This window comes from Nycticebus coucang, chromosome 6 (genome assembly GCF_027406575.1).
Source record: "Nycticebus coucang isolate mNycCou1 chromosome 6, mNycCou1.pri, whole genome shotgun sequence".
NCBI classification, from domain to species: Eukaryota; Metazoa; Chordata; class Mammalia; order Primates; family Lorisidae; genus Nycticebus; species Nycticebus coucang.
Genome location: NC_069785.1, coordinates 112,474,378 through 112,531,063, shown reverse-complemented (window position 1 = coordinate 112,531,063; position 56,686 = coordinate 112,474,378). Strand labels below are relative to the sequence as shown.

General features: G+C 40.1%; 1 protein-coding gene and 1 pseudogene across 1 annotated transcript; one reads left to right on the top strand and one right to left on the bottom strand.

The window, feature by feature from the left end:
* Nucleotides 1-6,640: 6,640 nt before the first annotated feature.
* On the bottom strand, nucleotides 6,641-20,352 carry LOC128588842 (ras-related protein Rab-21-like). The gene is made up of 2 exons (XM_053595610.1): nucleotides 20,153-20,352; nucleotides 6,641-7,935 (listed from the first exon to the last, which is right to left on the bottom strand). Exons 1-2 carry the CDS (start codon nucleotides 20,350-20,352, stop codon nucleotides 7,410-7,412), a joined length of 726 nt encoding a protein of 241 aa, XP_053451585.1. The 3' UTR covers nucleotides 6,641-7,409.
* Nucleotides 20,353-39,878: 19,526 nt separating this feature from the next.
* Nucleotides 39,879-56,065, top strand: LOC128588841 (single-pass membrane and coiled-coil domain-containing protein 1-like; annotated as a pseudogene).
* Nucleotides 56,066-56,686: the final 621 nt, after the last annotated feature.

Below are 56,686 nucleotides of genomic sequence, written 5' to 3'. Positions count from 1 at the left end.
TAAACCTAATGGTGTATAAACCATCTTAAACCATAAACCATGGAACAAAAATATGGAAAAACTTCTGGGAGAAAACCCAAAGGCAGTAACTATGTCAGAAACCCTGGCAGCCACTTAGTTGGACATTGTATTCTGTAGCTCCTTGTAACTGTCAAACTGTAAATCACTCTCTCAATTGCCAAACTATGAACATCAGAAAAAAAATGATTTATGACTAATATTTTCTGGCTGACTGCAATCTAAGAGGCAGGGCTACAGGGAAACATTTCAGAACAGAGGTGCCATGCTTTGATCAATGCTGGTAACAGCATTTGAGTAATTGAAAAAGGACCATTTTGTGGTGGTCTTTTCCTGCCAGGGTCCCACTCTAGGGGCAGGGTTCGTTAAGACCTGTGCATCTGGCAGCAACCAACTGAAGAAATATAAACTTAGAAATGGCAATTTCTAATACACCATGGAATATTATGCAGCCTTAAAGAAAGATGGAGACTTTACCTCTTTCATGTTTACATGGATGGAGCTGGAACATATTCTTCTAAGCAAAGTATCTCAAGAATGGAAGAAAAAGTACCCAATGTACTCAGCCCTACTATGAAACTAATTTATGGCTTTCACATGAAAGCTATAACCCAGTTATAACCTAAGAATAGGGGGAAGGGGGATTAGTGGGATTACACCTGCGGTGCATCTTACTAGGGTATATGTGAAACTTAGTAAATGTGGAATGTAAATGTCTTAGCACAATAACTAGGAAAATGCCAGGAAGGCTATGTTAACCAGTGTGATGGAAATGTGTCCAACGGTCTATGAAACTAGTGTATGGTGCCCCATGATCACATTAATGTACAAAGCTACGATTTAATAAAAAAAAAAAAAAAATTGGTGTGAGAGAGGAGAGTCTTCCTCTGCCATAGGGATATAAGCCCTCCTACCCATATTTACAGAGAGTCTTCCTCTGCCATAAGGGATATAAGCCCTCCTGCCCATATTGATAGTCTTCCTCTGTCATAAGGCATATAAGCCTGCCTGCCAATATTTCAGGGCTTGAGCTATTCCCTTGATCTCTGCCCCAGCCAACTACAAATCTCCATAATGGGTATTTGCTTTGACTGTGTATTGGGCAGGAGGCGGCCTCATTAATGTATCTTGCCAGGCCTTGCCACAGCATCTTCTATGGCATTATTTTCTTCAGAGTGTTCACAGACCCAGCCGGGATGTTTGTAAGCTATATCCCCAATAGTCCAGGATTCTAGGAAAAGCAGGAAAGTTGCTCAGATAAGAAATTTAGCAGCCGCTGGTTTAAAGGTAAACTAGCTGACTTTCCTTTTTTCCACCTCACTCAGCTTTTTTATTTTCTCCTTTTTCTGCGAGTATTTTCCTTTGCTAAGAATGGGGTCTTCAGTCTCCCTTCTGCCTGCCTTTTCCTAGACACTATGACAGTGAATGCCCTCAGGAGGTTATCTAAATAGGAAACGTTGCATTTCTGAATAACGTTCCTAGAACAGGTGGCACCCGTAGCTCAGTGGGTAGGGGCACTGGCCACATACACCAAGGCTGGTGGGTTTGAACCCTGCCGGGGCCAGCTAAAACAACAATGACAACTGCAACAACAACAACAACAAAAAATAGCTGGGTATTGTGGCAAGTGCCTGTAGTCCCAGCTACTTGGGAGGCTGAGGCAAGAGAATTGCTTAAGCCCAAGAGTTTGAGGTTGCTGTGAACTGTGACACCATGCACTCTACCCAGGGTGACAGCTTAAGACTCTGTCTCCAAAAACAAACAAACAAACAAAAAAAGTTTATATTTTATGGAACGTTTTCTAACAAGTAGCAAGAAAAATGCTCTTAATCCTGAGAAGACTAGGATAATATTAGCAACCATTTCCTTTTCCTTCACAGCTCTTTGTCCTGAAGCTTCTGCAAGCACTTCATCATAGTGAAAAAACAAATTGACAAATAAAGCCAACAAAAAACTGACTTCATCTACCCAGGGGTCCTGAATTACTATTTTCTCCACTCTGGCTGCATGAATGGGCTGGTTTGTGGAATGAGTCTGTGAAGACATGTAACTGTAAAATGCCACAGAAACGGCCACTTGCTTAGATTTGAGGAAAAGTTTTATATGATTTTCTTCATTACCAAACATCCCTTTCTTATTAATGCTTTGAATTAGTAGCATTTTCTTTGCCTACTTATTAAAATGTGGGTGGTTTCTCTGTACAACCACCCCTCCCCCCCACCCCGAATTCCTCATTTGTGATGCTCTGCTCTTCTCAGGACACTAATTTCACAGACGCATAAAGCATGCTTCCTCCTGCAGAAGATGCTTTCTCTAGCCCTCTGCTAGTATCTCTGAAGCCACATGACAGGACTAAACCAGCGGTTCTCAACCTGTGGGTCACGACCCCTTTGGGGGTCTAACAACCCTTTCACAGGGGTCGCCTAAATACATCCTGCATATCAGATATTTACATTATAATTCATAACAGTAGCAAAATTACAGTTATGAAGTAGCAATGAAAACAATTTATGGTTGGGGGTCACCACTACATGAGAGCTGTATTAAAGGGTCATAGCATTAGGAAGGTTGAGAACCACTGCTCTAAACACTTAAGTGACAACAATTTTTGGCATAGTTTTTGCAGAATAACTGCAAAACTCTTAAAAAGAGTATTAATAAGAGTATTTTGCTTTCCTAAGTATTAGTAATCACTATCCTCATGCTCCCTCTCCCAAGTATCTCATACAAAGGGGTCATAATAATTATTGCTTTTATGTTATTAGTCCACTTCCTGTTCTTATTGACATCAGGTTCTTAATGTGATTAAATATCTTTGGTTAAATATTCGCGCCCAACATTGCAGACCCTATAGGCTGTTTGAGTCTGGGCTGGCCACAGCCTCCACAGTCCAAGAGCTGGCTGAGGTTCCTTCACAAGGCTAAGTATCAGAAGAGCCCAGGCCACCATGTTCTACCTCCTTGTGTGACTTCATATACAGGGTGAGTCTGCTTTTCGCCAGGCTGAATCGAGAGCTACAGTGTCCGTCTGAGTCCTGGCAGGGAGCAGAACTATACCACAGTCCCTCAGCTGCCCTTAAGGGACTGTTGTTCTGTTTCTCTTGCAGTGAGTTGTCTTCTGCAACACCAGAAGCATTAGGAGGTGGCTCCAAGGGAGCCTATTTTAGGGAACCTATTTTATTTTCCTCTGGTCTGGCTTCTTTTGCTTTCTTTTTGAGAGACCAGTTTTTCAAATTGGCCCCACCATGTCTCAACCACATGGTGGGATGGAGAGTCATAGAATGTGTTTCTGAATGCCACTGTTTGGTGTCCTTTTTTTGTATAAGCCAGGTGACTTATACAAAAGTCATCTGTCTGTGGGACCAGGCAATCAGAAACAAGGCCAGGATTATTAGTATTTGAAGAAAGCTTTTCCTGTTTTCTTTGAGCCTGAAAGGTATAATGTATTGCAAAGGAAGTTTCAGTGTGTGTAAACATGGAGTATTCAGAAATCTAAGAAAAATCACTGTCCTGGGACCTCACAGCTGTGTGTGCCTGGAGAGGACAAGCTGCAATAGCTAATCCTGGGCAAAGGTTTAATCTTGGGGGTAAACCTTTGGTTTGTGGCACTACTCTTGCCCACCGCAATGCCCACGACCAATCTGTGATTTATAAGCTTTTGTCTATTTGCAAAGACTTATGTAATTTGAGATAATCTTCAGAGAAAGGACAATTTACTTTTCCACTCATCAACGATGGGAGGGCATCTGCAATGTGTGGTGGGGAGATCCAGGTATATCCACATAAAATGGCTGGTTCTTAGAATGATCCTGGGAGGACATAGAAATGGCCAATGGTTTGGCCTTATGGAAAAGTTTCAGAAAACCAGATGAGGTTTTCTTCTTAATGTTTGATTCATGGACTTTTTGGTTTTGGTATCAGTGCTTGTGAATAAACTGTTTAAAACAGGTCTTATTCCCATCCTGAGGAGTTGATTCTGCTTTAGATAACCTTTGCCTTTTTGATACAGCTTGACTTGAGTAGCTTTTTCTCATAAAACTCCCTGAGATAAGAAAGCTTTGAATCCAGGTGGTAGATGCTGGGCTCTGAGCATTGCCAGTTTTACCTCATGCTTTTTGCACCTGAGGATAGGTGGCTGGGTCTGGCAGACAGGGCCTAGGCAGGATCCTGTGGTGCATTACCTGTGTACACTATAACATTCACTAGCTTAAATTCAAGATGCTTTTCGATTTGAGCATATTCTTTATTAGAATGGTCTGAATCAAAGTCATTTAGGCTTAATAGATGTTCCACTTCAGGTTGGTTAAGGTTATAATCACTGAATATTAAATAATAAAGGGTCCATGCTTCTGCTCCCCTGGCCAGGTTTTACTATGTCACTGCATAAGCCATCAACATCCTCATTTAGTTCATTTCCAAAGCTGTCATAAGAGGAGTCACTCAGTTGAAAGACAGAAATACCTATCAAAAAATCAAACCATAATTAACAGTTTTACTTAGCACAAATGCGGCCCATACTGTCTTAAAAACAAACTATGTTGTTTAGTTTAATTCTTTTTCATGGAGGGTATTCAAATTCCTTCTCTCAAGAAACAATCTTTACAAACTTCTCAAATGTATTAGTACAGAATAAAAGGAAAAACACCTATGGGATATTCTAGATTATCTCAGGTCCTGATGAATGGGCCTTCCTTAAGTAAGATTTTCTCAAAACAATGAACATGTCATAAGACCAACAAAAGGTGAAAAATATGAAAGAATTAATGCCAGATATTCCTAAATTGTGAATAAGACTCTGCCTTCTAACATGGATTGCTAGTTGTTATATGTAATAAATTTAGTGGTGGAGAATCCATTTGCTAACCCTACCAATTTCTCTTTTACAAAGTTCTTTAATATCCATTATCTTATTTAATATTTACAACAAGCACAAAGACATTATTTTTATCCACATTTTATAGATGAAGATACTGATGTTCAGTGGCATGGAGCAACTGGCCAAAGGTAATATAACTAGTGACTGGTGGTACAGGAACTCCTATTCTGGAAGGCTGTTTGTCTTTGAGTTCAATGTCCGCCTATACCAAAATGATGCTGGTTGTTTTCAAAGCATCTCATAGCACATTAGAATTCTGAGAAGTGTTTCGGGGACCAGTAAGAGGAAGGAGAGGAAGAAAAAAGCCAGGCCTTCCTCTACTACCTCTGGGCTTTCTATTCAAGTTCTACTATATGTATTAGGGTTTCTCATGAAGTTTTAGTGTTAAAAAAGTCAAAACCATCTTGTAATAGCATGTTGCCACCAGTGACTTCTTCAAAGTTGGGAGATCCCTTCTTATACATTCCCTTACCGAACTGTTAACATACCCTGACCTATTAGCAAGTCTTCTGGGAAAGGACCAGAAGTCCTGAGCCCCACAGAGCCAGGTCAGAGGCTCCCTTCACCTCAGCTGCTGTGGATGGGCTCCAGGAAAACCACTGTCCCAGCGTCTTCACAGACAAGTGACTATATTTCACAAACACCAATTATTCACAATACCTGAGGCATTTCCTCTAGTATCACATCTCCCTGAAACCTCTCTGAAGAGGGAAGTGATTTTTCCTCTAAATATCCTATGGACATTTTCAATCAGAAACTGTAAAACCAGGGTAACCTATACCAAAAAAAGATAAAAATGAAGTGTTAGTTTTCATATAACATGTTTATAAATCACATTTCATATATGAATTCTGATTTTAGCAACAAAAAACACAAAAGTATTCTGAGAAGAATTCATATCCAACTTAAGAGTATACCAAATAGTTCCTCCTAAAACACTATAGTATTTTCTTTTTTTTTTTTTAATCTTAGACATAACATTTACTAGTTTTTCAAGCATAACAGAAATGGAAAAATGTATATATTTAAACAAGAACAATATAATGTGAATTTCCACAGTCTGTGTTCCTTCTGTGAGCAGCGCCTAATTCTATTAAAATTAACAAATTTAAGTTCAGTCCTATGCGTAAGAAAAAAAAAAATCTAAGGAGGGAATAATTAATAAAGTATACAAGAATATAATTCCACAATAAATCTTTCCAGTGTTTGCTATAACTGCATTACACATAATGCTTCTCTCCACAGAAACTCAGGAGGATATTTCTTTTTTTTTTTTTTTTATTGTTGGGGATTCATTGAGGGTACAATAAGCCAGTTACACTGATTGCAATTGTTAAGTCCCTCTTCAGGAGGATATTTCTTACAAATGTTTCTGTGCTCATCTCGGGCAAGAAACGTACAAACACAACTTGCTGACAAAGGATGTGCAAGTGCTGCCTCAGAGCAGCTGTGTTTCACTAACATGCTGTCTGAACAGTCTCGGTGAGCAGCTACTGTGTCTCTTTCTCTCTCCCCACACTAGTGAACCCATCTCCTCTAAAGCCTAAGAGAAAACTAAAGCTACCGCAGAAGTGAAACATAGTATGCTCCACTCAAATTCTTCCAATGTAACCAACCATCCTAAAGGAAAACCAGCAGAAGTCATCTCTTCTATAAAAACAAATACGTTAATAAAAGAAAAAACAAAAACCCAAGCCAAAAGGCAAATACCGCTGCTCAACCACCAGACGGACTTACAGAGGCAAAATATGTGACAACAGCAATAATTCAAGTAAAGTATATGCAAAAATTTAAACACACCACGTTAAGACAAAAGTGAAAGGGAACTATGATTTTTATATCAGAGTCAAAAAGCTTAGGCATTGTCATCAAATGTTAATTCACTTTACAGTCATCGATGAGACTATTGTATATATTTTTGCACTTTGCGCTTGTAAAAGCAGATAAAATATTTAATATGTAATTTACAATCTATTTTACCAGCTCAGCATACAGGATGTATACAGATTATATCAAAGTAGTAAAGGAGACAGTTAAGGGCCTGTGCAAACCCTGCAAAAATAGTACTTCAGGTATCTGCTAATTAAAAAAAAAACAAAAAACAAAATAGTCTGCTGTTTAGGAGTGAAACAATTCAAACCACCACAAAATACAAAGGGCTGCAAAAATGTATACCATTCCAACAACATATATAAGTTATTAAATAAAGATTTGATTTAAAAGAATATAAATGAAGCCTTTAAGTAGGTCTTTTCTACATGCATATTATTCCTCATTAAAGAAAAAAAAATGTAAAAAGGCCATTGGTAATTGCTTTGTTAACATTTGTAGAAAATGCCAATTCTCTGGTCACAAACTCCACTAAGTTTAGCACTTAAGGTCTCTGCAGTGTTTTAAACGTAATTTAAAATACTGTTAATTCTATAACTCCATTGGTAAAATAACGTGACTTGGAATATGGCAGTCTTCATGTTGAGGGCAATGATCCACAGTTCTAATTTCTCAGGCATGAACAGTTATCTGGAAGAACAGCACCCTCCACCTCCGCTCTGCACCTGGGGCTCGTCGTCAATGATCTGTATGCCTCGCCTTGCAGTTCCTGGTGGACTAGAGCCATTGCCTTTTGCTCTCTCATCCACTTGTGCTGTTTCTATCCTCCTTTTACAAAGGTCAAGAAAGAGTTCTTCAATTCCTTTGTTCTGTTTGGCTGAAGTATGATAATGTTTTGCTCCCACGGACTCTGCATACGATTCTGCTTCTTGAGTGGAAACATGTCTCTCCTTCTCCAAGTCTATTTTATTACCAACTATACATAAAGAGATTTCATTTCCCAACATTTTCCGTAATTCTTTGACCCAGTTTTTTACCTTCTGAAAAGAATTTTCATCTGTTATATCATAAACTAAAATAGCTCCATTTGAATCTCTGTAGTAAATTGGACCCAATGCATGGAATCTCTCTTGACCTGCTGTATCCCATATGGCAAGGTTTACTCTTTTCCCACCAATATTTAACTTCTTTGTTAAGAATGATGCCTGTGAACTGTTTCACTGTTCTTGGACTTGACACTCAGTTGAACTGCCTTGGGGAGAGCTTGAGCAGGAGTGTGGAGAACTTTGGGCATTGTCTGGGGCCCCAGATTGTGCCACTGAGCTGGGTGCAGGAAGCCATTGTGAAAGAACTGCCAAAACTACAGTATTTTCAAGAGTAACTGGAACACTGGTTGTAGAAATTCATTTTAATCAGTGGATTGATGTTATTATGTGTGTCTTTGGCTTAATGTTAACATTTTATACCAACGGCTCTCTGTCATTAAAATTAGAGTAATGTAAGATATTCTCAAGAGGTATTTGAGGTGAAGGAATACACTTTGTTATTAAAATTTCAAAGCATCAGCCAAGCGCAGTGCCTCATGCCTATAACTCTGGGAGGGTAAAGGAGGGGAAAGGATCACTTGAGCTCAGAAGTTTGAGACCAACCAGAGCAAGAGTGAGACCCCTAACTCTACAAAAAATAGAGTGTGGTGGAAGGCGCCTGTAGTCCAGCTACTTGGGAGGCTGAGGCAAGAGGATTGCTTGAGCCTGGGAGTTTGAGGTTGCTATGAGCTATGATGCCATAGCACTCTAGCCTTGGGCAACAGAGTGAGATTCTGTCTATAAATAAATAAATAAATAAATTAACAAACAAATAAAATTTTAAAGCATCATTTGACAAAGAATTCGCAAAAACATTCTTATGTAAAGGGATGTCATAAGCTTGGGCAGTGGGATCCTCTGCAGATGTATTGTGAAGGAGAAAGACAGCTAGAAAGAACACCTGTGTGTTTCCTGACTAGTCTTTACCCACGCACTTGACTGAATAGGCTACATGTGCTCTGCCTTCCACTGGGCTCCCTAACTAGAAGTGCTTCAGGGAAGAGATAAAAGTTTATTAGGGAGCTCTGCACTTCCACTGGGATGTAACAGAACCTATCTATAGTTTCCTTGCCCCGTGGGGGGGGGGGGTGGGGAGGTAGAGAAATGTCAAAAGCAAAGGAAACTGATATCTCCACGCATTTCATTAACTGCCACGCATTACAGGAGTGTGATTTTTAAGTAATCACCACTTCCACCTCTTTAGATGAGGGCATTGTGGGTCAGTGTAACTGACTTTGCCCAAGATTATATACCAGGCAAGTGGTGGGGCTAAGAAGTAAACCTTGGCTTGCCTAACTTTGTTTAAACTTATGCAAATCCTGTACATAATTTCAGAATATCCTCAAAACCCACAAAAGCCTTTCTGATACAGTTAAACAGCAATTAAATTTAAAATGCTCCTTTATTTCGAAGTAGCAACACAGGAATGCTATCTCTTAGTGAGAACCCAAACCTCAGCTATAAAGACATCCAGATCTGCTCCACCAGCATCTAAGGTTAATTTTGTCCCACTGTTATCACTTTCACATAAAAGTCAACCCTACGGTAGTATATTTTGTACTGTTCCCCTGTAGTAATTAATAAAGAATTTTTTTAAATTCTTTAAATTTAATTATTCACCAAAAGTGACTTTTACTTATACACAGAAAACACATATAAGGCTCAGCGTCTGTAGCTCATTGGTTAGTGCGCCAGCCACATACACCAAGGCTGGCAGGTTCGAACCCAGACTGGGCCTGCTAAACAACAAGGACAACTCCAAGAACAAAAAGAATAGCCCAGCATTGTGGCGGGTGCCCGTAGTCCTAGCTACTTGGGAGGCTGAGGCAAGAGAATCGCTTAAGCCCAAGAGTTTGAAGTTGCCATGAGCTGTGACACCACAGCACTCTACCAACGGTGACATAGTGAGATTTTATCTCAAAAAAAAAGAAAACATTTGATCCATGATTGTTGCTTTTTTCAATAAGAATCTGCAAGGTATTACACAAATAATAGAAAGTCATTCCTCAGTATAATGGATTGAGAATGAGTATAGTTTCTGTAAGGATAATTTATGAAGGACTCTGAAATAGACCAAAAGATGGCTGGGTATATTCAATGGAAAATAAAGCATCTAGCCCTCAGAATAGAAGAGGATTTTTGCAAGTTATATTTCTGACAAAGGTCTAATAACCCAGAATCCACAGAGAAGTCAAACTTATTACTAAAAAAAAAAAAAAAGTGATCCCATTTCATTGTGGGCAAGAGACATGAACAGAAGCTTCTCTGAAGAAGACAGGCACATGGTCTACGGACACATGAAAAGATGCTCATCATCCTTAATCATCAGAGAAATGGAAACCAAAACTACTCTGAGATACCATCTAACTCCAGTAAGAGTAGCCCACATCACAAAATCCCAAAACAAGAGATGTTGGCGTGGATGTGGAGAAAAGGGAATACTTCTACACTGCTGGTGGGAATGCAAGCTAGTACATTCCTTTTGGAAGGAAGTTTGGAGAACATTCAGGGATCTAAAAGTAGATCTGCCATTTGATTCTGAAATTCCTCTTCTAGGTGTATATCCAAAGGACCAAAAATCATTTGGCAATAAAGATATTTGCACCAGATTGTTCATTACAGCTCAATTCATAATTGCCAACTCATGGAAGAAGCCCAAGTGCCCAGCAGCCCATGAATGGATTAACAAATTGTGGTATATGTATATCATGGAATACTATGCAGTATTCCATACTATGTGGTATATGTATACCATGGAATTTATGCTGCATAGTATTCCATGGTATACATATACAGTTCTTAAAACTAAAACAAGTCTAAGATTGATTAGTGTCTGCTAGTAAAGTGATAAAACAACACTTTCAGAAACGTGGAGTTCAAGAAAGGATTTATAATGGACACTGAAGATTCTCTGTCTGCAGAGAAAATTCTAAATTATCTGAGCAGGCTTACATACTGCTTTGCTGTCACCAGCAGATTAGATTATCTCCATTGTGTTTCCCTCATGATTCTACAAAAGCTAAATCAGATTCTATAGTTTGAAATAATATTAATAAAGAATGTTAGCCAAAAACAGAGGTATCTATCTATATATAGTTTTTCCATTTGGGGACAGATTTATCTTCAGAGCTCTCCCTTCCCAACCTCCCTTTTCCCATTAGTTTATAGGCCCAAATGAGCCTTACCAAGATAGGTCTGGGCACTGTCATTCTCACAAATATTTGGCAGAGAAACTCTGAATTGCTGTCTTGCTGCAGGAGGAGATGGTGGTGGTGGCATGGGGAAGTTATACAGGTGAGTGCTAGAATATCGTCAAAAGGCCCAGCTTATGATAGATATTCTCCTTTTAAATGTCTTCTGTTCTGAATCTAAGAAAGGAATGAGATTATTAGCAAAACCAGTTTAATTCACTTAATCTCATTTGTACAACTTCCATGTTACAGTTCATTACAATGACTCAAAGAGAAATATTTATAGATATCTTGTCTTATTGATAATTCAACCCATAAGATTTCATGATAATTTGTAAATGAAAGAAGACTTAATGAAGGAAGAGTCAAATGTTTTGGTTCTCCTGTCCACTTTGGGCACATCATTATTTTGTTTAGCTGAGTTTGGTAATAAATTTTCAAAGGTGAATGAAAGACTCCCTTATTGACTATAACAACTTAGACCAGAAAGTGTTGCATACACACACATATAATTTCCCATTTTAAAGATGAGACTAGGCATACAAAAAGTTTTAATTGGACTATAGTTAAATAGAAAAATAAAGTGAGAAGACAGGATGGGGAGGGGAAGGGAAGTAGAAGCAAGAGAAGCACGAGATGAAAGGAGGATAAAGGAGGAGGAGGAGGAAGGTCTCTAGTAACACCCTGACTGCCACACTAGTGAAAAATAGTTTCTCCTGGGGCCATGGCATTTTATTAAGAAAACAGAATAAACACTTTAACAACAAAATGATCTTTTGTGCAGGAGTTATACGCAACTGATGCGGCACAATAATCAATTTTTACACTGCATGCCATGTGAGGTGTATGTGACTCACAACATACGTATTGAATTTGTTCCTGAGAATTGAGTCTTTTGTTATTCTACAAATACTTAGTTGAGTCTAGAGTAGACCTTGGGTGGTCCTGAATGACAACCTCTGAATCTTACCCTCTAAGTATGGCAACAATGTCACATCACTGTATACTTGAGGGTGGAAATATGGGCACTTAATGAAGAGTCATATCTTGATGTGCTTACATTACTAGAAAAAATGATTTAATAAACTTAAAGACAATATTCAATTGTTTATTATAAATAGGTTAGAAATTAAATTTAAAAAATGATTAAGATGATGGACAAAGGGAACAAAGACAGGAGGGAAGTGGATCAAAAAGCACATATACATTCAGTCTACAAGGTTTATACTGAAAAATTCAAATTCTGTTACAAGAACGACAGCTTGAAGTCTGGCCCTTTAAGACAAGCGAACTGTCTTGCTAGAACTTCACACACACACCCACAACATGACTGGTCCCCAAGGTCTTTGGGCTCCCACAGGTAGGACTACTCTCTTGGAAAAATTAACGAGAAAGGGCAAAATGTGCCCAAAACAGCACATACACTTTAATCTTGGAGAGAAAAAGTCTCTCAAGGAAGTGAGGGGAAAATGCCCCTCCTCTCCCATTGCTCAATATGACATGACAGCCCATTACCCACAAGATTCCCAAAAACTTAAACACTCATCTGAACGGAGGTTTCATAGTGTGTAGGCATGCCGCAGACCTTCCCTCTTACCCACCAGTTCTTCTTTGGTATAGCTTTTGTGATCAGACCTGTGGTCGTCCCATAAGCTTATTTTGTGTTTTTCATTCTCAGAGGGGAAATGTCTAGAGAAAATAAGCATAAGGAATTATTGGAAAACATGGTAAATAAAGTTTTGGATGTGATTGATGAAGATATTGATATATTTGGCAATGATTCAGAAGAGTACTTTCCTGGTGGAGATAGTGGGAACAGTTCTGATAGCAGTTGCAGTCCACCAAGCAAAACTAGAATAAGAACATTACATGCAGATCTTTATAGTGGGGAAGATTGTTCAAAATCTATTACTGAAATGACTTAATCAGTTGTTGCTGGAATTCAGTAAGAATGATTCTTCATTAGATGTTTCGGAAGAACCTGTAGTTATTCGTGTAAGTTCTCTGACTTGGGGTCGCTTCAGAAAGTAACATGAAGATTTTTTACTTTGTTGAAAGTAACCCTAGTGGTCCAACTGAAATGGCCATAAATTTCCGTGAAGAAAATTTCTTGAAAATTCTTATATTTCTTGAAAATTCTTCATAACAGATTTTATTGCTGCTGGGCATGGTGGCTCATGCCTGTAATCCCAGCCCTTGGGAAGCTGAGGTGGATGGATCACCTGAGCTCACAGGTTCAAGACCAACCTGAGCTAGAGTATCTGAGACCTCATCTCTAAAAATAGCTAGGCATTGTGGTGGGCGCCAGTAGTCCCAGTTACTTGGGAGGCTGAGGCAAGAGAATCGCTTGAGCCCAAGAGTTTGAAGTGACCAAGTAAGACAATGTCTCAAGAAACAAACAAATTAAAAAAAAAAAAAAAAAGATGTTATTGACTATATGGTAAAGGAAACTAGTCATAATTTATAAAAGGGTAATATCAACCCCCATTCCCAAATTAAAAAGTAGTATGATGTTACTTCTTAAGAAATAGAATAATCTGGGCGGCGCCTGTGGCTCAGTCGGTAGGGAGCCGGCCCCATATACCGAGGGTGGCGGGTTCAAACCCGGCCTCGGCCAAACTGCAACCAAAAAATAGCCGGGCGTTGTGGCGGGCGCCTGTAGTCCCAGCTACTCGGGAGGCTGAGGCAAGAGAATCGCTTAAGCCCAGGCGTTGGAGGTTGCTGTGAGCTGTGTGAGGCCACGGCACTCTACTGAGGGCCATAAAGTGAGACTGTCTCTATAAAAAAAAAAAAAAAAGAAATAGAATAATCTGAGGGAGTATTATTTTAGATGGAACTGAGCAAGAAGACAGACTATTGGGCAAAAATATTCTGGCTGACAATTCAGTAAAAAAGCATATCGTGTAACTGCTGTGAAATGCTTCCAAGACTGTGGCATTTCTCTAACACTGAAGAATGTCCTTGTAGTGACCATCTCTTCAAAATCCAACCACTTCTTGATCATCTTGAGAAGTTCAGGTTGCTATAGTTCCAGATAAGAAAATAAATATTAAGGCAACAATGGTGCTGTTTTGTGGATGTTTGAGTCTACAATACATAAAAAACAAGTGCCAAAAATTTGGAATGAAACATTTCAAACTTTGCCTAAAAGATGGTTATACCTGGAATGTAAAAATTTATTGTGGGAAGGAAGCAAGATCTGTGTGGGATAAATTCCCACATGTGTGCCATTGAGGCATGGAAAGACAGGTTGATGTGATTTCTGCCATCACAGGGAGCTGAAGCTTTAGCTACCTTGGTCAGCATACAGGGCTTGTGACGTAGGAGGTAAAATTCCATTCGCAATGTCTCTGATGTGGTCGTAAGCCCAGCAAGGTCACAGGTTAAGAGCCTGCCAGCTGGAGACACAACCCAGAGGTTGACTATGTGGGAACATATTGTCTTAAACAGCTATGTGGCTTCAAGCACTGTAGATAAACAGAATCATAAAGCTTGTCTCTTAAATCTCAATGGGCACATGAAAATCTTAAGTGTAATCTCCCCAAAAAACTTTCTGATAGCTTTGTGTAACAGATAGCTGAAGCATGTCCATAGATAAAACATAGTGGAATGTTTATTGTTGATGTATAGAATAGACATTGTTGATTTCTAGATTTGATATCCCCAAGTAGAGTTAAAATTAGTTAAGAATTATTTGCAGGAAAATTCTTAGATTATAGATTAATAGTGTGTACTTGACTGCTTGACTTTATAAGGTGGTCGAGAATAAAGCTCATCGCTACATGCCACTCTGAGCTATAGACTGCTTCTTGCCATCATAAAATTTCAGGAACAAGCTTGCATTTGCGGCAAGGCTGCTGTTCCCTCACGTTGTCCATCACCGCAACAGATCTGGCATTCCCGTTTCATCCTCAGTTGTCATAAAATGACTAGAAGGGTTACTATATAGTGAACATGTTTTATACACTGACAACTATTACAGCAGCATTCACCTACCTTAAGTCCTTGAGTTCTCTACGTATTTAGCAGGCACACTAAGAAGTAACAAGAAACGTCACCCACCAGATGTAGTAAAAGCAAAGCTGAACAAGAGTGAAGAAACTGCTTGAGAAAGCGACACAGAGTCATTCATCCTCAAATGGAAGGATAAGAGATATATACTGATGCTAAGTACTACACGTGGTGAAGATACTAAAGAAGTTGAAACAATAAAAGGTGTTGTAGAAAAAGCACAAATGATTGCAGATTATAATCACTGGAAGGTATTCACTGACTTCTCAGATCTACTGAAGATATATTCATGTTCTTTAAGACATAGGATAAAGTGGTTCAGAAAATTAGCAATAGAGCTAATAGGGTCAGCTTTGGTAAACGCACATGTTCTCTACAGAGCTGTTAACAAAAAAGAGGATCACGATCATGAAATTCAAAGAACAAGTTTGCCTAAAACGGCTACGACAGATGAAACACCTACTGCTGTCCCTCTTGTCATCTGTGACTTGTTTTCTCATGAACATGGGCTCTGCCAGAAGAAGATGTACTGTGTGCTATGAAAAAATACAACTGAGGAAAGATGTGAATAGGCCGTGAAAAGATGTAAACAGCATAGAAATGCAGCTAATGTAATGCATACTTTTGTGTAGAATGCCTTTTCACAAAACATGTCAACAAAAAAGTAATAACTTAAAAATTATTAAGGTAAAAGTAGTATGAAAACTTGACAAACAGATAAGAGTGTTTTTGTTGACTTGTCAGGCTTAAGTGTAATTTAAAGGTAAACAAATAGAAAAATAAGACTTAGTGGTTTCCAACAATTTTAAATAACTTGTGAATATTATGTAATGGTAGCAATAAGAACATCAACAAGTAAGATTTTCACAAACCAACTGCAGGGTTTTACCCAAGGGACGCCCCCCCTCATGTATTATGTATGCTACAACATGGCATTGTGAGTTGCCTGCACAACACACAGTTCTCAAGGCCAAGAGACATGTGAGTTTATATATGTTTCAGGAGGGCCCAGGCTCAAAAGTTCTGTTAGGTCAGCGCAACTCACATGGCAGTGAATGTGTTAAGATGTTCTCTAGAAACAAAGAATGCTTTATTATCTGATGTCTTACTCTGCTATTGAGAACAGAGAGAAGAAGCTAATATTCTTCAATTTTTTCTTTCCTTTGATACTGCAAAGACTTTCATGTTTCTTCTCAGTTCTGAATGTTCAGGGTAGCATGGATGCATGCAACCATAAATGAGACTTGCCCTTGCAAATGAACTTTACAATGTAATAAAGAATGAGACTTGCCATGGTAGGGATAAAAGAAAGCATATTAACAAATAACATGTTGGGCGGCGCCTGTGGCTCAGTCGGTAAGGCGCCGGCCCCATATACCGAGGGTGGCGGGTTCAAACTCGGCCTCGGCCAAACTGCAACCAAAAAATAGCCGGGCGTTGTGGCGGGCGCCTGTAGTCCCAGCTACTCGGGAGGCTGAGGCAAGAGAATCGCTTAAGCCCAGGAGTTGGAGGTTGCTGTGAGCTGTGTGAGGCCACGGCACTCTACCGAGGGCAATAAAGTGAGACTCTGTCTCTACAAAAAAAAAAAACAAACAAATAACATGTTCAGTTCAGGATGGAACTCCAAGAGGTACGTCAGAGCACATAGAACTCTTCCACTCCACTCAAGTGTTTCCATAGGAGGGGGTGGGGGAACAAAGTCATTCAATCTTTCATTTAATTTCTGTTCTGCACACTAGACTTTAGTCCTGGGATGAGTTCTCAGGTCTTACGAAGCTCATAGTCTAACAATACACAGATACATATACATATATAAACAAATAATCATGATATAATTTCTAATATTTTATGCTACAGATATGTGTAAAGTGTTCTGACTACCTGCTGGAAGTAACAAAGATTTCCTAGAAATGACATATGAGTTGAGCCTAGAGGTCAGATCCTTGAATGTTTATGTCTTGAGCACACCATTAACACTGAGCTGACCCACTGAGGACCAATCACCCCAAGGATGAGTTACAGTGATCTAAGTCTGTAGGGTAGCCTACTGCTATTCTGTTTTCAGTGTAAGACTATTTAGTAGGATGTATTCTCCATTCTGAGGCAGAAATTTAAAAACCAGATTGTGGATGACTATGCTTATTTAGGGTTATGAGGATTAACAGGGATATTTTCCTTAAGCTAACTAGAGAAACCCTTTGTAAGAAACAAAGATACGGAGTTTTGACTAATTGTGGCCTATTTTATTGAGATGTTTTAAAAACATTAATTGTTCTCAGCCAATACTCTAATAGAATTTATCTACTGTTCTCATCCAGTAGTCTAATAGAAATTATCATCTCACTTTCTCCTTTATTTATGCCCCTGTTAATCCTGGAAACAAGACATGATTTTCTACAGACGAGACCATGCAAAATATCCACTTCCTAGGATTCAGAAACTTAAGTTATTTATGAATTCTACAGCTTTTGTTTTTGTTAAATTTTTTTTGTAGATATGGGGTCTGCTATGTTGCCCTGGCCGGTCTTAAATTCCTGGCTTCAAGCAATCCTCCCGCTTTAGCCTCCCAAAGTGTTTTGATTATAGGTGCGAGTCACTGTGCTCAGTTCTGGATTTCAAACACTGTCTACAGGCCACAAATGGGGCACAGACTCTAACAAGTGGCACATTGTAAATCAGGCCTAATTCTGTATGTTTATGATACATGCTGAAAAGAAGTATTAACTCATTTTTCTTTTTTGGAAGTCAGGTTGATAGTTGGTATGTGAACAAGAGAAGAGAAAAAGAGTGACGGGACTCTTGTTCTTATACTTATTTCCTCATAAGGAGGTCTCATTTTAAATTTTGATTTATGTTAAGAATGAGTGGGGCACAAGGGTTAGGAAAGGTGACAAAAGTGTGAGCCTTAAAGTACATTAGATTTTGCTAATCATACAGTCATATTTTTTATATCACAATAAGGCTATGGGATTACTGAAAACTATTTCCATACAGGGTACAGGGTGGCCATAAAGTTCATGTGCAATTTGCTACCCTATATGTTGCCTTTAAATTAAACAGGAAGAGCAGAAATAGAAGTAGTAGGAATGTGGACAGCAAGACATATTAACCATGTAAAATGGTTTCTGAAGTGACTAAGAGCTAATGTCTACATAACAGTGCAGTTAGGTCTAATGACAAAGAGCAGAGATTTAAAGACAGAAGGCCTATGTTGGAGTTCAGCTCTACTGACTGTTACATGTTTTGTGATGCTGGATACAGTCTGAGTCTGCTAATCTGTATAATGAGATAATTAATCTTACATAGTTGTTTAGAAGTTTAAAAGAAAGTATTCTCTAACCTATTAAATTCTATTTAGAAATTATTTGATAACATCATAAAGAGTGACATCATCCAGGGAAAATTCTATTTTTAGAATTTCTAGCCTTTTGTAGTTGCTTTTGTCTTTATATTAATGCCTTTTGGCTTTTCTACCTCTAAGCAAAACACTATAAAGATGCTCCAGGCCAAGGAAGGAAGACAAGTGAGATGAGCTGGTTCTGTTACTTGTGTGAACTCTGTTATATATCTGGTAGAATACTGAGACTTTAGCAGGAATAGTTTTAATTAAATGTGCATTTGAATCATCTAAATTTGAATATCTAAATAAGAGGGCAGCAAACCATGCTCCCTGGGCCAAATCTGGCTGCCGCCTGTCCTTGGACAACCAGTGAGTTAAGAATGGTTTTCACATTTTGAAAAAGGTTGAAAAATAAAAATAATATTTAATGACACATGATATTTTCAAATTTTACTTTCCAGAATAGTTTTACTGGAACACAGCCATGCTCACTCCTTTATGTATTTGTCTAGGGCTGCTTTCCCTTCACAGGTAATGACATATTTAAGAGAAAGGATATGTTGTGCTTTGCACTGTTGCTTAGGTACCTACAAATTGCAGTGACCCTGTTACATCTTGACAGTGTTTCAAGTGCCATGTGTATCGTGATACTCAAACATCTTATTTCTTTATCATGTCAAAACAAGAAAAAGATGGACATGGGTATAAAGGTAGAAGAGTAAGAGAATATTATTCTCCTCAACCTAGTTATGTTCTTTGTGTCCTTAAATGAGCTGACATTCATTCATTCAAGTGTTCATTGAGTACTTATTTGTGTATGTCAGGCACTGTTCCAGGTGTTGAGATGTAGAAGTCACTTAATCTCTCTTAGTATCAATTTCTTTCGTAACACGAGGAAAATAAGTATCTACCTCATAGAAAAGTTATAAGATCCAAATAAATGCTATTAATACCACTTAGACTAAATATAGTGTTTGTGCACCTTGCCCATGTCTTATTTATGACACTGAATAACTTAGGTCTGTTGAGTGTGGATAGTATAAAAAAGTGTTTACTATTCTCGTGTCTAAAAATTTCTTTGATGAGATTAGATTTGTCAGAATACTTTTATCTTTCCTGATGTTTCATTAATAAGGAGAATGGGAAATGGAGCAATTAGCAGCCACCATGTTCTGGGCTGCGTGTCAAATGCACTGATATTTAGTACTAAGCAGAAAGTGAATCCTCTTGGGTACCTCTAAGGTATATTCCAGGTATATCTACATGTTCCTCTTTTTTTTTTTTTTTTTTGTAGAGACAGAGTCTCACTGTACCGCCCTCGGGTAGAGTGCCGTGGCTTCACACGGCTCACCGCAACCTCTAACTCCTGGGCTTACGCGATTCTCTTGCCTCAGCCTCCCAAGCAGCTGGGACTACAGGCGCCCGCCACAACGCCCGGCTATTTTTTTGTTGCAGTTTGGCCGGGGCTGGGTTTGAACGCTCCACCCTCGGCATATGGGGCCGGCGCCCTACTCACTGAGCCACAGGCGCCGCCCTACATGTTCCTCTTAATTGTCATTTCCTCAGATAAAGTCCTTATTATCTCCCATCAGGACTACCATAATAACTTCCTATCTAGTCTCTTTGCTTCTACTCTTGCCTACCCTCCAATCCATTACCTAACATGAGCCAGAATTATATTTTAAACCTAAGAATCATATTAAGTCACCTCCCGCAATTAAAACCCTTCAGAATAAAATCCAAAGTCTTTATGTTAGCTTTTGTGGTACCAAGCCTCCAAGACGGTCCCCAATAATCCTTACTTCCTGATATTCACACGCATGTGTAGTTCCATGTTGTACTCAAGTTGGTCTGTGTGGCCAACTGCAAGCCTCAGAAATGATGGAACTACTTCCAAAATTAGGGTATAAAAGACTGTGGTTTCTCTGTTGGGTGCTATTTCAATGGCCTGTTCCCTCTTTCGTTCTCTTGGATCTTTCACTGTGAAGGAAGTAACTGCCATTATGACTGGCTCACAACCAGAGAGGAACTAAGGCTGCCGGCATCACACAAGGGAGCTTGGAAGTGGATGCTCCAGTTCTGGTTGAGCCTTGAGGTAACTATAACTTGCCCAACAAGCTTGAGGGCCCTCATGAGGGCCTGTGAACCACACGCTGAAACAGATTCCTGACTCAGAGAAAATGTAGTAGATGTTGGGTGGCGCCTGTGGCTCAGTCGGTAAGGCGCCAGCCCCATATATCGAGGGTGGTGGGTTCAAACCCAGCCCCGGCCAAACTGCAACCAAAAAACAGCCGGGCGTTGTGGCAGGCGCCTGTAGTCCCAGCTACTCGGGAGGCTGAGGCAAGAGAATCGCTTAAGCCCAGGAGTTGGAGGTTGCTGTGAGCTGTGTGAGGCCACGGCACTCTACCGAGGGCCATAAGGTGAGACTCAGTCTCTACAAAAAAAAAAAAAAAGAAAATATAGTAGATGTTTATAGTGTTAAGCTATTATGTTTTGTGGTAATTTGTTATACAGCAAGAGATTGTTACTATAGCCTACAAAGGTCCTGATAACCTAACTTTTGTCTACTTCACCGATCTTAATTCCTATCACTCTGCCTTGCTCTTTAGGCTCTAGTTACACAGGCCTTCTTTTAATTCCTCCAAGGGCCAAGCTTTCCAAACATCTTTGTACCTAGTCCCTCTACATAGAATGTCCATCCTCTCAAGAGCTATCTAAATGATTGGTTGTTTTTCATCCTTCAATGATTTTGCCTCTGACTACACCTACCTAACACATACCCCATCTTTTATTTCACCCAGTACCTATTTTCTTCACAGCACTTATCAATTTGTCATTTCCCTTCTACACACAAAAAAGTAAGCTCCTACATTAGAATATAAGCTACCAAAGAACGAAGACTATACCCATCACATTCTTCCTTGTATTTCCCACATTTATTCAGGGCACTAGTACAAGACCTCAATGAATACTTGCTGAATGAATAAACAATTAAAACATTTTTCTCAAAAAAATGAAACATAAAACTCACTTCAGATATTAGGTACAGTAATAGAGGCTAGATACTCCTTTTTCTTTCTTTTTTTTTTTTTTCTCTCACTCTGTTGCCCTGGGCAGAGTGCTATAATGTCATCATAGCTCACAGAAACATCAAACTCTTGGGCCCAGGTGATCCTCTTGCCTCAGCCTGCCCAGTAGCTGGGACTACAGGTGCCCACCACCACTACTGGATAGTTTTTTTTTTTTTCCTCTATTTTTAATAGAGATGAGGTCTCACTCTGGCTTAGGCTGGTCTTGAACTCCTGAGCTCAAGCAATCCACCTGCCTCAACTTCCAAAGGGTGCTAGGATAACAGGCGTGAGCATGCCTGAGGCTAGACAGTCTTACAATAAGGATTGAGTAGAAAGGGCATTTTTTTAATGGAAATGCAATTTTATGATGATAACCAAATTAGTTAAACCAATGATTGTATCAATGTCACTATTAGTCAATGGTTTACCTAAATTTACCTAAAGGCAACAGTGAACATAACATTTGATGGAGAGCAGAGAGGGTATATACTCTGCTTCCCAAGAACATAATCCCCTCTCATGAGAGAAGCCCCTCAAAAGCTTCTGCTTTTCTCAGATGGTTTTACAGAGGGTACCAAAAAATATATATACATTTTAAGAAAGGAAAAAACTACTAAAATTGTAATACTCAAGTCACATTTGACGTCTGCAATTACAAGAGATACAATATACAAGGTAACAAAAGATATTAGTACATACTGAATATTACAATTTTACTAACAGTTTTCTTCTTTCTTAAAATACACATTTTGGGAGCATCCTCTATATAATTCAAATCTACTCTGTCCATCTTATGTTGCAAACAGTAGCAAATGCAGCTTTAATCTAGTTTTTTTTTTTTAACTTTAATCTAGTTTAAAATAGAAATGGAGTTGGAAGATCTGGGTTCAAATTCCACCTCTGTTCCTTCTATGAGAAAAAGTTAATACCTTACCTCATATAATCAATATGTATGAAACATATTTAAGCATTTACTTAAAGGGGTTTTAAAATTTTCTTTACTCTTCCATAAATTATAGCCAACTCTTATCTTTTTGCTCAAATTTCTACTCATGTTTAATACTTATGGCCTCCAGTGGTAGCTGCTTTGAAGGATAGCATCCATTCATATATATGCACTGATGGCAAATTTAAAAAAAAATCAAACTCATTTTGTTGCTTTACACCTACTCTCACATGGTGAGACATAACACCTATACTTTTTTTGAAAGTGTTTTCATACACACTCATTTGACTAAAAAAAACCTTGTGAGATGTACAAATTATGGATTATCTCTATTTTCAGACAAAGAAACAAAGTCAGAAACAAAGTTCAGAGGTCATGACAGTAATAATAGAGGCCATTTGTGATTAACCTAACTCTACTTTGGTAATTCCAGGATTCTCCCTGCCAAAACAATATCATGTATCTAATTTTACCCAATTTACTTTGCAAATAATATCAGAGAAGGATTCAGTAGGATACTGGTTTAATCATGGGCATAATATGTATTTTTCCTCAGTATTGAAGAGTAAAACCAAAGCTTATTCACTAGGATGTTTCATTCAAAGAAACACAATACACACACGTGGCCAAAGTCAGCTAGCTCATGGAATATTCTACCATGAGGTGCTTTAAACAGAGCTGGATCCAGGAAATGGAGAAGAAAACGTAGAATGGAGTTTACAATAGCAGCTTCTACATTTTAAAATTTTAGAGCTATTTTAATTCATTTCCCCTTGATTAGCTTTCTATACCTGTAGGTTTCTCTCCCCTATCCTCTCATCCTATTTAAAGTCTTAAATTTGTATGTTAAACCAAAGAAAGGATCAGGGTGTGTGAGTCTGACACAAATCATCCATAACTGAAATGATTCTAATATGTGCTTCTATTTCATTAAAACTTTCTGGTGCAAATGTGGGTGTTATCCAGCATGGATTAATCCAGAAGAATTTAAAGATTTATGTATGCTTTATTTATATGCTCCTATTATATTTAAGAACCTTATTTTTAAGGCTTACTGTATAAATCTATTGTATATTCTTTTGAAGAGCCTCAGTGATAGAAAATCTTTGTTCTCTGAGGGTGGATTTGATTTTGGAAATGGTCACATCTTCTGTCTAGGATCCAGCAAAGCTATTCTGCTTGAGGTCAGAATAATAAATGTGAGTATAAAATAAAGAGACTGACTTCTTATATAGCATCTACAAACTAGCTCCTCCAACACAGCTATTCAGGAACTTTGAACTTAAATGCTCCCACTTCCTGGAATCTTTTAATAGAACTCTTTTTACTCACAAAAGAGTTAAGGGTCACTTAAAAGCGACATACTCTGAACACCCTACTATGGAGTGGTTCAGCTCAATAAACTTGTCTAAATCTAGGTCAGGCTTGTTTCTTTAATAATTTATCACCATTTTTTGTTATTGTTGTTATCTTTGTCTCTTCCTCTGACCTGTGCTGTCCAATACAGTAACCATTAGATACTGGTGGCTATTTAAATTTAAATTAGTTATAATTAAGAAAATTAAAGGAAAACCTGTCATACTGGATCTTACCAAAATGAAGAACTGTTATTTAAAAGCTATTGTTAAGAGATTAAAAAGACATGTCCACATTATATTGAAGCAGTACCCTGAACCCCATAAATGCATCAATATACAAAGTTATGATTTAATAAAAAAAATTTGTTAAATGTCAGACTGAGAGAAAACATTTGCAAATCCATAAGGGAATAAAATACGGACTATATAAGTATCTCTCAAAACTTAAGAAAACTAACAACCCAATGAAAACTGAAAATATCTGAATAGGTACTTCATCAAAGATAATATATGAATGGCAAATAAGTACAAAGATATTCAACGTCATTAGTCATTAAGGAAATACAAATCAAAACCATTAGGTACAACTTTATATCCTCTAGAATGACTTATAGGCAAAAGGCCTATATGCCTCTGGCCAAAAAAGCTGTTTGAGAGGAAGCAGTTAAAAGACTTTGTACAGGCCTACTTGTGAGAAACTGAGGCAGAATCCCATATGGCCGGGTTGGTTGCGGGCATAAAAACCCCCTGACTTAAGGCCCACATGGGAGCAGAGGCTTGCAAATGAGTTTCTGTATGTCTTAGGAATTTCCTGACTATGCCTTGCTTAAAGAATAAAATAACTGCCTCCAAACCATGAGGCCAGTAAGGCAGATATTCAACAACATGTTTTCCATTAAGTCATGTATTTTTAGGAGGATTAAGTTAGATGAAGTAGTTATTAGTTAATCCGGTTAAACCTTAGTCCATAAGGATAGCTTTAGATAATGTTAGTAAAATGGTTATCAGTTAATCTGGTTTATCTGTAGGTGGGTAAGTACCAGGCAGTAAAAAGCCTGGGGCCAAGGTTTAAGTCATGTGTTTACTGATTAAGTTATGTGCCTATATAAGCATTGGTGGAAGAAATAAAGATTGCCACACTCTATGAGAGAGTGGTGGTCCCTTTTATTTTCCATACAATTTCAAATGCGGGTCTTATTCTCCACGACACTGCTTCTCGGTGAGACCCTAAGGACAACAATGACTATAATTAAAAAGATAGATAATAAGAAGTGTTGGTGAAAATGTGGACAAATCAGACTCTTAGTTACGTCCAGGGGGAATATAAAATCACTTTGGAAAAAACAACTGGATAGTTTCTTAAAAAGTTAAATATATATCTAAAGTATGTGCTGGTGCCATTCCATACTTGAGGATTTACCCAAAAGAAATGAAAACATAAGATCATGCAAAGACATCTACACGAATGTTCACAACAACTTTATTTGTAATAGCCTAAAACTGGACATAATCCAAATGCTCATTAATAAGAGAATGGATAAACTGTGCTAAACATATAATGGAATGCTACTCAGCAATGAGCTGCTGACACGTTAAAAAAATGAATGTATCTCAAAATAATTATATTGAGTGAAATAAGCCAGACCACAAAAAGAATATAAAGTATGATTACATTTATATAAATTCTTTTTTCAACTTATTTTTATATATCCACAGAGTTAAAATTATTGAGATGCAAATTAGCCTACAGTGACAGAAAACAGACCAGGGGTTGCCTGGGAATGGAAAGAGAAATGAATTAGAATGAGACGTGAAGAAAATTTAGGGATAATGAATATGTTCATTACTTTGACTATACAGATTGTTTCACAGTTGTATGTACACATATTTGTGTGGGTGTGTAGGTGTGGGTGTCAAAACTAATAGATTTATAAAATTTAAGTATGTATAATTTATTATATGTCAATTATTCCTCAATGAAGCTGTTAAAAATTTTAGGGGTCCGGGTATAAAGGCTCACACCTATAATCCTAGCACTCTGGGAGGCACAGGTGGGAGAATCACATGAGGTCAGGAGTTCAAGATCAGACTGAGCAACACAATGAGACCTCATCTCTACAAAAAAATAAAAAAATTAGCCAGATGCAATAATGCATGCCTGCAGTCCCAGCTACTCAGGAGGGAGGCAAATGCGTGAGCTCAGGAGTTTGAGGCTGAGTGAGCTATGATGATTCCACTGAACTCTAGGCTCAGAGAACAGAGGAAGACCCAATCTAAAAAAAAAAAAATTTAGTTTCTTAGTTGTACCAGCCACATTTCAAGACCTCAATACCCAGTGGCTCACGTGTGTAATCCTAGCATTCTGGGAGGCTGAGGCAGATGGATTGGTTGAGCTCAGGAGTTCATGACCAGCCTGAGCAAGAGCAAGACTCCCATCTCTACTAAAAATAGAAAAACTAGCCAGGCATTTTGTGACTCTGTCTCAAAAAAAAAAAAAGCTCAATAGCCACATGTAGGTAGTAGCTACTAAATTAGATACTATCACTGGACAAAGTTCCACTAAACTGCACTACTGTAGACCAGGGCAGCTAAGGAAACTACACAACACGGATCCACCACTTATTTTTCCAAATAAAGTTTTACTTCAACTCAGTTACACCCATTCATTTACATATCCCAACAACCACTTTACTGCTACAAGGGCAGAGCTAACTAGCTGCAACAGAGACCAATGGCCTGCAAACCTTAAATATTTACTATCTGTTCCTTTTTTTCTTTTTGATACAGAGTCTCACTATGTCGCCCTGGGGAGAGTGCCGTGGTGTCACAGCTCACCGCAACCTCAAACTCTTAGGCTTAAGCAATTCTCCTGCCTCAGCCTCCCAAGTAGCTGGGACTACAGGTGCCTGCCACAACGCCCAGCTATGTTCCAGTTGTCATTTGTTGTTTAGCAGACCTAGGCCAGGTTGGAACCCAGCAGCCCCAGTATATGTGGCAGGTACCCTAACCACTAAGCTATGGATGACAAGCCTACTATCTGTTCCTTTAAAAAACAAATTTCTACCTCTGTTCTAAACCATAACTTCTGATGACAGGGGCTATGCCTGTCCTGTTCACTGTTACACATAACCAATTAATATTTAATGAACATCTAATATGTACCAGGCACTAATTTAGGTACTGGGGAGGCAGCCTTGAATAATGTACATAAGATCCCTAATTCTCATTTCCACAATCTGGTGAAAGATGTGGTAACAGATGACAAACAAGTAAATAAATATCAGAAAAGGATGAATGCGAATATGGCAACAAAGCAGAAGGTATAGAGTATGACTGAGGGGTGACTTCCACTTAGGGAGTCTCTGGGAGGATCTAAGATCCACTTAGGACAGGTCTCTGGGAGGATCTAAGATCTGCACAGTAAGAGCGTCAACAGCGGGAAGAAGCAAAGGGAAACATCAAGGCCTTAAAGTAGGAATGAATTTGATAACTTCTGTGAAGAAGATCCATGTGCCTGAAAAACATACATGAAGGCGGAAAAGGTAGCTGAGATGGGACAAGTAAACAGGGCTGAGAAATGAAGTCTCAATTTTAATCAAAGTGATAGAAAACCAGGAGTTTAAGAAACATGATCAATTTTTAAAGATTATGCTGGTGCTAACTGGAGAATGGGTAAGAAAGATGTTAGACAAGGAGTTTCTTACAAGGTATAAATGGAGGCCCCGCATGGTGGCTTGCACCTGTAATCCTAGCACTCTGGGAAACTAAGGCAGGTGGATTGCTTGAGCTCAGGAGACCAGCCTGAGCAAGGGCAAGACCCCATCTCTAGTAAAAACAGAAAAACTAGCTGGATGTGGTGGTAGGCACCTGTAGTCCCAGTGACTTGAGAGGCTGAGGCAAGTGGATCACTTGAGCCCAAGAGTTTGAGCCACAGCACTCTACTAAGGGGACAGAGTGAAACCCTGTCTCAAAAAAAAAAAAAAAAAGGCAGCGCCTGTGGCTCAGAGGAGTAGGCACCAGCCCCATATGCCGGAGGTGGTGGGTTCAAACCCAGCCCCGGCCAAAAACTACACACACACACACAAAAAAAAAAAAAAGATGGTGGCAGCTTGGACTATAGTGACAGCAGTGGAGAGGAAGTGGAGAAAATCAAAATTTAGATTGTAGCTTTCCTTATGGCTTGGCTGTTGCAGAGTGAGAAGAGTGAGAAAATGAGTTGAAAATTGAATCCTAGGTTTTGGGTCTGAAGGATTAAGGACACAGTGGTATGAATTTCCCCGCATTATGGGGAAATTACAAACAATTAGTAACTTTTATCAAGTACCTATTACATGTCATTATCCATTCAATTTCACATTTTATTGTCCCAATGATATTGGGAAGGTAGATCGCAGTTTGGTTATGTGTGAACTCTTAATAAATATAAATATGATGAAGGACAAAATCTTACAGACAACGGCTATGATGAATATAAAGAATTTGGGAAAAGAGCAAAGGCACCTTTCATTTCCTGGGCAAGTACTCCATAAATAACAAGGCTGCTATTCAATATTTCCTCCCTTCAAATAAATCTATGATTTTATTCTCCTTAAGTCTACAAAAAATGTTTTAAAGCTTTAAAATCTATGTCAATTACTTAACATTCATTTACCTTCCCAAGTGTAGCACCAATCTGATAAACTCACATTTTAACTGGGAAGATCTGATCTCACACACACCCTCCATTTCTTTTTTTTTTTTTCTTTTTTTTTTTTTTTTTGGCCGGGGCTGGGTTTGAACCCGCCACCTCTGGCATATGGGACCAGCGCCCTACTCACTGAGCCACAGGTGCCGCCCCTTTTTTTTTTTTTTCATTATTAATATTAAATCATAGCTGTGTACATTAATGCGATCATGGGGCACCATACATTGGTTTTATAAACAGTTTGACATATTTTCATCACACTGGTTAACATAGACTTCCTGGCATTTTCTTAGTTATTGTGTTAAGACAACTATATTCCAGCTTTACTAAGTTTCACATGTACCCTTGTAAGATGCACCGCAGGTGTAATCCCACCAATCACCCTCCGTCCGCCCATCCTCCCTCCTCCTTCCCTTCCCTCTCCCCATTCCCCATATTCTTAGGTTATAACTGGGTTATAGCTTTCATATGAAAGCTAAAAATTAGTTTCATAGTAGGGCTGGGTACATTGGATACTTTTTCTTTCATTCTTGAGATACTTTACTAAGAAGAATATGTTCCAGCTCCATCCATGTAAACATGAAAGAGGTAAAGTTTCCATCCTTCTTTAAGGCTGCATAATATTCCATGGTGTACATATACCACAGTTTATTAATCTATTCACGGATCGATAGGCACTTGGGCTTTTTCCATGCCTTATCTTTGCTACTTTTCTTTTCTTTTTTTTTTTTTTTTATTGTTGGGGATTCATTGAGAGTACAATAAGCCAAGTTACACTGATTGCAATTACACCCTCCATTTCTAAAGGGGAAAAGCGACAAGTTCAGACGCAGCCTCAATCCATCAAAGGATGAGCCGGCACCACAGCCCACACATCATCAAGTTCAGGGACACCACTGATGGCTCACAGACACTCCCACACCAGGCCACGGATCTCCCCTCTCTTCAGCGGGATCCCGGTGGGAGATTTAGGAAAGCTCAGCGTCTGTAACTCAACAGCTAGGGCGTCAGCCACATACACCGGAGCTGGCAGGTTCGAATCCAGCACGAGTCTGCCAAACAATAATGGCAACTACAACCAAAAAATAGTGAGCTGTGACTCCACGGCACTCTACCAAGGGTGACAAAGTGTGACGGTGTCTCAAAAAAAAAAAAAAAGGCAGCAAAATCAGGACAAACAGGGAGTCGCCAAGGGTATAAACGGAGCCCCTTGAGATATTTCCTAAGGAACATATCTACACAAGTGATCTAATCACAACTTGTTTCCAGAGAAGCTGAAAGGGAATCACTATCGCAAGGGGGAAAACGACCAACTACCGGAATGACTTACGCTGGGGATGGGAAGGTGGCGGACAGGGCTAGAAACACCAGAATCGATTCCCGAGAGAGCTGGACGTTCGGGGAACCCTTCCGGAGAACCGACCCCCGCGGGATCCCCCGGGGCTCCGCGGCTCCGCGGCTCCGCGTTCCCGACCCGGCGCTACAAGTTGCTGCCCGCATCCCTCCTCCCGGCTTTGACCCGGGACACGCGCCGCCCCCACCCGCGTCGACACCCGGACCCCTCTCCAGCCGCCCGAGTCCCCAGGGCCGGGGGACGAGAGCAGGGCCGGGCCCCCAGCCGCGACCCTCGCCCACCCTGCGCCACAGCCCACCAAACCTCCATGTCCCAGTGTGACGACGGTTCGAGTCCCGGACCAGCGCTTCCAGCTCGAGTGCCGGGCTCGGGAACCCCGCGCGCCACAATTACCTGCAGCGGCCGCCGCGCCGGGGCGTCCAGGTGAGGGCTGAGCCCGCGGGCGCCGCAGCCCCGCCGCTCGGGACAAGACGCCGCCGGCCCCGCCGGCTCCGGAGCTGACCCGGCCACGGGGCCGTCGCGCCGGGGCCACTTCCGCGGACCCGCGGGCTGAGCACACGGACGGACCAGGGCAGGCGGTCCCCACCGCACCCAGGCTCCCCCGCCCCGAAGGGAGAAGCCGGCCGGCCGCGCGGCGGGTGGAGGCCGGGCGGGAGGCCGCGGGGTCTTTCCCGAGAAGAAATAAAACTCTAAATACGAAGAACTCAGATTGACTCGGGATGTAACCGGAACCACGCGGGAGACGTTGGGAAAGGGGCGTGCCTCTCGACCGGGGCGGGAGAATGCCGGAAAGTTCTGGAACTAACGCCGGCCGGGGAGCGTTAACCGCCCCGCGCCGCGGGCGGGGGCTGCGGCAACCGCTGGCTTGGCCGGGCTCCACAGCTCCCCGGCGCCTCCCGCAGACTGCGACTCTCCCCTCGGGGAAGAGGAGGCCCCGCTGTTGCTCTAGAATCACTTGCTGAAGAACCATCCCTGCCAAGAAGAAAATCTTCAAACAAACCCCAGCCCAGGAGGACGCTGTCACGTCCGCAGAGCCAAGGGACAGACCTGGAGCTGAGCTCCGGGCGCCGCACACACTCGCACCGGCGATTTCCGCTGTGTGCGGGCCGCAGAGACCTGAGGGCTCCAAACGTGGAAACGCAATGAAGAAAAACGCAGGCAGAGCGTGGCCTTTGAAATTTGGCTGCGCTGTTGAGAAGGCTACAATATGTGGAAGCTTTATCAGATGTCTGCACCGCGAGCATACCTTCCTGTCAGCCTCAATAGTGGCTTTTTTATTTTTTTTAAGGTCAAAGAATAAGCAGAGGGCAGGGATTTGGAGCCGACCCGGGTTGAGTGTCGTTGCACTTGGCAGGACTGGTTTACTGAAGCGGGTGGTTCGGTAGGTGGCATTCTTCCCTTGGAGTCGGGACTGCAGAAACTGCAGTGGGTTAGTGAGCCAGGACACCGCTCCAGGTGGTTAGGTTGTCTGGGGGTGGGAAGGAAAACTCGAGGTCCCGGCGTGCTGGGCTGTTAGTAGGATCGCCGGTAGAAGAACAGGGCGCTGGCAGGCAGCGAGTCAACCCCCGCGCGTTCACACCGTCGCCCGGGCACCTCGGAATTGTTTACTGTGGAAATAATGGGGAGAAAATGTTCCAGCCCATGTTAAGCCTCGTCCACTCACACTGTTTAGGCTTACGTAGGCTTCATAACTCTTATGTATGATTTATGAATCATGTATACACACACAGTTTTTCCATGTGTGACTTTGATTTGCGTGGAAACCCCTTTCCCACTGAGAGCCGCGTGCAGCGACAGGACTTTGTGCCCACCATAGAGTTTACCCTGAATTTTACCTTGCGGAGGGCTTTACGGTTCCTTCCATTCCTTGTGGAAATCATGCATTTATAACTTTTTAGCCTCTTTTAGTTCCTGTCATGTATGGACACTCCCAGTTTCCGTTACTCTGCTTCATTTATTTCCATAACACTTATCTCCTAATGTTTCAGGTAATTTACTTACACTAGTGTTGATTATCTGTGTCCCAGAGAAACACAAGCTTCCAGAGGGCAGGAATCAATTTTGCTTTTTTTTTTTTTTCGTCACTGTTGTATCCTAAGCGCTTGAAGCAGCGTTTGGCACGATGAATGTTTGTTGATTAAACAAATTAATGAGAAACACCTAAGATATAAAATAGACCCAGAAGGTCCAGGCCGAAACTGGTAGTTTCACTCAGAGTGTCCCATGTATTATCAAGTGTTTCTTTTTTGTGATAAATACCTCATGCTCCAAATTGAAGTACTATTTTTACAGCATATTTGAAAAATTCATGTTCATTTCTTAATTTTTAGGTTCTTTTTTTAATTTTTAAGTTCTTTTGGGCGGCGCCTGTGGCTCAGTCGGTAAGGCGCCGGCCCCATATACCGAGGGTGGCGGGTTCAAACCCGGCCCCGGCCGAACTGCAACCAAAAAATAGCCGGGCGTTGTGGCGGGCGCCTGTAGTCCCAGCTACTTGGGAGGCTGAGGCAAGAGAATCGCTTAAGCCCAGGAGTTGGAGGTTGCTGTGAGCTGTGTGAGGCCATGGCACTCTACCGAGGGCCATAAAGTGAGACTCTGTCTCTACAAAAAAAAAAAAAAAAAAATTTTTAAGTTCTTTTATTGGAAAATGTTATGGTGCAAGTGAAATGACCACCAGACAAAATATAATTTTAAAATGCCAATGAGGAGCCTTTATTATAGACTGGCCACAGGCTGCCCCCTTAAGTAAGGAGAGCAGCCTCCTCAACTTAAACATTTTTTTTTTTTTTTTTTGAGACAGAGCCTCAACTGTCCCCCTGGGTAGAGTGCTGTGGCATCACAGCTAACAGCAACCTCCAAATCCTAGGCTTAAGCGATTCTCTTTCCTCAGCCTCCCAACCCTCCACAACACTATTTTTTGGTTGTAGTTATCATTGTTGTTTGGCAGGCCCAGGCTGGATTTGAACCCACCAGCTCTGGTGTATGTGGCTGGCGCCTTAGCTGGGAGCTACAGCACCTAGCGGAGATTTTCAAGATACATGTAGGGTGAGCTGATGCAAGCAAGCAGGCAGCCAGTCTAACTAGTCAGTTAACAGAAACTGATACGGCAGTTAGCGATTAGGCAGCTGCAAGATTCAAAAAAGTTTATCAGAAGGTCACAGCCTCCTGGGTGATGTAACGGACATTCCCAGAAGTAGACTATGTATTTGCGGTTAGCAGATAAGTAATAACTTTTTACAATATAAGCTCTGTAAGTTCTTTTTTTTTTTTCTTGTGGTTTTTGGCCAGGGCTGGGTTTGAACCCGCCACCTCCGGCATATGGGACCAGCGCCCTACTCCTTGAGCCACAGGCGCCACCCAGCTCTGTAAGTTCTTATCCCATTTCTCCATTTCTTCCCTCTCCCCCGTCCTGGGTTTGGGGGGTAGGAGGAGCCACAGTGGCCATCTCATTCCCCACTTCTTGTTTTGGGAAACAAATCATTGTTTAGAACAGTAGATTAAGTTCTCTGTGGTTCTGAAGAACTACCTCCACTAAAGAGTTTAGAGAGGTCTCTCATTGGGTAACTGAATTTTTTAGGTTCTTCCAATCCCCGTTAATTTGTTTGCTTAGCAGTTTGAAATTTTTCTCCCCTGTGACAAAGGCAGATGTTCTAACTGTTGTTGGCTCTGCTATACCTAATTTGATTAGCATTAGAATGAGGACTGGAGGCTTCTTTGCTCTGGAGAGTAAGTAGTTTGAATCCAGGTCTAGGTGCTCACAGCCCCCTTCCCCTGAATAGGCTGAGGTGGAGATCACTGTTGCCCTAAGTAGCTATGGTTTCACAACCCCATTCTGCACAGTGGTATTCAGCTCCCCATCACAGTTGTCTTTTCTCACATTCAAGAGAGCCGCACCCTTAGTAAGAAGTTCCCCAGGTATTACAGGCATCTGCTAAAGTTGTTCCAATTAGGTGGGAATAAGTCACACAAATTAAAAGTAAAGGTGGGCTGATTGGCTGAATGGACTGTGCTTATCAGGGCCCCATCCTCTGTTTGGGTTAATTCCCAGGTATAGTTAATAGGCTTATGGGGTCATTAGTGATGTTCTTTCACCAGGTGGACAATAGGATTAAGAGACACAGTCTCAAGAGAATCTTATCTTTAAGGGATTGTCCATCTGCTGCACCTTCGATTTTCTCCGTAGGGACGGTCTTTGCAGCTTTAACCTAGGAGTGATGAATCCAAGAGATCCTCCCAGCCATCTTAACTGCAGTCGGAGTGGTGAGGATCATAGGCAAGGGTTCAATCTACACACCTTCCAGGTTCCCGGCTGCTGTTTCTTAATCCACACCAGATCCCCAGGTAGGATGCAGATCTGTTCAGCCATTGGCAGTTCCTTTGCAGAGTTCTGGTGTACCGCTCGTCCTGTTTTATGAGCCTGTTGGGAGGTAATCTACTGTTTTATGAGCCTGTTCAGAGGAAATCTGCAAAGCCTGTAAGGACTTGAGGAGAGAGTGAGTATTTAGTTCAGCCAGTCTTTTGTAATCTAAATGAGGAACCAGGGGAGGGGGTTTTCCAAACATTATAAAACAGTTATGCTTTATTTTATGAGCTGACATTGCAGACAAGACTGGGATTTAATATAGGTGGGCCATAGTCTTTTTTTCTTTGAACCATTTTTCTCTTTTCAATTTCTCTCTTTACTAAAGATAAATTATAGAAATAGAATTAACTTAGTTGCCAAAATAAACTGTACTTTCAGTATAGCAAATTCAGTCTGTTCTGGGGGTTCTGAAGGATTGGAGTAAACAGCAGGCTCCCTGGGGGCACACATACCTGATATTTGGGTGTTATTATGTCCACAAGTTTTTTCGGGCTTTTCTGTACATTCATAATAAGAGTAAACCAATAACATAGTTTTGACAGTTCGTCTAGTTTGTGTTACCTCATGGATGCATTTTTCATAACCTTCACTATGTCTCACACCTAAGACTAAAGAAGAAAGGTGGAAGAGTCCAAAGTAAAGAATCAATTCCTAGGTAGCACCTGTGGCTTAAGGAGTAGGGCACCGGCCCCATATACTGGAGGTGGCGGGTTCAAACCTGGCCCCGGCCAAAAACTGCAAAGAAAAAAAAAAAAAAGAGAGAGAGTTTTAGGTGGCTCAAAGGTGTAGGGCGCCGGCCCCATATGCTGGAGGTGGTCGGTTCAAACCCAGCCCCGGCCAAAAAACTGCAAAAATAAATAAATAAAAGAATCAGTTCCATGCTGCTGCTGCTTGTCCTCAAGCTTCTGCCCTGCATAGACCAGTCAGCTCCCAGTATGTGACTGGGACAGGGTTATAGTCTGTTTCCTCAGAGTAAGGTGGTAGGGATGCTCTGGGTTCATTGGACTGTCCACTCCTTGTCACTGGCTGGTTTCACACATGAGTGATGTATCCAGGCAGGAATGCTGTCCACTTTCTCTGCTGTTGGTGTAGATAGGATCACCAACTAGGGGCCTTTCCACTGTGGTATCAACTGGTCAGGCTCCAATCCTTTATTTACACCTGGTTACCTAGAGAATAGGAATGGCCTAAGTGTGGATGTGCACTCTTCCTGTATGTTCATTCCTCTGTTGGTGAGCTGTCCCCCTCAGAGGACTGCTGTGGGACGTCCCTGCCACTCTGCTGAGCCCTGCCTCGGTGTAATCAGCATGGGAGCACTCTTAGGGAACTTAGGGCAGTGAGGAGTACCCAAGGGGAGCTACACCCAACATAGGGAAGCCCCCAGAGTCTCTCCATCCCAATTAGCCTGTTCATTTTCCCAGTCAGGGAAACAGAAGTGGCACAGGAAAACAGTGAATGAAAACTGACAGACACTCCAACAATCTAGAGGAAGGAACCTTTAATTGCCAGAGAGAATTCAGGTGCCTCAAGGAGTAAAATGCTGAGTTCTAGGGAACGTTTTTTTTTCCAAACTCTTTTATATATATATATATATTTTTTTTCAGTTCAATATCAGCAACATAGTTATGGCTGCAGATGTTAGAAACCAGGGTGTTGTTATAAGTTACAGGGTTTGTTTATTTTTTTTTTTAAGTTATTTTAGCAGAGTGTAAAGTTTGTTCTTATCTTTGGAGGGGGACCTCTTCTGCAACTGTTACTTTCTCAGGATTATTAAGAATTAAGATGTATTTCTTCTTCCTCATCTCCCCTTTGAGACCCCATTGGTCAGGAATGGGGTTTCATTTCATTTATTATGGGTATTCATAGCTACTTGATAATATCTTTGAGCCACGAACCCTTTGCCTGCGTTCTCTTTTATCACAATTGCAGAGACTATGCCTTTGAGAAATTGCAAGACACTAGCAAACATTTTCTGATTATAAAAAGAAAACTTAAATTATAATTTTAAATACTCCTAGTTTAAAAAACTATTCACCGAATAAGCAATCTGGGTTAAATCCATTCCATACTTGTACAGGTACATGAGCTACTTTAGTTATCCTTTTAGTTATAAACAGAAGGGAAGAAATTAAGTTTGGAATACAATATAAATTAAAAGAAGTTATTTGTTAAGAATATGCCAAGTTACTATAGAGCCAGACAGAGCAGTGCCAATTAAGAGAGAAAAGAAGCTGCTATTTCAAAAAGTAAAGAGGACTCTTTTTTTTCTTTAATTCCAATTGAGTAACTGACCTTGGGTCTTCTGCTGAGAGCTGGCACCTTATCTCAAGGCTATTTGTAACATAGCAACCACAGTTTTTAGCAGGCAAGAAGATAGAAAAACAGTTTAACAAACTTTGTATTAACTCTATAATGGTAAATTGACTCTGAGTTCTGACTTTAGATGCATTTTTTCATTACTTTAAACATGTATAAGAACAGAATTCTAAGAGACTTTAAACATAAGTTTCTTAATAACCATTTCATATTTGACAATGTTTCCTATACATTTTTAATAAATCAAATAAGTCTAATTTGTTTTACTTAGGTATTCAGTGGTCTTAATATTTTTAAAAAAGACTAAATTTAGAGTTGTTTAGTTGGTTTGGGTTTGAACCTGCCAGCCCCATGCACATGGCTGGCCCCATAACCACTGTGTTATGGGCGCCGAGCCCCAAATTTAGAGTTTTGATTTTGGAAGGTTTGTCAAATATCAAAGGCTTAAAACATTTGTTCAAACAAAATTACAATTCAAAATATTTTAGGGGAAATACATAGTCAACTGGATTACATGTAAACTCCTTCACAAATTCCCTTTTATAAGCTTCATCTAACCTGCACAGACAATCTACAAACATTCTAAACTTTCTTTAACTTTTGCCCTGCTTTTTCACTTTCTTATACAACCATTCTGTTTCAGGAGAAAATTTATCACACAAGATTCTTTTTTTACACAATGCCATTTTCCTTTTTGTCTAATTTCTCTCATTCCCTAAAAAATTCACTTCCCACAAAACAGGATCACAGTTCACTATGAAGTCAACCATTCACTTTGCCAAACTGATAATTACAAGGTTTAAAAGGCAAGAATCTTATTTTTTTGACAAAGACTCAGTTTTTCCAACAATTTAAACAACCAAATTATTACATTTTACATTTTACAAATGAGAGACATTTTATGAAATATAACATTGATACAGGATTTTCCCACTCAGGGCTGGACAGGGAATTCCTATTTTACAGGTTCAGGTGAGCCCAGAAATTAGATTTTTTTTTTTTTTTTTTAATTTGGCCGGGGTTGGGTTTGAACCCGCAACCTCCGGCATATGGGACCGGCGCCCTACCCGCTGAGCCACGGGCACCGCCCCAGAAATTAGATTTTTATCTCTAGACATGAATATATACAGGCCATACTTTCTGAGGAATAAAGTAGTTCTAAACATTTTGGATGGCTTCAGCCTAAGTAAGGAGCACACACTCTAATCTTCTCCTCAGATAAAAACTGCAGCAAGGACTAAATAACCTTGTTCAAGGTTCAGGACTGTATTCATTCATTTGTTAGAACATCCATTTAGTTTGTAAAGGTATTCTTTATTTATTTATTAAGTCCTGGCCAAAATATCTCTCAGGGCCAATTATTTACTTCTAGACAAAGGACCCTTGCAGGAGCCCTCTCACTTGGGCCTCCTCCTCACTGCCAGAGGCTGTTTACCTTGGAGACCTGCTGTGGATATGGGTATAGCCCTGCCCAGCACAAGATTTACACTTTCTCTCCCAAATTTTCAAGGGCCATCCAGAGCTCACTGGACTGCCCAAACTGCAACATTTTCCAAGGCATGGCCCCTCTGCCAATAGCTCTGGCACTCTCTACTCCCTCTGCATGCCCTTCAGTCCAACAAAATCTTATTTTATTACTGATTGGGGTGGCCCATGGGCTCAATTCCTGAATTCCTGATCAAGGACTCACTGAAGAAATTCCAGTGACCAAACTACAACATAGTTATCCTTTCTGATATCTTTTCATTTTTCCCCCTAAATTTCACATGGCCACGTGGCTGCCAAAGACTAGACCTATGTCCGAGAGGGAAAGCAGAAAACCTGGAACTTCCAGTTTCTCTTAGAATAGTCAGGGGGCAAAGTTGGAGCAGTGAAGAAAGGGCCATTTACATAATCGTTTTATTCTGTTAAGGGGAGGGTGAAACTCCATTTATTGTCTTTCATTTCAGTCAGTTTCCAAGCACTCACATACATACATTCCAACTCTTTTTTTTTTTTTTTTTAATCTGGGCAGCCTTGATTTTTCACTGAACTGCTACTTAGCCATAAAGGGGCAAATTATCATTCCCTTAAGTTTTTTTTTTTTTAGTCGTATTATATTCACACACTCTCATATACCTTTTAACGGGCTTGCGGGTGATTGGACCCCCGCTTTCATTCAAATGGTGTTTCACTATCAATAGTTACATTAAATGTTTCTACACACTAGCCATAAACAGATATTAAAGTGGCTTACCTCCAGAGGCAGGCTCACAGGTGAATTTAGGAGTGATCATCAGCTGGTCTCCTGGGGGCTCTGGGTTCTCTGGGGGCCCTGGGATGTTTGCAGGGGGCGCTTCCCCTGGCAATGAAAATCTAACTGTCCAAATAGCATTTTATCATTTTTAACGCTTCCACTTCCCTCTGTCCATACTTTCTCCCTTCTCAATTGTTTTGAACTCATGATTTAGTTGCTTGGATGAATTAGCTCATCTAAGGTCCCTGCACACACCAACTCATTTACTATGCCAGGAAGCAGTGTTTTTTATATTCATTTATTTGGATGATTACTCTGCTACTCAATCATCCCATTCTTGGACAAAGATATAAAACAATTTTTTTTTTCTTCCTGAAAATTGTAGGCAGTAACTCCTGTGATCTAGCAGAGAAAAGATATTTCTTTATATCACTCTTTTATTTGTTTGGAGTAATGAGATTATCTCACAAGTCTCTAGCCAGTTGATCTTAGATCAAGAGGCTGAAAAAGATGTTGTAAATTTATTTCCACGTTACTGGAATCTTAAATTAAGCCTAAATAAAAACAATAGCATTTAAATCTTAATATCTGTAACACCTGCCTCTTATATTGCCATATAAAATTAAACTGAGTGGACAGAGAAGATGCTCCCTTGAGCTGTACCTGTGCCTGGGAGCCAAGTGTCCCTTCTTCCAGCGCAGCAGGATCAGAGCAGAGAAGTTGCCTCAGATGCTACAGACTCAATGGGGAACCTTCATCTCAGGGAGACCTAGCTGGGTGGGAGAACTCTACAGTCCCTGGGCCACTGGAAGCAACTCCCTAAATAAAGCTGGGATTTGTGTTCTCTGAGCCACCAAAATAGCCTGCCACCTGTCCAGATGTGCCTCCTCCCCACAGGTGAGAACTACCCATAGCCCAGATAGTCCTGCTTCTAGCTCTGAGGCCCTGCTCTTTCCCAGTTCTGACTCTGAGGCTCGCACAACAGAGCTTAAGGCTCTGCCCCCATGACTCCAGACTTCCTTCCAGGCCTGGGACACTGCCTCTAAGATTCTAGGCCCAAGATCCCACCCAAGTCTCCACCACTGTCTCTGGGCCAGCAGAACTGTTCTAAGTCCAATGCCTTGCCACTGACCACCCACCATCCCTAGTCTCAAACCACCATTGTATCTGGACCTGGTTCAAACATTTTCAACCCAGGTACCCATGACACTGCCTGGAGAACCTCACCCAGCTACCGCTATCACTATGTGGGAAACCTCAGGTAAACAATCCCCTCAACACTAGCCTTTGAGTTGGGAGAGGGTTTTACTCAGCTCCCAACTCAAACTTCCTACATTGGTTTGGAACAACCCACCACCCCACACAAAGAGCATTCAGCATGGGCTTGAATTGAAGCAATCACAGATGAACAGGACAAAAGAGAAAAGCTGCTCTGCAGGCTTCTCCTGCACATGCCCTCCCTTGCTGTGTCAGCATTTCAGAGTAGGGAAAAGCACCATCTAGGGACCGTCCCTTCTTCTAAGTAAGCAAGGGATATCCAAGCAAAGAACAGGTGCCTGCAAACCTATTTGCCTTGAGCTGAGAAAAGAAAATTCAGCTGAGAAGAAACAGGCAAAAGAAGCCTGGAAATATGAAAAAATGAAACAGTTCACCAACCCCAAGGGAACTCAGTGGAGCTACAGTAGCGGACTCCAATCTAGGGAAAAGACAAAGATGGTCATTATATAATGGTAACAGCAATTCAAGAAGAAGACATAAATATATGTCTTAATATATATCCTTAAATATATATTAATATCCTTAAATATATGTATATGCCTAAAATAAGAGCTTCCAGATACATAAATTCTAGTACAACTAAATAGTAACATCATAACTGCCAGAGAATTCAACACCCCTCCCTCAGAGGTAGACAAATCATTAACCAGAAAATAAATGAAATAACAGAACTTAAATGGAAATCTGAAACAAATGCACCTAACAAACATTTATAGAACATTCTACCCCTAAACCACTGAATATCCATTCTTATTAACACAGAGTATTCTCCAAAATTGATCACATCTTAGGCCACAAAACATGTCTCAATAAATTCAAAAAAATCAAAATCATACCATGTATCTTCTCAGACCACAGTGGAATAAAACTAGAAGTCAATTCCAAGAGAAACACTCAGATTTACACAAAGTCATGAAAATTAACCTGGTGCTGAATAACAAAATGAAGATGGACATCAAGATTCCTTGAAGTGAATGATAAAGAAAACAAAAGCTATCAACAACTATGAGATTCAGCAAAAGCATTCCTGAGGGGAAAATTCATAGCCTTAAACTCCACATCAAAAATACAGAAGGATCACAAATTAACAACCTAATGTTGACTCTCAAGGAACTAGAAAAGGAAGAGCAAAGCAAACCCAAAGCCAGCAGAAAAAAAACAAATAACAAAAGTCAGAGCAAACTAAAAATAATGGAAAGCAAACAAAAATATACAAAGGCTCAATGAAAACAAAAGTTGGTTCTTTGAAAAGATAAAATCAACAGACCTCTTGCTAGATTAACAAGGAAAAGAATAAAGGACCCAAGTGAGCTCAATCAGAAATTAAAAAACAGGGCAGCACCTGTGGCTCAGTCGGTGGGGCGCCGGCCCCATATACCGAGGGTGGCGGGTTCAAACCCGGCCCCGGCCAAACTGCAACCAAAAAATAGCTGGGTGTTGTGGAGGGCGCCTGTAGTCCCAGCTACTCGGGAGGGAGGCTGAGGCAAGAGAATCACTTAAGCCCAGGAGTTGGAGGTTGCTGTGAGCTGTGTGACGCCACAGCACTCTACCAAGGGCCATAAAGTGAGACTCTGTCTCTACAAAAAGAAAGAAATTAAAAAACAGATATTGCAGCTGATACCACATAAGTGCAAAACATCATCCATGAAAATCTCTGTGCAAATATACTAGAATGGCAGAGGAAATATACAAATCCTGAGAAACACGCAACCTCCCAAGGTTCAATCAGGAAGAAATAGAACTACTGAACAGATCAGTAATGATCAATGATAGCAAAACAGTAATTTTAAAAAATCTTCCAACTAAAAATCCCTGGATCAGATGGAGGGGTACCTGTACTACAGAAAGTATTCCACAACATTGAGAAGAAGGGAAACCTCCCAACTCATTCTAGGAAGCCAGTGTTATGTAGATACCATAGCCAGGAAAGGAAACAATAGCAAAACTACAGACCAATATCCCTTATGAATATAGATGCAAAAATCCTCAATAAAAAACACTTGGAAACCTAATTCAACAACACATCAAAAAAAAATCCTCCTTGATCAAGTGGGCTTTATCCCAAAGATGCCAGGATAGTTCGATACATGCAAATCAATAAATGTGACTTACCACATAAACAGAAGCACAAACATCATATGGTGATATCAATAGATGTAAAAAAAAGCACTTGACAATATCCAGCACCATTTTTATGATAAAAACTCTCAAAAAACTAAGCACAGAAGGATCACTTCTCAAAATTATAAAAGCTGTATATGACAAACATCATACTTGAATAGAGAAATGTTGAATGCATTCCTGCTAAGTTCTGGAACAGCACAAGGGTGCTCCTTCTCATCACTTCTATTCCTTGTAATATTGGAAGTCCTAGCCAGAGCAATCAGGCAAGAGAAAGAAATAAAGGGTATCTAAATCAGGAAAGATGAGGTAAAAATATTACTTTTTGCTAATGATATGATCTTATATTTAGAAAATCCCAAAGACTCCCACTAAGAGACTGCTGGAATTGATAAATTCAGCAAAGTCTCAGGTTACAAAATCAATGTACACAAATCAGTAGCATTTCTATATACCAGTAACAATCAAACTTACAGTCAAATCAAAGACTCAATACCACTCACAATAGCTACAAGGAAAATATAATTAACCAAGGAGGTGAAAGATATCCACAGGGAGAATTAAGAGACACTGAGGAAAGAAATCACAAATGACACAACAAAAAGGAAAAGCCTGCTCACAGATTGGTAGCATCAACATTGTTAAAATGTCCATACTGCCCAAAGGGATTTACAGATTCAACACAATCTCTATCAAGACACCAACATTATATTTCACAAACCCAGAAAAAAATAATTTTAGCCTTTGTTTGGAACCAGAAAGCTGCCTGAATACCTTTAGCAACCCTAAGGAAAAGGAACAAATTTAGAGGTATTACACATTACAAGACTTCAAAATACACTAAAAGGATATACTAACCAAAACCCTATGGTATTGATGGAAACAGAGACATAGACCAAGGAAACAGAACAGAGAACCCCAAAGTAAAACCATCTGCCTAGAACCAACTAATCTTGGACAAAGCAGACAAAAACATACACTAGGGAAGAGAAGTTCTATTCAATAACTGGTACTGAGAAAATTAGATGACAATATGCAGAAGAATGAAACATGACTGCTATCTTTTAACCACTTATAAAAATTAATTCAGGATAGATAATTTGTACCTAAATTTAAGATACAAAACCATAAAAATTCTAGAAGAAAATGTAAGAAAAGCTCTTCTAGATATTGGCCTAGGCAAAGAATTTATGACTAAGACCACAAAAGCAATTACAGCAACAGCAAAAATAAATGGGACTTGATTAAATTAAAAGGCTTCTGCACATCAAAGGAAATAACACAGCAAATAGGCAATGTACAGAAGAAGGAAAAGTATTTGTAAACTATATGTCAGATAAAGGGCTAATATCTAGAATCTACCCCAAACTCAAATAGATCAGCAAAAAAAAAATTAAGCAACTCTGTTGAAAAGATCTCAAAAGATGGCAACTTACTAGGGATCCCCCTCTACTGTGTCAGAGGCTTTTCTTTCTCCTCAATAAAATGTTTTGCTTTTGCTTTAAAAAAAAAAAAAAAAAAAAAGATGGCAAAAGACATGAACAGAACTTTTACAAAAGTAGACAAATGACCAAGAAAGTTATAAAAATTTCTCAACCTCTCTAAGCATTAGAGAAGTGCAAATTAAAACCATAATGATGTACCACCTTACTATTGTGTGAATCGCTCTTATTAAAAAGTCCAGAAACAATACATGGTGGTACAGATGTAGAGAGAAAGTTGGTACAGATACAGTGTTTGTGGGACTGCAAATTCATACAACCTCTATGGAAAACAGCATGAAGATTTCTTGAAGAACTTGAAGTAGACCTACCATGTGGGTCTGGCTTCACCATCTGGTAAAGTTTTGGGGTCTCATGGGAAGAACCTTCCCCAGACCTCGAGGGCTGGAGTAAGTCTATCAGCTCACTTGAATTGATTGAGTATAAGATTCTCTTTTACTATCCAGCAATCCCACTACTGGGTATCTACCAGAAGGAAAGTATTTATTTTGTCAAAAAGATGCTAGTACTTGACTCACACTTGGTGGGCCGTGTAGAACTCAGGAGTACTCTTCCTTTCAGCAGGAAATTTAGCTTATGTGAGAAATCCTCATAACCAGAATTGGTGTTAAAGTGAACATTGGCAGGGCGCAGTGGCTCCTGCCTGTAATCGTAGCACTCTGGGAGTTCGAGGTGGGTGGATTGCTTGAACTCATGAGTTCAAAACCAGTCTAAGCAAGAGCAAGACCCCATCTCTAAAACATAGCTAGATGTTGTGGCTGATGCCTGTAGTCCCTGTTACTGGGAAGGCTGAGACAAGAGGATCACTTGAGCACAAGAGTGAGCTGAGTCCATGGCACTCTACTAAGGGTGACAAAGTGAGACTCTGTCTCAAAAAAAAAAAAAAAATGAACATCATACCAAACTTCATTATTCAGGGAATAAAACTTATTTACTAAAAGTATCTTGGTAATGAATTTTTCTTTGGACTAAAGCAGTTTCAAAGATGTCCTTGCAAGTCATTGTAACATAACCTGGTAAGAAATACGAATTAAACACCCACTGCCAGCATTTAGATAAAGATACATAATATTCTAGATTCTTTTCAACAGAAATCAATTTGAAGTTGGTTCAAAGATAAATTCATTCCCTTCAATTCAGTGTCATGTCATGAAAAGTAGGAAAGCACAAAGGATATAATTTCTTAAATCCAATGTTTTTAGTAGACTGACTTTCTTAAAATGTCAGAAAGCATGAAGTGATACACTGACTCTTTTAAAAGCAAAATCATCTTTGTAAAATTTAGAGAGAAATTCACATCAGTGTATCACATTGCCCCAAATATAACAAATGCCATTTTTGACAGAGGCATTTGAATCTTCATTGCCCAATTATAGCAAAAATTTTTTTTTTCTGGACTAAGGTAGTATGTATTTTTCTGAATTCCTTTGAAATGGTGATTAAATTTACGAAAGGGAATCTAATGAATTCTGAAAGGCAAAGATGCAGCAGTCATGAGAATCCAGTTATAATTAATAAATTTATGTCATCTAACAAGCACTAATGTCTTGATATGTGTCTGGGGTTAGTTGGGTAATTGGGTTAGAATGGTCCAGTGTTAGAAAAGAGAATCTTACACTATCAATTCAAGTGAACTGATAGACTTACTCCAGCCCTTAAGGTCTGGGGACGGTTCCTCCCATGAGACTCCAAAACTTTACCAGATGGTGAAGCCAGACAGGGGCTCACTGTGTTGCCCAGGCTGGATTCAAACTGCTGGTCCCAAGCAATCCTCCCACCTCAGCCTCCTGAAGTAACTGGGATTACAGGAGAAAACGCATACATATTTATTATGTGTATGGGAATGTCACAGAAAAGAAAACACTTCTGTCACAGTCCTGTCACCACTGAGTGCCATGGCATGCACCTATAGTTGCAGCTACTTAGGAGACTGAAGTGAGAATATCGCTTGAGCCTACGAGTTTTGAGCCCAGCGTGGGCAACACAGCAAGAACCCATCTCTTAAAGAAAAAAAGAAGGGGAAATATGAAGGGAGAATCTGTCAATTTTGCCTTTGACACTAGAAAAAGAAGGGTCATTGGAGCTGGATCTTAAGCAGAAAGTAGACCACAAACTCCAAGCTTTAGAAGTACAGTTAACGAACTGGCCATCACAAGGATAATCTGACACAAAAATTTGAATATCCTAGTAAGACTCTGGCAATCCAAGCAGCCTGAGATGAGATGTGGACAGCAGTTCTGGCTCTCAAGTTCACTCCAATGGAATTGAATGTTTTTTTTTTTTAATTTATTTATTATTAAATCATAGCTGGGTACATTAATGCAATCATGAGGCACCATACACTGGTTTTATATACCATTTGACATATTTTCATCACACTGGTTAACATAGCCTTCCTGGCATTTTCTTAGTTATTGCGTTAAGACATTTATATTCTACATTTAGTAAGTTTCACATTTACCCTTGTAAGATGCACCATAGATGTGGTCCCACCAATTACTCTCCTTCCGCCCATCCTCCCCTCTCCCCTCCCCTCCCTTTTCCCCTTCCCCATATTCAGTGGCTATAATTGGGTTGTAGCTTTCATATGAAAGCTATAAATTAGTTTCATAGTAGGGCTGAGTACATTGGATACTTTGTCTTCCATTCTTGAGATACTTTGCTAAGAAGAATATATTCCAGCTCTATCCATGTAAACATGAAAGAGGTAAAGTCTCCATCTTTCTTTAAGGCTACATAATATTCCATGGTGTACATATACCACAATTTATTAATCCATTTGTGGATCAATGGGCACTTGGGCTTCTTCCATGACTTACCAATTATGAACTGGGCTGCAATAAACATGCTGGTACAAATATCTTTGTTATAATGTGATTTTTGATCTTCTGGGTATATACCTAGTAGAGGAATTGTAGGATTGAGTGGCAGGTCTAAGTGTTCTCCAAACATCTTTCCAAAAGGAATGTGTTAATTTGCATTCCCACCAGCAGTGTAGAAGTGTTCCCTTTTCTCCACATCCACACCACATCTCTGGTCTTGGGATTTTGTGATATGGACTAATCTTACTGGAGTTAGATGATATCTCAAAGTAGTTTTGATTTGCATTTCTCTGATGATTAAGGATGATGAGCATTTTTTTCATATGTCTGTAGGCTGTGCACCTGTCTTCTTCAGAGAAGTTTCGCTTCAAGTCCCTTGCCTAGACTGAGATTGGATCACTTGTTCTTTTCTTGCTAATATGGTTTAGTTCTCTGTGGATTCTGGTTATTAAACCTTTGTCGAAGACATAACCTGCAAATATCTTCTCCCATTCTGAGGGATGTCTGCTTGCTTTATTTACTGTTTTCTTGCCTGTGTAGAAGCTTTTTAGTTTGATCAGGTCCCAGTAGTGTATTTTTGATGCTGCTTCAATTGCCCGGGGGTTCCTCCTCATAAAATATTCGCCCAGCCTGATTTCTTCAAGAGTTTTCCTTGCACTTTCTTCTAGTAGTTTTATAGTTTCATGTCTTAAGTTTAAATCTTTAATCCAGGGAGAGTCTATCTTAGTTAATGGTGACAGGTATGGGTCCAGTTTCAATCTTCTACAGGTTGCCAGCCAGTTTACCCAACACCATTTGTTAAATAGGGAATCTTTTCCCTACTGAATGTTTTTAATTGGCTTGTCAAAGATCAAATAACAGTAAGTAGCTGGGTTCATCTCTTGCTTCTCTATTCTGTTCCATACATCTACCTCTCTGTTTGTGTGCCAGTACCATGCTGTTTTGATCATTATCGATTTATAGTATAGTCTGAGGTGTGGTAGTGTGATTCCTCTTGCTTTATTTTTATTTCTGAGTAATGTCTTGGCTATTCGAGTTTTTTTTTGATTCCATATAAAACGAAGCATTTTTTCAAGATCTTTAAAGTATGACAATGGGGCTTTAATAGGAATTGCATTAAAATTGTATATTGCTTTGGGTAGTATGGACATTTTAACAATGTTGATTCTTCCCAGCCATGAGCATGATATGTTTTTCCATTTGTTAACATTTTCAGTTATTTCTTTTCTTAGAGATTCATAGTTCTCTTTATAGAGATCTTTCACGTCCTTTGTTAGATAAACTCCCAAATATTTCATCTTCTTTGGCACTACTGTGAATGGAATAGAGTCCTTAACTGTTTTTTCAGCTTGACTATTATTGCTATATATAAAGGCTACTGATTTATGAATGCTCGGGAGGCTGAGGCAGGAGAATGACTTGAGCCCAGGAGTTGGAGGTTGCTGTGAGCTGTGTGAGGCCATGGCACTCTACCGAAGGCCATAGGGTGAGACTCTGTCACTACAAAAAAAAAAGCTTTTTCTGCATCAATTGAGAGAATCATATGGTCTTCGTTTTTTAATTTGTTTATGTGCTGAATTATATTTATAGATTTACATATATTGAACCAGCCTTGAGACTCTGGGATAAAACCCATGTGGTCATGATGTATAATTTGTTTGATGTGTTGCTGGATTCTGTTTGTTAGGATCTTGTTAAATATTTTTGCATCTATATTCATTAGTGATATTGGTCTATAATTTTCTTTTCTTGTTGGGTCTTTTCCTGGTTTGGGGATCAGGGTGACATTTGCTTCATAGAACGTGTTGGGTAGAATTCCTTCTTTTTCTATATTTTGGAACAGGTTGAGTAATATAGGTACTCTTTAAAGGTTTGGTAGAATTCTGACGTGAAGCCATCTGGTCCCGGGCTTTTCTTTTTAGGGAGATTTTGTATGGTTGATTCTATTTGAGAACTTGATATAGGCCTGTTCAACATTTCCACTTGATTCTGGCTAAGTCTTGAAAGGTGACGTGCTTCCAAGAATTGGTCAATTTCCTTCAGATTTTCATATTTCTGAGAAGAAAGTTTCTTGTAGTATTCATTAAGGATTTTATGAATTTCTGAGGAGTCTGTTGTTATTTCGTCTTTGTCATTTCTGACTGATGAAATTAAAGATTTTACTCTTTTTTTCTGGTTAGATTAGCCAAAGGTTTATCTATTTTATTGACCTTTTCAAAAGCCCAACTTTTTGATTTATTGATCTGTTGTATAATCCTTTTGTTTTCAATTTCATTTAATTCTGCTCTAATTTTGGTTATTTCTTTTCTTCTACTGGGTTTGGGGTTGGAATGTTCTTCCTTTTCCAGTTGCTTGAGATGTCACATTAAATTGTTAATTTCTTCTTTTTCCATTCTCTTGAGGAAGGTTTGCAGTGCTATAAATTTCCCTTGTAGGACTGCCTTTGCGGTATCCCAGAGGTTCTGATAATTCATGTCTTCATTGTTGTTTTGTTCCAAAAATTTGGCAATTTCCTTCTTAATCTCATCTCTGACCCAGCTATCATTCCGCATAAGGTTATTTAACTTCCATGTTTTTGTATGAGTATGCAGATTCCTGTTGTTACTGAGTTCAACTTTTATTCCATGGTGGTCCAAGAAGATGCAAGGAATAATTTCTATTTCTTTAAATTTACTGAGGTTAGACTTGTGAACTAAGATGTGATCAATTTTGGAGTATGTTCCGTGGGCTGATGAGAAGTACGTGTATTCAGTTTTGTTGGGATGAAATGTTCTGTAGATGTCTGCTAAATCCAAATGTTGGATGGTTAGGTTTAAATCTAAAATTTCTTTGCTCAGCTTCTTATTGGAGGATCTATCCAACACTGCCAAAGGAGTGTTGAAATCTCCGACTGTTATGGAGCTGGAGGAAATCAAGTTACTCATGTCTGTTAGAGTTTCTCTTATAAATTGAGGAGCATTCTCTTTGGGTACATAAGTATTAATAATTGAAATCTCATCATTTTGAGTATTACCCTTAACAAATATGAAGTGACCATTCTTATCCTTCCTCACTTTTGTTGGTTTAAAGCCTATTGTATCTGCAAATAGAATTGCAATACCTGCTTTTTTCTGATTTCCATTTGCCTGAAATATAGAGGACCATCCCTTTACCCTGAGTCTATATTTATCTTTTAAGGTAAGATGAGAGTCTTACATCTGGCCTGTGCCTCTTTAGAGGACCATTTAAGCCATTCAAATTAATGGAGAATACTTTTTTTTTAATATTTGGAACAATTTATTCTGGAGTTTGTGTGTTACAATGTTTGCTTGTAGGGCCTCAGAGAAAAGGTGGTGGCAGTTTCTTTGAGTCCAAGTCACAAAAATGGAAGAACTGAAAACATTATTTGGAGACTTATAGTCAGGAAAGGATTCAAGATTCAGTCCAAATGATAAGATCTTTAAAGTTGTTAGAAATGTATATTCAAAAGTACTTCTCAGTTCTTTCCATGAGTCTCTTTGAAGAAAGAAATTTTGAATTATAAGCATTTAAAAAAACACTTTTTGAGAAGAATCAAAATAATAATGGTCCATGAATGACAAAAGGTCTTAGACTAGCCATAGTTAAAGAGACAGTTGACAACAAAATTTGGTTGTCAGTTTAACAATTTAATATAATAATAAACTTACTTTAACATAACAACATAATAATTTATTTTAGACAAGTTAACATAATAATCATACTTATTGATAACATACACTAAGACATATCTGAATTTTAGAAATTTCATACAACTTTCGAGCACATATTAAGAACAATTTTATATAAATATAACTCCAAGAAAGTTAAACAACATTTCGCATTTGACAGTGCTTTATTTATGGTTTTCCTATGCCAAGTGAGCCTAGTACATCTCTCTTGGACTTTCAGTGGCTCTAGTATTAAAAGATAGTTTGAGGTCAAAAATAATAAATTTAGGATTTTTACTTTGGAAAGTTTGTCAGATATCAAAAGTTTAAAACACTTATCATAAAACAAGATCACAGGCTACTAAAAAAATCATAGTTATTCATTTAGCCAAAGTGGTAATTCAAGATTATAAAAATCTTTCCAGAAAAGGGTTTTAGAGAAATGGAAAAAAAGAAAAAAAAGATTATTAAAGGCCAAAACTTTAATAGAGGAGACTTAGTTTCCCAAACAATCCTAAGAGCTAAGAAACACAAAATGAAAAACAAGCCAATAAATAGACAAATTGAATCAATCAATCTCTTTCTTTCTGTTTCTCTCTCCCTCGCTCCCCTCCTTTATTTTTTTTGTGAAGTTTGTTCAAAAGGTGAACAAAAATCTTTTACTATTAAAATTATGTAAAAACCTTGCTTAACAGAGAAAACCAAATTTTATATTTGCATTAGTGTATTATTAACAGTAAAACTAATTTTAGTAAAACTTCATAAACAAATTTATTTAATCTTAATCAGTTTGACCATAGGTAAGCTTTTTTTTTTTTTTTTTGTGATAAATAAATCAAAAGCTGTGCTTAAAAAAAATTCTCCTTTTGGCGTGGTGCCCATAGCATAATGGTTACAGTACTGGCCACATACACCAAGGCTGGCAGGTTTGAACCCCACCTGGGCCAGGTGAGCAACAATGACAACTGCAACAGAAAAATAGCTGTGTATTGTGGCAGCTGCCTGTAGTACCAGCTTCTTGGGAGGCAGAGGCATGAGAATAACTTAAGCCCAAGAGTTTGAGGTTGCTGTGAGCTGTGATGCCATGGCACTCTACCCAAGGTGACATAGTGAGATTCTGTTTCAAAAAAAAAAAAAAAATTCTGCTTTTGTTGCTTGGTACTTTATGCAGAATAATAAATAAAAAAATTATCTTTAAAAGCTAAAAAAGCTTTTAATCTCAGGCAGAAAGATTGGATTTTGAACAAATTTAAATGTAACCTTTTGTATAATTTTAGAACTATAAAGTAAATATTCTAGATAAAAAGAGCTTCATCACATGCAATCAAGGATTGGCAAGTGATTTTGTAAAACTTGCTAAAAAAGCTTCAGGAATTTTCCTCTTTCGTGATTCAGGATGAATTTGGTTCTAGGGGTGGGGAACCTGCAGTTTCCGGGCCTAATTCAGCCTTCAGTATCCTTGAATACAGCCTTTTGATAGAATCCAGATTTTATAGAACAAATCCTTTTAACAGGCTCAGCGGCTAGGGCACAAGTCACATACACTGGTGCTGGCGGGTTTGAATCCAGCCTGGGCCTGCCAAACAACAATGACCACTACAACTGAAAAATAGCCGGGCATTGTTCTAGGCACCTGTAGTGCCAGCTACTTGGGAGGCTGAGGTAAGAGAATCTCTTGAGCCCAAGAGTTTGAGGTTGCTGTGAGCTATGATGCCACACACTCTACCGAGGCATAGTAAGACTGTCTCAAAAAATACCCAAATCCTTTTAACAAAGAGATTTGATCTGTGATGTTTGGATTCTATTGAGGAGCGGCACATGTGGCTCTGAGTCTGCAGGTTTAGAGCCCTATAATTCTATGTTCATTGCAAATTTTAGTTATTTAAAGTTTACTGCATAAATTTAATGGATACTGTAACACACTTTTTGTGTTCTGCTAAAGTTGCTTTCTTTTTTTTGTAGAGACAGAGTCTCACTTTATGGCCCTGGGTAGAGTGCCATGGCCTCACACAGCTCACAGCAACCTCCAACTCCTGGGCTTAAGCGATTCTCTTGCCTCAGCCTCCCGAGTAGCTGGGACTACAGGCGCCCGCCACAACGCCCAGCTATTTTTTGGTTGCAGTTTGGCCGGGGCCGGGTTTGAACCCGCCACCCTCCGTATATGGGGCCGGCGCCCTACCAACTGAGCCACAGGCGCCGTCCTAAAGTTGCTTTCTAAGTTAACAAATTGTACATCTCTAAATCTGTTTTATACATATCCATTAACTCTCATTTCACTCAAACATAGAAAAGATAAAGGGCGAATAGTGGAGAACTAAAGACGTGGAGATCTGCTGTCTTAATAGAGAATAGTGATAAGCCTGGTAAAATTTTGAGTATCAAGTTTTTCGAAAGTCCAGTGGACATTTTTAATCCTTTTGCCCCTATGGAATTTGGAGTTTGATCAAAAGTTTCTGAGTGAGTTTGCTTTTGTGGTAGAGGATTGTGCTGGTTATTATGGAGGATAGGTCTGAGAATATCCTGGAGAGCTGGTCTAGTTATGGCAAATTTCTTCAACTTGTGAATGTCATTAAAGTATTTAATTTCTCCATTATAAATGAAACTCAGTTTAGCTGGATCCAGGATCCTGAGTTGAAAGTTGTTTTGTTTTAGGGGATCAAAAGTCGATGACCACCCTCTTCTGGCTTGAAAGGTTTCAGCATAGAGATCTGCAGTCATTCTAATTCTCTTCCCTTTGTAGGTTATAGTTTTCTTACATCTGGCTGCTTTCAGAATTTTCTCCTTTGTATTAAGTTTAGAGAAGTTAATTATGATGTGCCTGGGGCATGTCTTATTCTGGTTGAGTCATGCTGGGGTTCTGAAACTGTCTGCTATCTTAATTTCAGAATCTCTTGGCATGTCTGGAAAATTTTCTTTCATAATTTCATGGAGAAGAGCCTCTGTGCCTTGCGAAGCCACTTTGTCAGTTTTAGGGATTCCTATGAGGCAGATATTAGCTTTCTTCAAATTATCCCAGAGCTCTCTGAGAGAATGATCCGTTTTTTTTTTTATTATTAAATCATAGCTGTGTACATTGATATGATCATGGGGCATCATTCACTAGCTTCACAGACCGTTTGACACACTTTCATCACACTAGTTAACATAGCTTTCCTGGCATTCTCTCAGTTACTGTGCCAAGACACATTCCACATTTACCAAGTTTCACATATACCCTTGTAAGATGCACCGCTGGTGTGAATGATCCGTTTTTGCTCTCCATTTCTCTTCCTCTTTGAGAGTTTGCGAGCATTCAAAAGCTTTATCTTCAATGTCAGAAATTTTTCTCCTGCTTGCTCCACTCTGTTACTGAGGGATTCTACTGTATTTTTCAGATCTTTGAGAGCTGCAAATTCTTATCTCAATGTGTCAAAATCTTTGGTAATTTTGTCTTTAAATTTGTTGAATTCTTGAGACAACTTTTGAAATGCTCCTGGAATTTTTAATTCCAACTTTTCCTCCATTCTATTGATCTTGTTTGCAATCCAAATTCTGAATTCGATTTCTGACATCTTGGCCATCTGGTTATGAATGCTATCTTCAGTTGTGTCTGCCATATCTTTCCTTGCGGGGATTGATCTACTCTTGTTATTCATGTTACCAGAGTTTTTCTGCTGATTCCACCTCATGATTATTTTACACCGTTTGACTAGATGAATACATAAAGAGAAGTTGGGTTGGGGGCTCCAGGAGTAGTGATTAACCAGCCCTTTGCCCAAAAGCTGGGACTGGTGTCTGTACCTTTTTCCTGGAGCTTGGCTAAGGACCCATACAGTGCTATGGCTTGAGTAACTGGGGACCTGCTTGGTGTGGTGGGGCTAAGTGGCTCTGTCCTGTTTTCAGCTGGTCTCTGTCCTACCCTAGAGAATCAGTTACTCTGGGTTGAATTCTCAGCTATGGAGAAATACCAGCAATTAAGTCACCCCGCCCCCTACAGGCAACAACTGGAAAAGGAAAATCAATCCTTCCTGCAACCACACACCCATGGTACCACTTGGATAGTCCTCGGGTGATTGGTCCAGTTCAAGAGGTCCAAACAAATTATCTCGATCAGCACCTGTCTCAGGTGGGACAGTTCAAAAGGTCTCTGGCAACTGGATCGCAGGGGTCTGCTGAGAACTCAACTCAAATATGACTTGCTCTGGTGCTCCATGAGGTCAGGAAGACCCACCCAGCAAATAGATTAATCTGAGAAGTTGATGCCTCCTTCCCCACCTTGCACCTCTGTCACACCCAGTCACTGATAACCACGTAGGGCTGTGACCCAGTTGCCTCCAATGAGCAGACACTCCAGGGGTATGAGCCTGCCTGAATCACAGGGAGATCTATGTCTCCTCAGCCAGGCTGCTGCACTCTGCCACTATCTGGCAGGGGGAGGTGAGGCCTGACAACCTTGGGTGCTTAAAGGAGGCTGAGGCTGTTCACTCAGTTCAGCCCTGCTGCTGATTGATGTTACTGACAGAACAGAACAACTTTGTGGAATTCGTTTCTGTCCCAGATATATTCCCCTGCAGAACAGACACTGAGTTTATAGAACCTGTGCCTCAGGCCCTGTTTGTGCCACTGCCTGGTCTCGGCTGTAGTTTGCATTGGAGCTACATGGTTAGCTGTCATTTCCAGCCTCTGCCTGCCCTCCTTTGTCTCAGCTAATGATCCCCTAAGGGCCGGGTGCGTCTTAGGTTCGCGGTCCTCTGGGTCAGCCCTGCCTTGGGAATCTGCCATGCTCCGCCCAGGCCGGTACCACCTCAGGAAAACCCTTTACTCACGGGGCCTGCATTTCAGTCCCAGATGTGTTCTGCCAGTGGCTGCCACCACAGAAGGTGCCCGGCCTCCTCTGGTTGCCCAGAGAGACAGGGGGTGTGACTCTGGAATATCCAGGGTTATGAGCCCTATTGTTGCCAAAGTGGCTGCTGCTCTGTGCATCTGGGCACCAACACTCCTGTACTGGTGTGTTCCCTCTCAGCTGACCATCCTCTCCTTACTCCCATGCTGCAGAATCAGCACTGACCAGCAGCAGTCCATGCCCTGTCTACACCTCTTGAGAGAATACCCAAGCATCTGGACTCCTGGAGGGCAGGCTTCCAGACCTCAGAGAGACAGTGGAGGGGAGTGCTGGGAAATCAGAATTGAAGGTAGAGAATATATACAGTTTTATGCCTGACAGGAGAGCGCTATGGCACCCTAGTAGGGAAAGTAGGTCCAGTTTTTAGAGGGTCTCTCCTGTGGGATATAATGGAAGGACTTTTTAACTCTGCTCACTTGTTTGTATGGAGTACTGTGAGCCGTTCTCATGGAGGAGGGGACTCCTGTCCTCTTGGCGATGGATTTTGTACCTTTTGTTTGTATCCTTGGGGTCACAGCTCGCCTCCGCAGGGTCGATGTATGTTCCTCAACCTTCTCTCTTGGCTCAGCTTTGATCCACCAGGTTACTTGCTAAACTTCTGTCCTTTAACTCTCCTTCTGGATGGGAGCCTCTGTGGAAAGCTGGCTTCAGTTAGCCATCTTGCGTTCCAGAATTGAATGTTTTATACAGCTATGTCATTCAAGTATTTAACTGCTTGCACACTTATGTGCTTGAAAAGCTGCCAGACCTGGTGAGAGGTCTTCTTACCATAGTCTCTGTCCTTAGACGAAAAATGAAGAACAAGCACATTAGAGTTGTGTGGGATTCCGTCCTCGGGGAGTGTGGAGATGCAAGAAGGAGGTATCACAGCCCTCCGTACCTTCTTCATTGCACGTAGGAACAAGGCAGAGCACTCTGCTGCTAAAGTATACAGATGTACATCAGGGACATCGTGTTCCTGATGACTGACATGGTGAGGAACCCGGCTTCACAGCATGACTTGCTGAGGGCTGTTCAGATCACCGAAAAGGGGAAAACAGTGAGAACCCCTGAAGAGCAAAAGTCATCCCTTAAAGAATTGATACCTGTCACCCTACAAACTACCCAGGGATTTTGACTTCTGGTCATTTATCTTGCTAATGGAAAAAAGTATGCATAATTTATTATGAGCTTATTTTTTCTTTCTTTTTTTTTTTTTTTGTAGAGACAGAGTTTCACTTTATGGCCCTCGGTAGAGTGCTGTGGCATCACACAGCTCACAGCAACCTCCAACTCCTGGGAGGAGTTGATTCTCTTGCCTCAGCCTCCCGAGTAACTGGGACTACAGGCACCCGCCACAATGCCCAGCTATTTTTTGGTTGCAGATCAGCCAGGGCCGGGTTTGAACCCGCCACCCTCGGTATATGGGGCCGGCACCTTACCGACTGAGCCACAGGTGCCACCCATTAGCTTATTTTTAGAGCAAAATGTGAGGTGACGTTATAGAAATTATGACAAATTGATATAATAGATAATTTCTGTATTGCCATGTAAAGGAATGAAGAAGCTCTTTGTGTCATGATACGAAGTTATCACCAACATGTATTGTTGCTTTAAATATTTATTTCCAAGATGTATAAGTAAGTGGAAAAGGGGGGCAAAAAACAAACATGTATATGATGCATATTAGTTTATATATCCATAAACGACTTCTGTAGAGATACATAAGAAAGTCATATTAGTCATCATAGGAAAGAAA

Bases quoted from the DNA above. Each gene is read 5' to 3' on its own strand.
- LOC128588842 (XM_053595610.1), bottom strand. From the start codon at position 20,352: ATGGCAGTTACTTCCTTCACAGTGAAAGATCCAAGAGAACGAAAGAGG. The intron at 7,936-20,152 runs GTAAGGATTATT...ACAGTGAAACAG, and splicing joins ATGCGTGTGAATATCAGGAA to TTCACAGGCATCATTCTTAA.